The sequence below is a fragment of the Coffea eugenioides genome, chromosome 5 (genome assembly GCF_003713205.1).
Source record: "Coffea eugenioides isolate CCC68of chromosome 5, Ceug_1.0, whole genome shotgun sequence".
NCBI lineage: Eukaryota > Viridiplantae > Streptophyta > Magnoliopsida > Gentianales > Rubiaceae > Coffea > Coffea eugenioides.
Genome location: NC_040039.1, coordinates 38,092,643 through 38,160,877, shown reverse-complemented (window position 1 = coordinate 38,160,877; position 68,235 = coordinate 38,092,643). Strand labels below are relative to the sequence as shown.

Below are 68,235 nucleotides of genomic sequence, written 5' to 3'. Positions count from 1 at the left end.
TATTCTGTAATTTACCTTGGCTCCCTTCTGTTTAAGTAGCTGTAATCCATGATGTCATAGCTAATGTGTTGTCCTTTCAATGCTTCCTCCAGCCTAAAACGTTAAGACCTCATGAACACGTGTATAGTTGTCTTCAAAATTGGACAATATATTGGCCATCAGGTCTGGATGGCATTGTACTTAGAATAACATATGACGATGTTATTTGAAGCTTTTGAACTTCCTTTAGTAGTGCTGGGATACCTGTAAAACTCATATCAGGCTGTTTTCAGTTATCTAATCTTGTTAAGGCTATCATATTGTCTAGAAGATTGAGATTTCCATCCAAATGTTAGGATGATTTTGGAAGCACACGTGATGTTGGAGGTTATATCAAAAAGCTACAAATTTTTGTTAGGATGATTTTCATGATTACATGACCATATAAATGTATTTTCACAAAAATTGATTCCGTCCCTACCCTTGACTTGATCTTTAATTCGTGAAACAGAGTTAAGGCTTCTGGGATCCCTTCTGATGAGAAAGTGAAGTTTGCATATGCAATCAACATAAGAAAGCTAGTCAAGCCACCACTACCAGCAGGATACTGGGGAATTCTGACCAAGGCTGAAGACCATGTCGATCAACCGATATATAAAACAGCAGAATTGATCAACAAGAGCAAATACAATGTATCTGATGAATATGTTCGATCATTTATCGATTTTCAGGAGCTAAATTATCATGAAGGGACCACAGTAGGAGCAAAGGTGAGTGGAATTACTGATTGGAGACACTTAGGCCATCCACAGTGGACTTTGGTTGGGGAGGTCCTGTTACAGTTTTTCCTCTGTCAAGAAACCTGCTTGGAAGCGTTGAGCCCCGTTTCTTTTTGCCCTATTCTTCAGCAAATGAAGGGGAAAAGGATGGTTGTAAACTTTCTGTGTGTTTGCAAGAACATGCTGTTTCAGGTTTCAAAGAAGACATGAATAAGTTGAAGAATTTAGAGCCTGGATTCCTTTGAATGAAGGGTTTCTTGTTATCTTTGTCTATGTTCCCGTCAAATTGAAGAGGTTTCAACTTGGTGAAATTGGCAAACCTTATAAGGGTCTTTGGACAAATGACCTTTTGCCTCAACATTTTCATTTGGTCCCGCAAATAAATGGGGAGTTGAAGGCCAACAATTTTTAGTGTATGTCTAGTTATAAAATCAAAGTCAACAGGCTAAATACTCTCTCTGCAATTAGACATTAGATCAACATAATGCAAATTTTACAAGTAAAAGCTACTCGCATGTATGGCTGCGGGACTGAAATCCTGATATCATACCAATTAAGAAACGTGTTGATGACACAGGATTTGGGTCAGTAAAGTATTGAGAGAAGCAATCAAACAACCAGAAAGACAGTCAAAATTGCAAGTTCAAGTTCCCAATAGGTAAAAGCCACAGAAATTAGTAATCAGATTTCAAGAATCATAAAACCCCCAAAACTCAGCAGCCAAATTAATTCATTAGCATCAATCAAATCAAATGTAACCCTAATCAGGTAAGAACAAACTAAAACAAAAGCAACCCACAAAAATTCATTCAAATCCAACTTCAAGAATCTACACCAGTAACTCTAGACAATTTTTCAAAGGAAAAGGGAGGGAAAAAAACTAATAAGAGACTATCATACCTCTGGAAATACTTAAGGAGTGTTCACCCTTGTTGGAGATGCTGTTGCAGGAACGGGGATGAGATGTCGCTGGATTGGTTTGCCGAAGAAGGGATTGGTTTGCCTATGAGATGTCGCTGGAGATCGTCTTTTATCGCTGCCGCAGAAGGGATCGTCTTTTATCGATGGTTTTCCGTTGAAGGCTGTGAAAGAAGTCTGATTTTACTAAAGGAATCGGTGTAACTTATTTTTCATCAGAAATCATTTTCCCAAATTAAATTGCGTCCAAACAGTGGAATGTTTGGAAAAAATGTTTTCCGTCCAATTAAACGGACCTTACTCCTGTATATTCAAGCCGGAATTGATTAAAAGCTATTATCACTTTACTTTACCGTACCATTAAATCAATTTAACGAGTTAAAGACCTTTAATCATGTATATTTTCCCGCAACTGGAGCTAGGATTGATTAAAGGCTATTATCATTTTATTTCTCTTTAATGTTTGGTACCACTATCAATTTCTCTCTTAACATTATTATCTTTTAGTCGTTTTACTCCAAAATTAACGATCAAACTTAACGAAATTTGTTAATTGAAGTGAAAGACATATTTAGCTCTTAAAATTACTATCTCTTTACTCTCATAAACTATAGCCTCGTTATCAATTTACTCCCTGGAGTTATGTATTAGGCAATTTACCTCGCCATTAAACCAACTTAGCGAGTTAAAGAACTTTAGAAAAACGATAAAAAAATTTAGAGTGACTCTTCTCCTTTTATTATCAAGAAAAAAGTCAAAGTGTTAATCTCTTTTTTCTTGACAATCTTATTAATATTAAAAAAATAGAAAGATGGGGAGAGGGAGGGTGAGGGGGGAGAGAGAGATAGAGAGCGAGAGAGAGAGAGAGAGAGAGAAGAACTCAATTCTTTTTTAAAAAAATAAAAATAAGAAAGAATTAAATACTTTTATTATTTTAAAATTATTTCACTTTTCTATTTACCATCAAATTCCAATCATAATCCCAACAATCTTAAAATAATACGATAATGTTAGACTCTATTTTGTTTTCTTTCCTTCCAAAATCTAATTTTCTGTCTCCTTCTTTCCTATCTCCTTTTCTTTTTCTAGTATTAATAAGTGTGAAAATAATTTTTGAGAAAAAGATCTCTTAAAGTGAAAAATAAGGAAGAATAATCATTCCAACTTTTTATTTTTAATTACATATAAAAAAGAAAAATATATTTAAAATTTTTTTACCAAACTAGTTAAATTATCGATGAGATAAAATATTTAGAAAATAATGTTAGGAATTAAAGCGATTGTATCACTATAATTTCAAGAGAAAAAGTGATAATAACAATGTGATAATGCTATAGAATAAAGGGGTATTTCTGTCCAAAAATTCTTAACATGTTGAGATGAATTATTTATGGGGATGAAGTGGCTAAAAGATAACGTTAAGAAATAAATTGACAGTAGTTATATAGTTTAAGGGGGTAAAGTGATAATAACCCATGATTAAATAGTCTAATGGCTATTTACTTAAGCCCAACCGTTAAATCCATCCCACCCAAGCTCACCCAACCCAACATCACTGTCATTTGTCATATGTTTTCACTTTTATTTCATCCATAGAATTAGGGTAAATTTCCCAAACCTCCCCTAAAGCTTTACACAATTACAGGTAGCTCTCCTCAAATTTAAAAAATTATATTTATCTCCCTTACTTTTACTTTTTAGGTAACAAAACCTCAAATAAGATAAGCAAAAAAAATGGTGTGAATATCCTAAACCATCCTCCTGGATTATTTTTTAAGTTCAAAATTACCTCTACCATCTCCATTCCTTTATCACTACCGGTCACTCCACACTACCATCTCTCTAGCTCCTCTTCCACTAGAAAAAAAAAAAAAAAGACTGCAATATATGTTGAACATTAAGCCCATGTTCCATCCACTAAGCCTCCTATAAGTTCTCTCTCTCCCTCCAATAGTCAATCTATCAAGACATCAGGCTACCTATTTGATTCAATGTTGCCAAATTGTAAGGAAACTTACTAGCGTTGTTTCTTTCTGGAACTCCTTCATGTTTTTATACTTTTTAACGAAATATAACAATCTAACTTAAGACTACTAATGGTTTCTTTCAAACTTGAAGTTGAATTAGCTAAGTAGTTTCTTCAGTTAATGATGACAATAACCAACTTGTACAAGTGAAAACTCATTCCATTACCCTAAAAATCATTAGTTAATCCAAAGAGTTTTACAACTCTCATAACTAACCACCAACTAACTACAAATTGAAAATTCATCCAATTAATTGAGAACTACTTTATAAGTGAGGGTCACCTTCATAAGGGTTTTACTTCTCCTCTTTGAAAAAACTTATAAACTCAAAATTTTCCATACCTATACAATAATCAAAGTATGTTTCTATATAAATATCACACTTAAAAGCTTGTATTTTGTGTAGGCAAAATTCCCTCTTCTTCTCATATTTGAGGGTATTTGTAGGTGGTGAAATTTTGCCCTAAAAGCCTTTCCAACAATCAAAAAATTAGTTGTTGATAAACTAGTCGTTGGAACTATTGGACGCCTAATATGAATTCTTTGTGTCCAACACTCGATCAGATGTTCGATCCAAATCTTCTGCATCTAACAAATGCATCCGAAAGGAAGTTAGAATGCATCGATCTTTACTCTCAATTTTTTGAACAACTGACAGATGAGATGCGTCTGAACGCATTTGTTAGATGCAGAAGATTTGGATCGAACATCTGATCGAGTGTTGGACACAAAGAATTCATATTAGGCGTCCGATAGTTCCAACGACTAGTTTATCAACAACTAATTTTTTGATTGTTGGAAAGGCTTTTAGGGCAAAATTTCACCACCTACAAATACCCTCAAATATGAGAAGAAGAGGGAATTTTGCCTACACAAAATACAAGCTTTCAAGTGTGATATTTATATAGAAATATACTTTGATTATTGTATAGGTATGGAAAAATTTGAGTTTATAAGTTTTTTCAAAGAGGAGAAGTAAAACCCTTATGAAGGTGACCCTCACTTATAAAGTAGTTCTCAATTAATTGGATGAACTTTCAATTTGTAGTTAGTTGGTGGTTAGTTATGAGAGTTGTAAAACTCTTTGGATTAACTAATGATTTTTAGGGTAATGGAATGAGCTTTCACTTGTACAAGTTGGTTATTGTCATCATTAACTGAAGAAACTACTTAGCTAATTCAACTTCAAGTTTAAAAGAAGTTTTGGAGTTTGATTGCTTTGCAATCCTTTTACTTTATTGCTCTCTTTTGTTAATTGTTTGTGTAGTTTAATTTGCTTATATCTCTTGTTATTATGTGTGCTTGAGTGCTTATTTACTTAAGTTATTTTTGTTGAATAATTGAGTAAAAATTTGGCCTTTACTTGCTTTAATGTTTTCAACCTAATTCACCCCCCTTAGATTGCTTTGGACCTAATATAAGCTATTCAGAATTACCAAATTTGGTTTTCATACAAACTTTTACAAGAATTCTATTGGCCAAATATGTTCATCGTCATTTTTATGATTAACTAGCCACATATTTATAATGAAGATATAAATTCTTGTTCTAAAATTTTATAAATCAACAAAAAGGAAAAAAAAACGAAGAAGATCCTAGGTGGGAGGACTAATTAACCTTCTAGTTCCTAAAAGTCTAAATTTTGATAGCAATAGAAGTTTTAGATTGGAAAAGTGTGATGAATGTTAAAGTATTAGCTCAATGTAGTCTTAGTGTTAGTTCAAAATTTAACCTCTAACATGATACATAAGGTTTAGGGTCTTGTCCTTTGTTGGCATTTTAGACAGTAATTCTAAATAACTAGGTTCACTACATTGTATTTTAGAATTGAGTATTAAAATGCCAATAAAACATAGAATTGTAATTCCAAGAAACTATCTACCTTTCTTTGTAGTTCCTTTGATCCATATCAAGTGAAAGCTTGGTGATTAATTAGATAGTTCAACAGAGCTTTTTCAGTCTCATTCTGCAATAAATGATTCAAAATTGCTCTCATGACTTTATTTGTTAGTTATGTGAGAAGTAACTTATGAAGAGATATTCTTTGTGTATGGCTATGTATGAATGTAAGTTGTTCAAGAATCTTGTCTATCCTCCTCAATTTGGGGTTGATCCAATTGTTAGAGATGCAAGGGAATAAATGTCTAGTTAGAGGGGAATATTTATACCTCTATGCGCTACTGAAATATTCCCAAATATACTGTCAATAAGTTACTGTTTAGTTGGGAGATTAGATGCCGAATTATGGATTTCTTTCTAAATCTTGTGTACTTTATAAGGGTTCTCTCCTTCACTTCTATTTGATGATTTTGAGATATAAAGGAAAAAAAAAAAAAGAAGAAAAAATTGCATTTGTAAATCAACTAATTACAAATTACCATATAAATCATTTATGAGTTTTGATCTTAACCATCTAATCATCTAAGGGTAGCAAAATTTTTAGTTAAATATTGGGGAATTAACTAAAAATAGCACAAGAAGTATTTTTCCCAAATAAATGAGGAAACTCATGGGGTGAGGACTTATGTTTTTCCAAAATAAGGAATTTTTAAATTTTTTTCCCATGAAATTCTTGAATAATTCAAGTCTCTTACAACTTTTGATTCTGGATATACTTGTCTTTAAATCCAAAATCTCCAACTTATAGTTCCGTCCCTCTTATCATTCAACCTAACCCTCATCTGATTATAAATATATACTAATACATATATCACATTTTAGATTTGTGTAACTTCGATGCTGTTAAGAAAAAACGATTAAGAATTATATCAACCATTCAAAAGTAAATTGGGACAACATATTCTTTTACAATTTTGAGAGAAACGTCAAATACTAGATTTAAAAATTGAATATGATGGTATTTGAGAAGATACATGTAAGTAAAATCAATGCTTCCACAACAATAATTTAAAAGATTCATAATTTGACTATTATGGATAGATTTTCACTTGGAAGGTAAAAAAAAATAGTTTGCCTTTTTTACAAAAAAAAAAAGTTACTTTTAGAAATCTAGGTACAAAACTATTATTTTTGTTGTTTTCTTTGTGACTACTCCACAATCCACTCTCCAAGTAGCAAATGAGTAGCCTGGACCTTGAAAGTTTCATTCATTTTTTCCTCTAGCTAAATTACCTACAACAAGTAGCATTGAGACCAAACAACTGTTACATTAACAGTTTGCAGTACACATGTAGATCATTTCAATGAACGAACACCACTTCTGCCGAAAAAGTTGAGAAAAAAGAAACCATTAGGAGTCTTAAGTTAGATTGTTATATTTCGTTAAAAAGTATAAAAACATGTAGGAGTTCCAGAAAGAAACAACGCTAGTATGTTTCCTTACAATTTGGCAACATTGAATCAAATAGGTAGCCTGATGTCTTGATAGATTGACTATTGGAGGGAGAGAGAGAACTTATAGGAGGCTTAGTGGATGGAACATGGGCTTAATGTTCAACATATATTGCAGTCTTTTTTTTTTTTTTTCTAGTGGAAGAGGAGCTAGAGAGATGGTAGTGTGGAGTGACCGGTAGTGATAAAGGAATGGAGATGGTAGAGGTAATTTTGAACTTAAAAAATAATCCAGGAGGATGGTTTAGGATATTCACACCATTTTTTTTGCTTATCTCATTTGAGGTTTTGTTACCTAAAAAGTAAAAGTAAGGGAGATAAATATAATTTTTTAAATTTGAGGAGAGCTACCTGTAATTGTGTAAAGCTTTAGGGGAGGTTTGTGAAATTTACCCTAATTCTATGGATGAAATAAAAGTGAAAACATATGACAAATGACAGTGATGTTGGGTTGGGTGAGCTTGGGTGGGATGGATTTAACGGTTGGGCTTAAGTAAATAGCCATTAGACTATTTAATCATGGGTTATTATCACTTTACCCCCTTAAACTATATAACTACTGTCAATTTACTTCTTAACGTTATCTTTTAGCCACTTCATCCCCATAAATAATTCATCTCAACATGTTAAGAATTTTTGGACAGAAATACCCCTTTATTCTATAGCATTATCACATTGTTATTATCACTTTTTCTCTTGAAATTATAGTGATACAATCGCTTTAATTCCTAACATTATTTTCTAAATATTTTATCTCATCGATAATTTAACTAGTATGGTAAAAAATTTTAAATATATTTTTCTTTTTTATATGTAATTAAAAATAAAAAGTTGGAATGATTATTCTTCCTTATTTTTCACTTTAAGAGATCTTTTTCTCAAAAATTATTTTCACACTTATTAATACTAGAAAAAGAAAAGGAGATAGGAAAGAAGGAGATAGAAAATTAGATTTTGGAAGGAAAGAAAACAAAATAGAGTCTAACATTATCGTATTATTTTAAGATTGTTGGGATTATGATTGGAATTTGATGGTAAATAGAAAAGTGAAATAATTTTAAAATAATAAAAGTATTTAATTCTTTCTTATTTTTATTTTTTTAAAAAAGAATTGAGTTCTTCTCTCTCTCTCTCTCTCTCTCGCTCTCTATCTCTCTCTCCCCCCTCACCCTCCCTCTCCCCATCTTTCTATTTTTTTAATATTAATAAGATTGTCAAGAAAAAAGAGATTAACACTTTGACTTTTTTCTTGATAATAAAAGGAGAAGAGTCACTCTAAATTTTTTTATTGTTTTTCTAAAGTTCTTTAACTCGCTAAGTTGGTTTAATGGCGAGGTAAATTGCCTAATACATAACTCCAGGGGGTAAATTGATAACGAGGCTATAGTTTATGAGAGTAAAGAGATAGTAATTTTAAGAGCTAAATATGTCTTTCACTTCAATTAACAAATTTCGTTAAGTTTGATCGTTAATTTTGGAGTAAAACGACTAAAAGATAATAATGTTAAGAGAGAAATTGATAGTGGTACCAAACATTAAAGAGAAATAAAATGATAATAGCCTTTAATCAATCCTAGCTCCAGTTGCGGGAAAATATACATGATTAAAGGTCTTTAACTCGTTAAATTGATTTAATGGTACGGTAAAGTAAAGTGATAATAGCTTTTAATCAATTCCGGCTCGAATATACAGGAGTAAGGTCCGTTTAATTGGACGGAAAACATTTTTTCCAAACATTCCACTGTTTGGACGCAATTTAATTTGGGAAAATGATTTCTGATGAAAAATAAGTTACACCGATTCCTTTAGTAAAATCAGACTTCTTTCACAGCCTTCAACGGAAAACCATCGATAAAAGACGATCCCTTCTGCGGCAGCGATAAAAGACGATCTCCAGCGACATCTCATAGGCAAACCAATCCCTTCTTCGGCAAACCATCTCCAGCGACATCTCATCCCCGTTCCCGCAACAACATCTCTAACAAGGGTGAAGACTCCTTAAGTATTTCCAGAGGTATGATAGTCTATTATTAGTTTTTTTCCCTCCCTTTTCCTTTGAAAAATTGTCTAGAGTTACTGGTGTAGATTCTTGAAGTTGGATTTGAATGAATTTTTGTGGGTTGCTTTTGTTTTAGTTTGTTCTTACCTGATTAGGGTTACATTTGATTTGATTGATGCTAATGAATTAATTTGGCTGCTGAGTTTTGGGGGTTTTATGATTCTTGAAATCTGATTACTAATTTCTGTGGCTTTTACCTATTGGGAACTTGAACTTGCAATTTTGACTGTCTTTCTGGTTGTTTGATTGCTTCTCTCAATACTTTACTGACCCAAATCCTGTGTCATCAACACGTTTCTTAATTGGTATGATATCAGGATTTCAGTCCCGTAGCCATACATGCGAGTAACTTTTACTTGTAAAATTTGCATTATGTTGATCTAATGTCTAATTGCAGAGAGAGTATTTAGCCTGTTGACTTTGAATTTATAACTAGACATACACTAAAAATTGTTCGCCTTCAACTCCCCATTTATTTGCGGGACCAAATGAAAATGTTGAGGCAAAAGGTCATTTGTCCAAAGACCCTTATAAGGTTTGCCAATTTCACCAAGTTGAAACCTCTTCAATTTGACGGGAACATAGACAAAGATAACAAGAAACCCTTCATTCAAAGGAATCCAGGCTCTAAATTCTTCAACTTATTCATGTCTTCTTTGAAACCTGAAACAGCATGTTCTTGCAAACACACAGAAAGTTTACAACCATCCTTTTCCCCTTCATTTGCTGAAGAATAGGGCAAAAAGAAACGGGGCTCAACGCTTCCAAGCAGGTTTCTTGACAGAGGAAAAACTGTAACAGGACCTCCCCAACCAAAGTCCACTGTGGATGGCCTAAGTGTCTCCAATCAGTAATTCCACTCGCCTTTGCTCCTACTGTGGTCCCTTCATGATAATTTAGCTCCTGAAAATCGATAAATGATCGAACATATTCATCAGATACATTGTATTTGCTCTTGTTGATCAATTCTGCTGTTTTATATATCGGTTGATCGACATGGTCTTCAGCCTTGGTCAGAATTCCCCAGTATCCTGCTGGTAGTGGTGGCTTGACTAGCTTTCTTATGTTGATTGCATATGCAAACTTCACTTTCTCATCAGAAGGGATCCCAGAAGCCTTAACTCTGTTTCACGAATTAAAGATCAAGTCAAGGGTAGGGACGGAATCAATTTTTGTGAAAATACATTTATATGGTCATGTAATCATGAAAATCATCCTAACAAAAATTTGTAGCTTTTTGATATAACCTCCAACATCACGTGTGCTTCCAAAATATATTCATTTGCCATTCCTTTCATTATAATTCAAAGTGGAGTGATTCTCTTACTGGTAGTATTCAATTATTTTTCTCTGTCTTTTTTTTTTTAATCTGTGCTAACTTCAAGCTATGTGCCGAGATTCTTATCTTATCTTGAATCAGCATTTGTGAACTTGACCGACAACTTTATTAAAAGTCTGTCGGGTCTTGAGCACATGGAGCACCAAAAGGATCAAAAGTAGATTCCGATGATGACCCGGCTGACTCGTCTTTCTTGTCTTCTTTACCTTGATTTTGCAGATAATTCAGATATTCTTTGAGTATTTCCGGATTTTGCATCATCTTTTTCATTAAGAAATCATTTGCAATTATCTCTGCTGCCGAGCTGCTTGATTTTTCTTTTTTCTTTCTTCTGTGGAGTTGTGGGAGTATTAACTCCTTTTACAGATTGCTGATTTGGATTTGTTCTTAAAAAATATTCAAGAAAGAAATATTGCAACATTACTAGTATCAGGATTTACTGGACAATTAAAAAATTAGTGGGATAATGCCTTAACACTTCAAGATGAATTATCAATATTAGATCATACAATAGAAGTAGAATATTGATTTTCTATTAATGTCATTTTAGTTTCTATCTCTAAATCTTTAGTTTTTAATTCTATAATTTCCTTTTGTAATTGTTTTACTTGAATCTTTAAACTATTAATTTCTGTTTGAAGATCTTTAGTAGTTTCTTTTTTAATATTATTTATATTAGGGTATTTATCTAATAGTTTTGAAATACTAAATGGTTCAATTATCTTTGGCATCTTTTCTTCTTGTATAATTAAACTTTTTAATCTTTCTAAATATTCTCTTTTAGCTGAAGGATCTTCAATTTTTTCTATCATATCTAATAAAAACTCTTTATCTTCCTTTTTTGTTATTACATTAATGTATTTTGGATTATTTGAGCAGTTACAATCTTCTTCACTTTCTGAAGTACTTATATCATTATAATAGTCATCTTCTGAACTTTGTTCCTTTTCATTTATTAATAAATTTATTAATTTACTTTTTGTAGACACCAAATTTTTGTCAATTTTTAATATTTTCTCAAGATTTTTCTATTTAATTAATTATTTATTTTGTAGCATTTTAATGTGCATTTTTCTTATTTTTACAGGTTGTTTAGAAAAAACAAAAGAAGAAAAGAAAAATAACAAAAACAAAAAAAAAACAAACCCATTTGAAAAAAAAATCTCTCTGCCATATTCCCTTTTTTCCTCGCTACACACAAGATACAAAAACACACTCCTTATTCTCGGGGGGGGGACTGACAAAAAAAAAAGGAATGGCATTTTGGGGGCTCAAGAATATACACTCTTCCGGCTCTGACACAGAAAATCATCATTTTGGAAGATTCAGCACACAAACTCCATTTTTTTGGCTACAAGTCTCTCTCGGTTCGACCCAGGGGAAGAGACGGAGAAGCAAAAACAAGACCAACACTCCAATTTCCTCCCAAAAAAAAAAATCCCTCTCGGCTCACTTGATCAGACGAGAGGAACAAAAAAAAAAAAGGGACTCCTGACTCTCTCGGCTCTCTCTTGAAACAGGAGGGGAAAAACACACAAAAAAAAAAGGAGGCTCTTGGCTCTTTCTTGGGGCTGGACCGAAAAGAAGAAAGGAAAAAAAAGAGAAAAACTCCTCTCTCCCTCTCGGCTCTCCTCTCTCCCAAATTTTTTCCAACACATTTGCACACAACAAGGCAGCAATCGGTTGAATTGGAGCTTGGCAATTTCATAAAAAATCTGGGCAAAGGGACCAAACTCTTCATTGAGGTATTTATCTCCCTTTTTTTCCAGCTTTTCTTTTTTTAATTAACTAGATTGAATGTATGTGTGGTTACCCTTTTTATTGCTTATTTTTGCTGGTTTTTGTTGGTGTTGTATGGATGAAATTTTGGGATGGGTCACTGAACAAAATTAGGAAAAAAAGAAACGGTGCTGTGAATGCATGCCAAATGTTTGAAAAAATGTCTAAATGAAAAAATGAACCAAAGAAGCGAATTTGGCGTGTATGTTTTGCTTAAATGGAAGACCATTAGCTAGCAAAGATCTGAAAATGCTTGGTTACCCAAAATTTTGGGAGTTCTTGAGCCTTAAAAGCATTAGAATAATTTTCTTCATTTTTGGGGCTGTTTTGATTTAATGCATCCTTTTGTTGTTGTTTACTTGTCAAACTAAGATTATAGTTGTATTGTAGAAGTTATCAGGAGGGTTTTGGCATAATTTTTATGACTTTTGGTGAAGATGTGAGGGTTTTAAAAAAATAAAAACTGAACTGATTTCTTGGCATTTTGACCACTTTCGGCTTATTTTTTGTAAAAACTAACTCCGGAAATGGAATCTACGCGAAAAATGGAGTGGGGAGGTGCATTTTGAGAAATTTTGGTGACCGGAAAGGTCGCCGGCGGTGGCGGTCGGCGGCGGCGGCGCCACCGGCAGCCGCCATGGCCGCCAGCTGAAGCTCCTTCAGCTGGCCGAAGAAGAAGAGAAAAAGAAACGGCTGGAAGTGGAGAAAGGAAGAAAAAAAAGAAGGAAAGAAAGAAAGAAAAAAGGGGTTTGGGCTAAGGTTAGTTTTTAGGTGGGTTTGTGATTATTTTGTTAGGTTTTGGGGATGGGTTTTGTTTTATTTTTTCTTTTGGGTTTCGGTTGGGCTAGGAGGTTGGAGCCCATGTTTTTTTTTGGCTGGGCTTAAGGGATAAAAAGATAGGCTGGCCTGCTCTTTCTCTTGGATTTTCGGTGGGCTTAGGAATATTTGGCCCAAAGAAATCAAAATGATGGCCCAGTGGCCTGATTTGTTAAGGAATAAGAAAACATTTTCGCATATCAGTCCTTGTACTTTCAAGTATTTTCACTGTGGCCCAGAACATTTTAAATTCCTTTCATCTAGGTCCTTAAGTTAAGTGCACTTTGGTCCCTAAACTTTATCTTTTATCTGATTTTGGCCCCTAAACTTTGGAAAAATATAATTTATGTCCCCAAAAGTTTTTCAATTTATGCAATTCAGTCCCTAATGAATTTTGACTCTCTTTATTATGATTGTTTCTTTCTTTAATAGCTAATTATGGAATATACTTAACTTGTAATTTTTAGATTTTCTTAACTTTCTTTACGTTTGACATATTAGTGTGAATTTAGTACTTTTATTATTATTATTTTTTTCAATTAAATTGGTGCCATGATTCCTTTGTTCATTGTGAGTATAAATAGGACAATTTGACTCCCTTTAGTCACCACTTCAAACGGGAGGTACTCCTATTTTATTATTTCAATGTCAATTACGTGCTCTTATGTGCTCCTATGTGTTCCTATGTGTTTATATATTTTTATATGCTTTGTTTATTGGATTTAAATGTTTATTTAAATTTTCTTATATTATATTTGTTTAGTTAATTTTTATAATGATTCGAGAGGCATTTAAATACCTCAAAAAAAATGTAATAGATAGGATAATTAGATTTGTTTTATTTTATTTCCCCTTTTTAGATTGTAGTTAGGCGCTCCCCGATGTAATAGATAGGTTGTGTGCTTATGTGACTTATGTGTTACGTGCCTTACCCGCTTTCTTTAGGATTTTTGCATCTAGATATTATGCTTATGTGTTACGTGCTACGTGCTCTTATGTGTTTATTTGTTTTATTTATGCCTACTTGTCTTATTATGTATTAAGAATGCATGGCGTCACCACACTAGTCCAACGCTAGTCGTGGCTTCTCCCTCCGCTTACTTGCTAGTCCAACGCTAGTAAGGATTTTTAGAAATGGGCTAGTCCAACGCTAGACCCTTTAGGCCGTATTGCGTTAGATTCATCTTTGTGTGATATTCATTACATTTTCATGCATATTTTCATTTTTAGGATCTTTTCTCATTTGCATGATATTCCTTATTGTATTATCCCCTACCCGCTATAGGTACTAATCATGTCATTTAGAATTGCATCTCATTTAAGTTAGTTCATTTGCTTATTCATGTTAGGACAATTATTTTTCAAACATGGGAAATGGGTGATTATAACTTTTTAGTTTAAATATCCCATTAATCCCTGTATAAGAAATTATGTCACGAGTTTTTGCCTCCCGTACCCTTTATATTGCATTCCCTTTTTCTTTGATCACTTATATCTATGTATATAATTTAATTTCTTTTCTTTACTTTTAATTTCACCATTTGCATACTCGTGACACCTTCAAGGAATTATTTTGGCCTTCGCAATTAATACGATTGGTTCAATTAAACTCTTGAATGAACATTTTGTTCCTTTCGATATTTTTATAAATTTAGATTTGCATCCATGTAGGAAACATCCAAATGTGATAAAATTAAGGGTTAGATTAGGAAAATTTTGACTAAATCTCGCAACTAGCTTAGACTAGGTTGAAAGGGTGCCTTAGGTTTGATTTCATCGAACCTTTGCCTTCCCTTTCTTCAACCGTGACTCCCGAACTCATTTTCTCTTGTTTTTTTTCGAAGACCTGGAGTTGTCAAAAGGGTTTTATTTTATTCTTATCAAAAAGTATTTTTGGGGTGACTTGGTACACCCAAACTCCATACCAAGTGGCGACTCCTCTTTTTCTAAAAAACCCTTTTAGACTAAATTTTTGGACCCAAATTGTCGCATTTTTTTAAGTCCCATTTTAGGTCCCTTTTTCACTTGTTTGTAAATAAAATGACATCTTTTATAAACACCTCTTTTATTTTTATTTTTCCATTGCGAAAAATGGGGCGCGACAACTTAGCGACTCCACTGGGGACGTTAGAGAGTCCAAGTACTTGGTTTAGTTGTCTTTTCTCTTTTTAACCCTTTTATGTATCGCATTTGGATGTTTAGGGTTGCATTTTTAGGATTTTTGCATTTCACGCATATCAACTCACTCCCTCACCTGTTTGCGTATGATTGATTGGATTGATGGATGGTTTATTTATGTTATCCCGCGCTTTGCATTGCATTTGGGTGGGGGCATATTACCCTAGAGCCTCACGTTGGTTCTCGATCCCTCCCCTCCAAATCGAGCACTGGCATACGTGCATACGTTTTATTTTTTATCCCTCATTTATTTTTCTTTTAGTGGCTTGTCACGCCACTCTTCTCTGTTAGGATTAGGCGACCCACTTGGACGTGTGATCGCGACACGACGTGTGCGTAGCATGATCCGAGGGGGCACTCAATCTTCCATTTTAAGCTTTGGGTTGATAGCCTTTAGCTTTTAGTCGAAGATTGAGGATTTTGATAGATTCACTTGGACATGTGGCCGTGGCACGACGTGCACGTAGCAATGTCCGGGGAATCACTCGAGCCACCGACAAAGGACCTTGGGATTGATGACCTTTGGTTTCCAAGTCTGAAGGTTCGGGGACTTAAAACCTATCGAGTCTAGATGCATTAGTGAGCCAATACCTCATGCATTCATGATAGTTTACCCAGGGTAGAGTCTGTCTTATCCTATTAGGGACACTATTCACGAGTGGAGGGATCCAACCCCTCTTTTTCTTTTATTGCTTTCTCTCTTTGTATTGCTTTGCTACAATGTGTTATGTGTATTTGTTTGATTGAACTAACTTTTCTTGATTTTTGTCTCCATTGCATTTATAAGCCCTAGAAAATAAGGGTTCTGGTATGGTACTCTCTAGGAGCCTACCCTATTTGATATGACACGTTTAAATTCAATGTTTCGCATTTATAGCATGAATACATTTCAATTTAGACTCACCCCGGCATACAAAAGGGGGTTCTTTTAGGTCATGTTTCATTTGTATACTGCATATTTAGTCGCTTTGATAAATTGGCATTATGCATAAACCTTAGAGGGAATGCCATTTAGGGGATCCCGTGTTAGGAATAAGCCACCTCGTGTCTCGGATATTTAATCCAAGGAGACTTGCACGTTTACATTTTGTACCCATCCATAGGGGTAGTGCATAAGGTAAGGTAGGATCCGATCATTTTCATAGAGCGATTTTTGGAATATGAGCGTCTAATAATCACTTTTTGGCCATTTTAACATATTTGGTAAAATTCCTTTGCGTAAAAGATATTAATTTGAAGAAATTCACAAAAAATTTCACATTGTTGAGACGATAAATATAATTGAGGCCAAATCTTGATTTTAGAAGGCTCATAGATTGATGCATCGCAATGAATTTTGAAACTACCAATAGGTAGCCAATTCAATAAACTCTCATTCAATTCATTTAATCAAATTATCCATCAAATTCATCCAATCTATTTGGTCAATTCATTCATTTTTAGGACAATTCGGTCAATTTTGAATAAATCGTCATTTTCATTTATTTGACCAATTTACCCTTTTTAGGGTGATCCAATCAATTTTGAATAAATTAAATTTCATTCAATTCATTTGATCAGTTTACCTATTTTTAAGGTGATTTAGTCAATTTTGAAATAAATCATTAATTTCATTCAATTCATTTGACCAATTTACCTTTTTTTAGGGTGGTCCAGCCAATTTTTGAATAAATCCTCAATTTCATTCAATGTATTTGATCTGTTCATTCACTTTTAGGATAATTCAGTCAATTTTGAATAAATCGTCAGGTTCATCCAATCAATTTTACCAGTTTATTCATTTTTTAGGACAATCAAACCAATTTTTGAATAAATTCTCAATTTCATTCAATCCATTTGATCCGTTCATTTACTTTTAGAATAATTCAGTCAATTTTGAATAAACCGTCAATTCCATCCAATCCATTATTTTTTCAGGATAATTAAGTCAATTTTTTAAATAAATTTTCTAATTTCATCCAATTCATTTGATCAGTTTTATTCTCTTTTAGGATAATCTAATCAATTTTTGAACTAACCATCAATTTCATTCGATCCATTTAATCTGTTTATTCTCTTTTAAGGTTTCGATCTGCAGTTGACTGAAGAAACTAGTCGATACATTTCAATCCTTTCAAAATAATTTTTTCATACTAAATTGATTTTTAATATTACTTTATGTGTTAATCAAAGCAATCAATCCATTCGAACTTTGTTCTCATTTTGTAAGTACAAATTGTCTCTTGTCATTTCAATTAGCCAAATTTTTCAAAATTGGCTTTTATTCTAACCTCAATAAGTCGATCGGATCCATCAGGTATTGTATGGTGCTTGCCCCTGAGGATTACATTTTCATGCTAGGCCAACCCTTGGCATAAAAAGGGTCCCCCAATAGGGCATGCATCCAATTTATCTCAATATATAATAACTCGTGTCTTTTTCTTTTCTTTTCTTCCTTTTCTTGCTTCGCCAAAGCTGGTCAAGAGATGATGCTAAATAGGGTTTTCTAAAAATGTCAGGTGTTTTTCAAATATAACTACGAAGCCCCATCATTACATAATCACGTAATCGGGTTTTGAGAAATCGTGTAAATATGAGTACACACTCGGAATCGTCTGACAGTCCTGTAACGGCACCATCAACTGATTGGGTAAACTTGGGAGCTCAGCTGAATGAAGTTTTGAATAAATTTAATGAGCTGGGCATGGAAATGACGGCCCAACGGCGCGTAATTGATCAATTGGTAACCAGTGGTGCTAGCGGTGAGCAACACGAGCCCTTACCCCCTGGTCAATCTGAACCTCAACCAATATTCTTACCGTACACTCAAACCTCTGCTACTTCACAAGTTATAAACCCACCTGAAGAAGCCTTTACCTATCCAACTCATGGCCCACCACCTACTTATGTACCTAACATCCAAATTAACCCTTCTCATGCCCAAATCCCCCAAAGTTATCTGCTAATTACTATGAGCATGCCATTTGCACCACAGGGGCCACATTGTTACTCCACTGCTGAGCCATTCACCCTACATACCGCCGTCCAAGGGAAAGCTGAAATTGGAGAGTCATCCGTGCCAGTGGACAAGAATTTACTAAAGAGATTAGATCGGTTTGAGGAGTTCATAAGAAAAACTCAAGGTTTGAGTAAGTCAGGGGGTCTAGACTACGACGAGCTGTGCTTGTTTCCGGATATGCAATTGCCGGTAGGTTTCGAAGCACCCAAATTTATCAAGTACAACGGAACCGGCAATCCCAAGACCCATCTTCGGATGTTTGCAAATAAATTGGGGAGACCAATAGATGATGAGAATCTGCCCGTGCGCTTATTTCCTGAGAGCCTAGAGGGCGATGCGTTGGATTGGTATTCCAACTTGAAGCCTGAGGACATGAGGTCTTGGATGGATTTGTCAACCGCTTTTGTAAGGCAGTATGAATACAATTGCGAGCTCGCTCCAACGAGGACTACACTTGAAGGAACTAAAAGGAAGCCATCTGAGGATCACAAGACGTATGCAAAAAGATGGAGGAAATTGGTAGCCAAGGTGGAACCCCCTATGACTGAAGATGAAATTGTGCGTACATTTATTAAAGCTCATGACCCGTCCTATTTTGAGGAGATTTTTCGCATGACTGGATGCTCCTTCGCAGAAATTGTTAATAAATTGGAAGAGTATGATGAGTTTATAAGAGCAGAAAAGATTGTTAATGTGTCAGCTCTGAAATCACAATTGGAAGCGATGCAAAATCAAGACGACAGTAGTAAGAAATCCCAGTTTGAGAAGAAAGAAGAGGAAACTGCATTTGTCTGGAACCAAGACCCTCCTTTCCGGCCTAGGCACCAACAATACTCCACCTACTCACCCCATTACCCATACCAGTCACACCCTCGACCTGTCTATTCTACTGTCATTAATCACCCCCGTCCTCGACCAAATTACCTAAACACACCACCAGCACCATTTCACATATCTCCACCTAACTCTCAAACTAGCTCTCGCCCTCCTTATAATTCTGGACCTGCCCCACCAAACAAACAGACCTACAACCATCCTCGAACCCATGAAATACAAAATCCCGGCCGATCTCGAACTTTTACCAACTTAGGCAGGCCCATCGATCAACTGTACGAACAGCTCAAGGCCGCTGGTAAGATAGATGACATACCTCCTCCAAAATACCCTCGTCGAGGCTTCTCTGCTGGGTACGACCCTCAAGCCGCTTGTGCTTACCATTCTGGAGCGCCCGGTCATTCAACTGGTAACTGTTGGGTACTGAAGCATAAGATTCAGGACATGATCGAAGCAGGAGATATAGTGTTAAGGAAAAGGGAAGAACAAGAACCGAGTATAAGTACGAGTCCCTTTCCCGAGCACAAGAACACCTTTGAGGCGTTTACCCCCCAATGAAGAAGTTTGAAAATCCTGAAAAGGGTTGAATTAGTGAGATTCCTCTCTCTTGAAGGGAAGTCGATAAATTTGGGGAATTGTTTTGGTTAAATCCAATGAAAAATTGTTCATGCGTGTCTTTTTGTTCATTTATGTTTTCTTGTAAATATTTTCAATTAAGTGATTTTTGAATACATGTTTTGTTTAGCAAGTAACATGATATTAAGTTTGGTCTTTATTTTTAAATTCAATAAAATGTACAGTTCTATATACTGTGTTACTTACATATTTTTTTTTCTCAGATGGACACGAACAAAACCCTCTGACCTTTTGGATATCACCGTTTCGAAATTTGATGGTAGCAATATCTCACAAATGTGAATTTGAATTTCAAAATGAAAGGAGTAATGAGGAGACATCCGAAAATATCACAAAGAGACCCGAATGATAGAAAGAGAAACTCAAGCCGAGTTGGGATCACGATTAAGGAAATCGAAGCCAGTGGTCATTTGATAAGAAGCAATTAAATGCCAGGGTTTGTGCAGTTAAAGAAGAACAGCCCGTTCTTATAACCAGAATGTCAGATCATGATCATTCAGACGGGGAGACAAAGTGTTGAAATATAAGAGGAGGCCAAAGACAAGTTTGTACCAAATTGGCAGGGCCCTATTGTCATCAGAAAATGAGTGCCTGGTGAAACATCTAATCTAGTGGAAGTAGATGATCAAGTTCTTTCTCAACCGATCGATTCGAATATGTGTAAGAAATTTTGCATCTGATAAATGGAAGTTTCCTTTCAGGGCTATTGCGAAGAATGGAATGAAAGTCAGGCCCTCTTCTTTTCCCATTGAGACATTTTATCCCTAATTATCCCTTTTGAGCCTTCAGAATAAATTACTTCGTTTGATAATCCCTGAGAATCGTAAACGCCACACTAGGGCAAATTTGGATTTGAAAAAAAAAAAAAGAAACAAAAGAGAAAACCCCACATTGGGGTAAATTCAATTTTTGAAGAAAAGCTGAAAGAAAAAGCAAAACGAACAAAGAAAACCTCAGTTCAAAAATAAACTGGGGCAAATTGTGAATATGAATGGAATGACAAAAAAAAAGAAGAAAAAAAATGAAAGAAAAGAAAACCTCAGTTGAAATAAACTGGGGCAAGTTTTGGTTTAACCCTAAAATAGGGTTGGTGCAATAGTGCGATATCAGGTCATTTAAACCACTTTCAGAAATCCGCCTTCAAGCCTCAACCTTTTCTTAGCATCTCACCAGACCCCATTACAAACCCAAAAGTCCTGGCTTCCGTTCTCGGCATCACCTCTTTGAAGGAAATCTTCTAAGTCACATGGCAAATGATGTCAATACACGTTCACCAATTTTGCAAGGGAAGGATTGTCGCATTGATGCCATCATTTCTTAAAACACATTCTTGAATTGATAAAGGTTATGAATAGGATTTGTTTATCAATGTGAAATCAGAAAAAGGCACCTTTGGAAAAAAAGAAAAAAAAAGAAGCGAAAAAAAAGAAAAAGGAAAGCAGGGTAAGCTTAGTGGAAACCTGAAGGGGCACAAAGATAGGTTTTTCCCAAGGAAAGTGAAGAAGGTAATAACTGGCGATTCAGTTCATTGGGATTCCTTTTTCACATTGTGATTTTCCTGCTGGCATTGAATTTCAGACAGACGATATCCAAAGGGTCGAATTGGGCGCTTTGTTAGAGGCCAAAATATTTTGATCATAAACACAAATTGCTGGATTTGTGATTCATTTCTTTAAAATTCATCTTTTTCTTTCAATACGAGTCGATGGTTATTTTTTACATTACTTTGGTTTGTAACATTTTTGTATAAAAAATTTTTGGGTGTTGCATAGTTTCATTTGTCTCATTGGACTTTTTCAAATGACAATTCCCTCGATTTATCGAAAGGTGCATATCTATAAGTTTTCATGTTAAGTTAGTATTGGAAGCTAAGATGACCGGGATGCAATTTGCGGTGCAAGATCGGGTTTTGCAGCATCAAGGAAAAACATCAAATTACTCATGTTTACACATTTCTCGAAAGCCGGACGGATCGAAATGTGGTGACATTATTTTGATTGTTTCACATAGCGAAACTGGAAAAAAATATTTTTGTAATAAAGTCATGGAAAGTCACCCAACAATCAAACATCCAGGGCTCAAATAGAAGAGAAAGTGCAAATCAAGGCTTTAAGAAGGAGCAACGATGACACAATGCAAAGCAAATGATTGGTTGTACAAAAATTGATTCAAACTGGGGCAATTTTTCGAAAGATTTCTCAGGTAAGTATTCAAGAACTTTTTCATGCAATAACGTGTTTTTTTCTTTCACCGTTAGCATCGAGTATTGACTCACTAACGTGTGTGTTATTTTTTCAAATCCGTTAGCATCGGCTCCAACTCACTAACGTGTGTTTTATTTTTTCAAATTCGTTAGCATCGGGTCCAACCCACTAACGTGTTTTTTTCTTTCACCGTTAGCATCGAGTATTGACTCACTAACGTGTGTGTTATTTTTTCAAATCCGTTAGCATCGGGTCCAACCCACTAACGTGTTTTTTTCTTTCACCGTTAGCATCGAGTATTGACTCACTAACGTGTGTTTTGCTTTTTCATATCCGTTAGCATCGGGTTCAACCACTAACGTATTTTTTATCACCGTTAGCATCGAGTACAACTCACTAACGTGTGCTTTAATTTTTCATATCTGTTAGCATCGGGTTCAACCCACTAACGTGTTTTTTGCTTTTTCATATCCGTTAGCATCGGGTTCAACCCACTAACGTGTATTTTGCTTTTTCATATCCGTTAGCATCGGATTCAACCCACTAATGTGTCTTTTATCACCGTTAGCATCGAGTACAACTCACTAACGTGTGCTTTATTTTTTCATATCCGTTAGCATCGGGTTCAACCCACTAACGTGTCTTTTATCACCGTTAGCATCGAGTACAACTCACTAACGTGTGCTTTATTTTTTCATATTTGTTAGCATCGGGTTCAACCCACTAACGTGTCTTTTATCACCGTTAGCATCGAGTACAACTCACTAACATGTGCTTTATTTTTTCATATTTGTTAGCATCGGGTTCAACCCACTAACGTGTCTTTTATCACCGTTAACATCAAGTATTGACTCACTAGCGTGTGTTTTATTTTTTCATATCCGTTAGCATCGGGTTCAACCCACTAACGTGTCTTTTATCACCGTTATCACCGTTAGCATCGAGTTCAACCCACTAACGTGTGTTTTGCTTTTTCATATCCGTTAGCATCGGGTTCAAACCACTAACGTATCTTTTATCACCGTTAGCATCGAGTACAACTCACTAACGTGTGCTTTATTTTTTCATATTTGTTAGCATCGGGTTCAACCCACTAACGTGTCTTTTATCATCGTAGCATCGAGTACAACTCACTAACGTGTGCTTTATTTTTTCATATTTGTTAGCATCGGGTTCAACCCACTAACGTGTCTTTTATCACCGTTAGCATCGAGTATTGACTCACTAGCGTGTGTTTTATTTTTTCATATCCGTTAGCATCGGGTTCAACCTACTAACGTGTCTTTTATCACCGTTATCTCCCTTTGTATCGGGTTCAACCCACTAACGTGTCTTTTATCACAGTTAGCATCGAGTATTGACTCACTAGCGTGTGTTTTATTTTTTCATATCCGTTAGCATCGGGTTCAACCTACTAACGTGTCTTTTATCACCGTTAGCATCGAGTAGTGACTCACTAACGTGTGTTTTAATTTTTCATATCCGTTAGCATCGGGTTCAACCCACTAACGTGTCTTTTATCACTGTTATCATCGAGTATTGATTTACTAACGCGTGTTTTATTTTTTCACCTTCGTTACCATTGGGTCCAACCCACTAACGTGTCTTTTGTATAACATGTTAGGATTGGGTTTTATTACGACAGGTTCGGGTTTTATCCCGCTGACCGTTTTATTTTATTGGACTTGGGTTTTATCCCACCAATCCGTTACTTCTTGACATATTTAAATTTCTGTTGGTGAGTCTCAGCGTCCACCGCGCACCCTTCTACCCCCTTCTTGACAAATTTAATTTCCTGTTGGTGAGTTTCAGCGTCCATTGTTGAGTTTCAGCGTCCACCGCGCACCCTTCTATCCCCATTCTTGACATATTTAATTTTCTGTTGGTGAGTCTCAGCGTCCACCGCGCACCCTTCTATCTTCCCTTCTTGGCAATTTAATTTTCTGTTGGAGCGTAATCGCGTCCCTCCGCGCATCTTTTTCTAAAAGATAAATTTAATTTCATGTTGGTGAGTCTCAGCGTCCACCGCGCACCCTTCTACCTCCCCTTCTTGACATATTTAATTTTCTGTTGGCGAGTCTCAGCGTCCGCCGCGCACCCTTCTATCCCTCTTCTTGGAGTGTAACCGCGTCCCTCCGCACATCTTTTTCTAATTATGACAAGTTACTTTTCTTGACTGTTTTGATTAATAATTGTGCTTTCTAGTTCATTTTGTGTTTCATGTTTAGAAGTTCCGAGAGCTCAAACTTTTTCGACTTTGCAAAGATCACAGTTGGTCAATGCGCTTGTTTCATCGTGATTCACTTGCATTCGAACTACGTTTGACCTGATTCCCGTGTTGGGATACGTAGGCAACTCTACATGAGTTCGGTCACATTTTCTACAATGTTATTACATCATTTTGTCCAATAATTTTAGCCAAGTGTTGGCTTGTTTATTTTAGCTCAGGTACAGCTAGAAGAGACAGGTAAGTAATTTGATGTCTACGTCTTTGTCTTGAGTTTCTTTGAAACTCTAGACAAAGAGGGGCAAGCTGTAGACACCAAATTTTTGTCAATTTTTAATATTTTCATAAGATTTTTCTATTTAATTAATTATTTATTTTGTAGCATTTTAATGTGCATTTTTCTTATTTTTACAGGTTGTTTAGAAAAAAAAAAGAAGAAAAGAAAAATAACAAAAACAAAAAAAAAACAAACCCATTTGAAAAAAAAATCTCTCTGCCATATCCCCTTTTTTGCTCGCTACACACAAGATACAAAAACACACTCCTTATTCTCGGGGGGGGGACTGACAAAAAAAAAAGGAATGGCATTTTGGGGGCTCAAGAATATACACTCTTCCGGCTCTGACACAGAAAATCATCATTTTGGAAGATTCAGCACACAAACTCCATTTTTTTGGCTACAAGTCTCTCTCGGTTCGACCCAGGGGAAGAGACGGAGAAGCAAAAACAAGACCAACACTCCAATTTCCTCCCAAAAAAAAAAATCCCTCTCGGCTCACTTGATCAGACGAGAGGAACAAAAAAAAAAAAGGGACTCCTGACTCTCTCGGCTCTCTCTTGAAACAGGAGGGGAAAAACACACAAAAAAAAAAGGAGGCTCTTGGCTCTTTCTTGGGGCTGGACCGAAAAGAAGAAGGAAAAAAAAGAGAAAAACTCCTCTCTCCCTCTCGGCTCTCCTCTCTCCCAAATTTTTTCCAACACGTTTGCACACAACAAGGCAGCAATCGGTTGAATTGGAGCTTGGCAATTTCATCAAAAATCTGGGCAAAGGGACCAAACTCTTCATTGAGGTGTTTATCTCCCTTTTTTTTTCCAGCTTTTCTTTTTTTAATTAACTAGATTGAATGTATGTGTGGTTACCCTTTTTATTGCTTATTTTTGCTGGTTTTTGTTGGTGTTGTATGGATGAAATTTTGGGATGGGTCACTGAACAAAATTAGGAAAAAAAGAAACGGTGCTGTGAATGCATGCCAAATGTTTGAAAAAATGTCTAAATGAAAAAATGAACCAAAGAAGCGAATTTGGCGTGTATGTTTTGCTTAAATAGAAGACCATTAGCTAGCAAAGATCTGAAAATGCTTGGTTACTGTTGACCTTGGTCGATCAATCCTTGGTTTTGATGATTATCAAACCAAAATGTAGATTTGGGCTAATGTTTTTATGTGAGCAATTTGTTAGAACAGATTCTTGTGGCTCAAAAGAAGAAGCAAAAACAGGGCACTCATGTCGGACGTCCGAAAGGAAGCTATCGGACGTCCAAAAGGATGAAGAACATCAAGAAGGAAACTCTGTCGGACGCTCGTGAGGAAGCATCGGACGTCCGAGAAATTTCGTAAAGATTTGATGACTCTCTGACGACGTTCGGACGCAGGGTTCGGATGTCCGACAGGTGGTTCGGACGTCCGACAGGCCAACGGCTAGTTTTGACAGCATTTAATATTTGACCGTTGGAGAGCCCTTTGGAGCCATTTCTCACCTTCTATAAACACCCCAAAGCACAAGAAGATACCAGACTTTTGCCAACACAAAATACAAGCTTACAAGTGAGATTTTTGAGTAGAAAGATTCTTTGTTGGTTGTATAAGGGGTTGGAAAAGTTGGGTTGTGAGGTTGCTCAAGTGAAGGTTACTCTCTAGAAGAAGTAAAACCTTGGTGAAGGTGAACCTATCACTTGGAGTGGTAAAACCTTGGTGAAGGTTGCCTCATTTGTATAAAATAGTTCTTAATTGGGTGAGTGATCTTTCAAGTGTAAGTTGTTGAGGGTTAACTAGAATTGTTGTAAAACTCCTTGGCTCAACCAAAGAGTGTTTGGGGTGAGGAAGGAGTGAACCTTCACTTGTACATCTTGGTTAGCATCGCCATCAATTGAAGAAGCTATTGGATTGATATTTGGTTTGCATTTCTTATCTTTTCTCTTTAATTAAGTTTTCTTTATTGTGCTTAAATTTGATATATCTTTGTGCATTATTGTGAAATTGTTTGTACTCATTGGGTTGCACCGGGCATTACAATTGGTATCAGAGCGAGGTCGCGGGTTCGAGTCTCCCTGGCTGTTGCTGGGGGAGGGATTGTTGGCCTAATCAGCAACATCCCTCAGATCCCGGCTCGAAGGGACTAACCGCCCAGCCCGTGGCACCCAGGGGTGCAGCCCCTCATGCTGGCCGAGCGTGGTATGGTGCTTTGCGCTGCCATTGTGGTTAAGGAAATAAAGTTGCGCCTTCGCTAACAGCTATAGCTTTTGGTGCAATGGTAAGCGCTTGATCCTGACAGTTACCCAAAATTTTGGGAGTTTTTGAGCCTTAAAAGCATTAGAATAATTTTCTTCATTTTTGGGGCTGTTTTGATTTAATGCATCCTTTTGTTGTTGTTTACTTGTCAAACTAAGATTATAGTTGTATTGTAGAAGTTATCAGGAGGGTTTTGGCATAATTTTTATGACTTTTGGTGAAGATGTGAGGGTTTTAAAAAAATAAAAACTGAACTGATTTCTTGGCATTTTGACCACTTTCGGCTCATTTTTTGTAAAAACTAACTCCGGAAATGGAATCTACGCGAAAAATGGAGTGGGGAGGTGCATTTTGAGAAATTTTGGTGACCGGAAAGGTCGCCGGCGGTGGCGGTCGGCGGCGGCGGCGCCACCGGCAGCCGCCATGGCCGCCAGCTGAAGCTCCTTCAGCTGGCCGAAGAAGAAGAGAAAAAGAAACGGCTGGAAGTGGAGAAAGGAAGAAAAAAAAGAAGGAAAGAAAGAAAGAAAAAAGGGGTTTGGGCTAAGGTTAGTTTTTAGGTGGGTTTGTGATTATTTTGTTAGGTTTTGGGGATGGGTTTTGTTTTATTTTTTCTTTTGGGTTTCGGTTGGGCTAGGAGGTTGGAGCCCATGTTTTTTTTTGGCTGGGCTTAAGGGATAAAAAGATAGGCTGGCCTGCTCTTTCTCTTGGATTTTCGGTGGGCTTAGGAATATTTGGCCCAAAGAAATCAAAATGATGGCCCAGTGGCCTGATTTGTTAAGGAATAAGAAAACATTTTCGCATATCAGTCCTTGTACTTTCAAGTATTTTCACTGTGGCCCAGAACATTTTAAATTCCTTTCATCTAGGTCCTTAAGTTAAGTGCACTTTGGTCCCTAAACTTTATCTTTTATCTGATTTTGGCCCCTAAACTTTGGAAAAATATAATTTATGTCCCCAAAAGTTTTTCAATTTATGCAATTCAGTCCCTAATGAATTTTGACTCTCTTTATTATGATTGTTTCTTTCTTTAATAGCTAATTATGGAATATACTTAACTTGTAATTTTTAGATTTTCTTAACTTTCTTTACGTTTGACATATTAGTGTGAATTTAGTACTTTTATTATTATTATTTTTTTCAATTAAATTGGTGCCATGATTCCTTTGTTCATTGTGAGTATAAATAGGACAATTTGACTCCCTTTAGTCACCACTTCAAACGGGAGGTACTCCTATTTTATTATTTCAATGTCAATTACGTGCTCTTATGTGCTCCTATGTGTTCCTATGTGTTTATATATTTTTATATGCTTTATTTATTGGATTTAAATGTTTATTTAAATTTTCTTATATTATATTTGTTTAGTTAATTTTTATAATGATTCGAGAGGCATTTAAATACCTCAAAAAAAATGTAATAGATAGGATAATTAGATTTGTTTTATTTTATTTCCCCTTTTTAGATTGTAGTTAGGCGCTCCCCGATGTAATAGATAGGTTGTGTGCTTATGTGACTTATGTGTTACGTGCCTTACCCGCTTTCCTTAGGATTTTTGCATCTAGATATTATGCTTATGTGTTACGTGCTACGTGCTCTTATGTGTTTATTTGTTTTAATTTATGCCTACTTGTCTTATTATGTATTAAGAATGCATGGCGTCACCACACTAGTCCAACGCTAGTCGTGGCTTCTCCCTCCGCTTACTTGCTAGTCCAACGCTAGTAAGGATTTTTAGAAATGGGCTAGTCCAACGCTAGACCCTTTAGGCCGTATTGCGTTAGATTCATCTTTGTGTGATATTCATTACATTTTCATGTATATTTTCATTTTTAGGATCTTTTCTCATTTGCATGATATTCCTTATTGTATTATCCCCTACCCGCTATAGGTACTAATCATGTCATTTAGAATTGCATCTCATTTAAGTTAGTTCATTTGCTTATTCATGTTAGGACAATTATTTTTCAAACATGGGAAATGGGTGATTATAACTTTTTAGTTTAAATATCCCATTAATCCCTGTATAAGAAATTATGTCACGAGTTTTTGCCTCCCGTACCCTTTATGTTGCATTCCCTTTTTCTTTGATCACTTATATCTATGTATATAATTTAATTTCTTTTCTTTACTTTTAATTTCACCATTTGCATACTCGTGACACCTTCAAGAAATTATTTTGGCCTTCGCAATTAATACGATTGGTTCAATTAAACTCTTGAATGAACATTTTGTTCCTTTCGATATTTTTATAAATTTAGATTTGCATCCATGTAGGAAACATCCAAATGTGATAAAATTAAGGGTTAGATTAGGAAAATTTTGACTAAATCTCGCAACTAGCTTAGACTAGGTTGAAAGGGTGCCTTAGGTTTGATTTCATCGAACCTTTGCCTTCCCTTTCTTCAACCGTGACTCCCGAACTCATTTTCTCTTGTTTTTTTTCGAAGACCTGGAGTTGTCAAAAGGGTTTTATTTTATTCTTATCAAAAAGTATTTTTGGGGTGACTTGGTACACCCAAAATCCATACCAAGTGGCGACTCCTCTTTTTCTAAAAACCCTTTTAAACTAAATTTTTGGACCCAAATTGTCGCATTTTTTTAAGTCCCATTTTAGGTCCCTTTTTCACTTGTTTTTAAATAAAATGACATCTTTTATAAACACCTCTTTTATTTTTATTTTTCCATTGCGAAAAATGGGGCGCGACACTCTTTATTTCTTCATCTTCTGCACAAATTTCACTAATTTTTTCTTTGAGTTTACATTTATTTGCTTTATGTCCTACTTTTCCACATTTATAATAAATAATTTTTTTATAAAATTTTTTACTTTTCTTTTTCTCATATTTTTCCTCTCTGTTAGAATTTTTATATTTTATATTTTTCTTTTTGTATGTTGATGGTGATTTAATTCATTGATACCAAATGCTTCACAAAATGATCCTACTATTATATATAAATATATTTTTACTATTATATATATTATACATATTAATATACATAATTGAAATATACATATTAATATTGCTATAATTTATATATATATAATATAATATACATAATTAAAATATAAATATTAATATATATTAATATACATATTATAAAAAATTTGAAATAAATATATTTATAAATTTATATAAATATATATGAATAAATATATATTTATATTTATATAAATATAATTATAAATATATATAAAAATTTTTAAACAAAATATTAATATTTATATATAAATATATTTATTTATTTCAATTAATATAATATATATAATATACATATTAATATTACTATAATATATATATATAATATAATATACATAATTGAAATATACAAATTGAAATATACATATTAATATATATTAATATACATATTATAAAACAAAGTTGAAATAAATATATTTATATATTTATATAAATATATATAAATATATATAAATATATATAAATATATTTTACACAAAATATTAATATTTGTATATGTATATATATTTATTTCAATTGATATAATATATATAATATACATAATTGAAATATACAAATTGAAATATACATATTAATATATATTAATATACATATTATAAAACAAAATTGAAATAAAAAATATTATGTATATAAATAAATATTAATATATATATAATATAAAACGAAATTGAAATCGAAAAATCTGATTTCTATTTCCGATTTCAAAAACTCCATTACCGAATTCGAACCAAATTCGCTTAATTTGAAATAACAAATTTTGAATTTTTTTAATATATATATTTGGAGTTGTTTTTGATATATTGTTTGGATATGGTGTTTTTGGAGTTATTTTTGTTTGTGTATTACTGTAGCATTGTAGATGAAAAAATTGTTTTTCAAAAAATGCTGAATCCAAACAGAGACATAATTTTCACATAATCCAAGCCACCAAAAGACATTCCCAAAATACTACCATTACTGAGAAAATCTATGTCAAATCTAATGGAACCATGGAAGAAATATGAAATATATATATATATAATGGAAGAAATATGAAATATATATATATATATATATATACACACACACCAAAGAACAATTTCCTTGTCATAACAACCAAATCCAACCAAAATTCCACATATGATAAGAAGAAATCAGTACATAAATAAGCTTTTTCCAAATCAACCATATATATTCAAATCTTAATTGCTAAATGCATTTGATTCTTCTTTTCATGGGTTATTAAATCCTTGTAAAGCTTTACTTGATTAAGAGTACGAGGACCAATCTCCTAATTTGCTTCCTATAGACATGCGCGGTTGCTTTTTTTTTTTTTTTTTCGGGAGACGATAACTATTGTATAATCTATTTATCTTAGACTATAGGGGATGGGCGATTGCTTGTGTCTTGTATAGTAATGAAACAATAAATGACGTGAATGGCAAAGTTGAAGACGCAAGATGATTATTACATTCCTTACGTTTATGGTCATTTACTTTCCCTTTTTATTTGATTAAATTTACCATAATTTTTTCTCATTTTCTTCCTTTTCTCTGGCCAATTACTTTTCCTTTTTTTTTTTTAATTTTCAGCAAAAAGCCTCTTTTTTCTTTTTTTTCTTGATCTCTATTTTTATAGTTATTAGACCATCTTTTTTCTTAAGGAAAAAAAGTTTAAACTCATTTAGAATTTCTACTGAAGAGCTTTTGATATATTTTTAGTTAAACAAACGTCTTTACTAGCATATTCCTAAAAGAAACAAAAAAAAAATCCCTAAAGGAAGTCTTCAAGTGTGTTTTTGTTTTAATTTTTAGTATTTTTGTATAGAGGGCACTTCTGTACTTTTAGTATTTTCTATTTGCTGGTTGACGGATGTTACTTATAAAAGGGTCTTAGTAATATGGTTAAACCTAAAGTCTAACTCATAGTTTGGCTAAACTATCTATATCTATATGTATTGCAGAAAGGGTTTTTAGCGGAGACCCTCTCAATGGCTTCTAAACTTCTCATTTTTTTTTCTAAATTTTTGTATTTATTTTAATACATAAAAAGTAGTGGGTTATAACCAACCCTATGATCAATCAAACTTAAAATTTAAAACATTCCCACTATCTACTTCATAAACTGTTTATACTTTGTTATTTATACTTTAAATCATTTTTACTCCTTAATTAAAGACAAATGCTCATTCGTATGCTATTTTAATACAATGTTACATTTTTATAATTAAGAGATATTTATCACCAAACTAACCCTATAACCACCCCTACAAATGAGTTTTGCAAATTACAATCACGTTTCAAAAAAATCACAAATGTGCAACTAAATGTAAAGTACAACTGAATGTAAAGTTGAGGGGGTAAAGTGCAGCTAAATTTAAAGTTAAGGGGTTTACTATATTTAACCCTAAAAAAATCCCAAGAACGGAACAAGTAGTGGGTTATAGATTTTTGTATTTATTTTAATACATAAAAAGTAGTGGGTTATAATCAACCCTATCACCAGTCAAATTTAAAATTTAAAATTTCTCATAATCTACTTCATAAATCGTTAAATATATTTATACTTTAAATCCTTTTTATACTTTTGTATTTATTTATATTTTAAATCCTTTTTACTCATTAATTAAAGACAAATGCTCATTCACATGCTATTTTAATACAATTTTAATTTGGAAGCACACAACGTGATCAAGAAACAGCAGAACCAATTAGGACAGGACTAGATTCTGACCCCAAGTAGTGGGTTATAACCAACCCTATCACCAATCAATTTTAAAATTTAAAACATTTCCACTATCTACTTCATAAACCGTTTATACTTTGTTATTTATACTTTAAATCCTTTTTACTCCTTAATTAAAGACAAATGCTCATTTGTATGCTATTTTAATATAATATTACGTTTGTATAATTAAGAAATATTTACCACCAAACATATGTTTAGAAAACGAAACGTGCACTGCAACGATTTTGGCTTTCATACTAAAAGTTGATTGGTGTAAAAAGTGTGCGCACCTTCATGCAAGATTATCAAATCGAATGCATAATATTTGTAAGTATTTCATTTTAACAACATTTAATTACATTTTTTTTATTCATATATCATTCATTTTCTAATATAAATTTCTATTATTTTTTTAGGATCTATCTTCCGAAAAAAGATAGTTTTTGAATGATATACACATTCCATCATATTTCAAACTATTGTTAGATAGATATTACATTTTAATTGTGTTGGTACGATTTTTTAACCTTTTTAAATTCACCCTTTTATTTTCATTTTTTTATAATATCAGCACCGTGCGCAGCACGGATATTCACACTAGTAGGGAAGGTAAATGTAATGAACCCTTTATTATATTATAGGGTAAATTACAATATCCTCCCCTCTAGTTTTCTCCAAAATTAGAGATCTCGCCCCTTGATTTCAAAATAAGATGGATCTCCTTCATCATTGCTCTGTATCCAATAAGCATTTATGATAGTTTTCACTTTGTAATTTTACCCTTTACTTGTCTTGTTCATGTTCCATATATCAAACAAAAAAGAGTTGTTATAACAAGAATTTTGAATTCTAATCTATATTATTTATTCATGGAAAAGTAGAAAAGAGAGATTTAAAACAAAAATATTTTAAAAATACAAGCACTTAGTTAAAAAAAAAAAATTGGTGGAGAGCTAACTTTTATAGCCATACATACATTAAGTGTTATCAATTTTATCCAACCTTAAATTTTGATGAAAGGAAATTATAACCCATCCTATTCTTTTTTTTTTTTTTGAAAACACTTAGACTTCATTAATAATTACTCATGTGGCATTTTTGATACATTGAAGCCAATTTATTACAAAATTACTTAATCTTTTAGGGGAAGTTTTTGAACAAACAAGAGAAGAATTGCTAAAATTAGAGGGGAGGATAGTGTGATTTACCTAATATCCTAAACTACATAAAGCCGCCAAGGCTTTGCTACAGTGTATTGTACTGGTTTCCTTGTAATTTGCTGCTCATTTTTGCCTCTTCTGTCTTTTCACACGCCGTGTCCTCAACTATCTTGCACGATTGCCGTCCGCATTTCTGATTTTGTGACCTTTTACGTTCCAATTATGCCCTCCTATCTTCGTTCCATTGTAATTAACATCCCAATTTTGTACTTTGTGGTCTTTGTCTCTTATTTGCACTTTGTGGTCTTTGCCTCTTATTTGCACTTTCTGGTCTTTCCCTCTTATATTCCTCCTGCGAATTTACATCCATTTACATATAAATTTACAATATACATATATTACTTGTGCGCACTTTTGTATTAGCCTATGAATTCTCCGCAAAATTTGAATATATATTAGCCGATCAATTTTTTACAAAGTTTCGCTTTATAATCTACATATATTAATTGCTTGCATTTTTCCTTTTTCCCCTGCAAAAAAATTGTAGAAAGTTTGTATATTCATTTCGCCACCAAAATAAACCAAAACAAAAACTTCTTATTTACGCAATAAATTATAAACCAATTGTTCTATTTTGTGTTGCCTTATATTCATATAAAAATCCTACTTTAATAATCTTTGTTAGATATATTAAATTATTAGCTTATAAATTTTCTTATTTACCCAATAAATTATAAACCAATTGTTCTATTTTGTGTTGCGTTATATTCATATAAAAATCCTACTTTAATGATCTTTGTTAGATATATTAAATTATTAGCTTATAAATTTGACATTTTAAAGATAACCAATTTGACATTTGAAATGTAAGCATCATAAAACAAATATAGCAAGTATAAAGCGATAATTAGTTACATATCTGTTTATAAATAAATGCACAATTTTGTTTACGAAAAAATCCTAGGCTAAACAAGGGATTAGTAATTGCATTCTTATTTTTACAAATGTAAAATCATTTTCCTGTATTTGACAATATATTAAATTATCAACTTATAATTTTTACATTTTAAGTCTGACTGACATCAAACAAATATAGCAAACGCAGAACAATAATTACCTATATATTTATCTTTAAATAAATAAATATATAAAATCTTTTTTCCCCAAAATCCTTGTCCAAAAAAGATGATTATTAATTACATTCTTTCTCGAAAAAAATCTAAGATTGTTTTCATGTATTTCAAAAATGTTAATAGTGATACTTTATCCATTTTCTATAGAATTCCATCTTGCCCATTTCCTCTTTTCTTGAATTGCCTTTTGTATTGTCGGCTCTTTCATTGTCTAATTGATATTTAATTGATATTTAATGTACTGATGTCTTCATTTGCTATTCAAACTACTGTTTAACCACGTGTTATTCACCTAATTGCATTCATACTGCTTTTTCATTTTTCTTTCACATCAATCTCTTTCACTATCTAATCTTCATTAAATGCATCCACTTGATTGTTTGGTACTTGCAAGTGCTTATCACCATTCATGATATACTTATTCTTATTCCTCCCACTCTTCTAGCCGTCCGATCTTTGTTGTCATCAAGTTGCCATTTTACTCAATTTATTATTCCACTTCTTTCCATCCTGCTATCTTTCACAGCTAAGCTTCTTCGTCCAACTATACTGCAAGTTCCTCTCGTTCCTGTTTTGCCTATTTTGCTCTATCTTTCTTCCTGCAATTTCTACCTGGTAAATTACTCTCTTATTGTTAGTTTTCTTCTATAAATCTCTATTTTTATTTTACAGTTAGTTTGTTTCGCTTATGTTGTTTATATATCTCATCAATCACTGCTTTTCTTCCATTAATAACCTCTCTGTCATTTTTCCTTCTTATACCTTCGTCGGATATGTACTTCTATCGTTATGTGTTATTACTCTTATTTATGATGATGCATTTATACCTCCCTTGCATGCTTTTCCCTCGTAACAAATCCCTTGCTTTCTAGCCATGCAAGATTCTTTCTTTTTTTGGTTATCTGCTTTTTTTAGCACCCTTGTCCGTACTTTTACCCATTGTATTTTACCACTGTAATTCCCATGTCATTTACATCTTATTTTCTTAGCTTCCTTTTGATACCAGCCTTTTATACTATCCCTTCCGTCCACTTTTTTTAAAAAAAAAATTTCTCCTATGTTCCATCTTAGAAACCAATGTGTATAATAGCTCCTTAATTTGCCATCCCTATTTCTTAGATTCATTGCATGCATGATGGTTTTATGTTCTGCGACATTCCATTTTACTCTAAATTCTTCTTCTTGATTTTTATTCATATTCTTGTTATACTTTTTCCCTCTACTTTTGATTTCATTTTACTAACCATTTTTATATATTTCAGTTACAGGCTCTTCTGTCATCTCCTCCTTCTTCCGTTTCTTCATAGCTTTTTGATATCAGATATAAGGTAACACTATAATTTTATATCCCTTTTGCTATTTTATACAAACTCTATATCCTGCTGCCTTATATGACGTTTCTATATCCTTATTCTGATGTTATCTTTTACATTACTTTCTACCTCCATAGTCATTGTCATTTCTGCACCATTATATTTCTCATTTTCCCTCAGATAATTGATCAACTAGCATATATAATCATTGATGCTGTTAATTATACCATATATTTCTCTGTGTTCATTACTTTTATTTAGTATGCCTCGAAAACGTAAATTTTCCTCCCAAGATGAATACCGCATCGAAAATAATCGACGACGCCGAGAAAGATATGCTGCAGAAATAATCAGATGCCAGCAACATGTTACACAGATGACTAGCAAAAACACAGAATCTATTCCACTTCATCCAGCACATGCTGTTAGTGTCGGAGATGTTTCTCGTGTCCCTATTTCTTCAGAGCATGACGACCATTTAATTGATGTCCTTATTTACACTAATGCATCACAAGCTACCAGCTCTTTCCATCATCAATCTCTTGATGCTCTTCTGCCATCATCCTCCTTTGTTCCAAGTGTCTCCTCATGCTTTCCCTTACCTGCTCCAGAATTTCATCACATACTGGACAGTTTATCTACATCAGCTATATCTCACATTGATCCATGTACCTATTTCCTTTTTCACTCTTTTGTATAATTTTTCTCCCTGCTTACTTATCATCTCAATAATATCCAAATTGCTGATTCTTTCATTCATATATATATATATATAGACAATCTTCCTGCAGTGAATGATCCTGTCTTACAAGACCTCTTTGCTTCATCGTCATCTGATATTAGTATTCAGTGGTTCAATTGTCCCATTTCTACATGTACGCTTTCTGCCTATTTTAATAACCTCCATAACTACTGAATAATATATAATTATAATACATATCAATTTTTCAGTCTGGTTTTCTCTCACTTTTATAGCTGAAATTATATTAATCAATTTTCAGCACAGTCAACGTTAATGACAGAACCATCAAATTCATCCTCAACTATCCAAAATCAACCTGGTGGGACAACAGTCTTTAATACATTTTTCCTTAGTTTTATCTCTTTATACATAATAGAAAGCTTTTCTATCTTCCTATTATAGCTTATCAAAATTCCTATTCAATTCTTCTAGCCCCTATACGCCGCAGAAAAAATACGCCATTGCTCCAACAAATACCATTAGAACCAACCATCCTCCCATCTGTTCCAGATTGTCCACATTGTCATGCTAAACGGTTTTATATGGAACCACCAAGATTTTGTTGTGCATCAAGAGAAGTTCATCTAGCAGAAACAAAAATGCCGGATAAGTTGCTGCAACTCTATAAAGGAAACACTCCTGAAAGTATTGAATTCAGACAATGTATCAGGAGTTACAATAATATGTTTGCTTTCACATCATTGGGAGTTCATTATGACAAGGAGCTCAGCAAAAGAAACAGAGGCATCTACACATTTCGAGTTCAAGGACAGATTTATCATTTTGTCAATCCACTCAAACCTTCTATTGGTGAAAAAGCATCGAATCTCCAGCTTTATTTTTATGATACAGAACATGAGATACAGAATAGAATGGCTCTGTCAAGCAAATTCAAGGACTCGATTGTTCAGCAACTAAAATCTGTCCTTGATGACAATCCTTATTCTCTCTTTATCCGAAAATTGGCAGATATTGAAGACATTGATAAATACAAAATTTTCCTGAAATCCAATCCTGGATTAGATCAACGTGTTTTCAATGTTCCTTCGGTGTCTCAAGTTGCAGCAATTTGGTCAGAGAGTGACAGTGTTAATGGAGACAGTTCAAGAGAAATTGAAATCTGTACAAAGACAGGAGATAGAAAAATAGTCAAGCAATATTATGGTTGTTATGACACATTACAGTATCCACTGATATTTGCTCGTGGAGAAACTGGATGGCATCCTGGAATTCTTAGAAAAACAAAAACTCAGATTCTTCAACAACCCCATCAGACTTGTGAAAAGGAAAACTTGGTTTCTATCAATGAATGCAATGATATAGAGCAGCTATTTTCTGCAGAACAAACAGGTATAACTCCAATTACAAATATTTATAATCTCTGATTCTTATTTACTCTCATATACAAGTGACCTCCTTCTTACATTTTTCTAATCTTAACAGCTGCCAAAAAAAATAAAACAAAGACCAACTGTCTCATGCAGAGAATATTATGCTTACAAATTCCAAATGCGAGATGGAGATCAGTCAAACTTGCTGCATATCGGCCGTTTATTCCAGCAATATTCTGTTGATAGCTATGTGAAATTAGAGACATCACGCCTTGAATTTCACAAAAGCAAACAGAACAAATTGAGAACAGAGGCTTATCAAGGATTGCTGGATATCATAGCAAAAGGGAACACAAATGCATCAGATGTAGGAAAACGCATCATTCTGCCTGCAAGTTTTATAGGAGGGCCAAGAGATATGCGACGGCGATATATGGATGCTATGACCCTTGTACAACGTTATGGAAAGCCAGATATCTTCCTCACAATGACCTGCAATCCATCTTGGCCTGAAATAAAGAACCATTTGCTTGACACAGATGAAGCTCAGAATCGGCCTGATTTGATAACACGGATATTTCGTGCAAAAATAGAGCAATTGAAAGAAGATCTTTTCAAGAAACATCTATTTGGTCATGTTGCTGCTTACACTTATGTTATCGAATTCCAAAAAAGAGATTTGCCACATGCTCATTTCCTGATCATCTTAAAGGAACAATCAAAGATGTTCTCGCCAGAAGAATACGACAAAATTGTTTGTGCAGAGCTTCCTGATAGACACAAAACACCATACTTATATTCTTTGGTTATAAAGCACATGCTTCATGGACCATGTGGATCAATGAATCCAAGTAATCCTTGTATGAAACAGAATCACAAGTGCAGAAATAACTATCCGAAAGATTTTTCTGAGTACACAAAGCATGGGAAAAATTCATATCCTATATACAGAAGACGGGATGATGGTAGCAAGATCTATATCAGAGAACATGAGTTAGATAATCGATGGATTGTCCCTTACAATCCATATCTTCTTGCAAAATATGACTGTCACATCAATGTTGAAATATGTTCTGCCATCGAAGCTGTCAAGTACATCTACAAATACATATACAAGGGCCATGATAGGGTGATGTACCAGTTGACAGCTGAGCAAGCAAATCAAATCATTGATGAGATAAAAAATTTTCAATCTGCAAGATGGGTATGTGCACCTGAAGCTATCTGGAGGATATATGCTTTTGATCTCAATGTTATCAATCCATTGGTTATTTTGCTTCATTTACATCTTCAAAACTACCAATCAATGTGCTTTGATGAGAATCGTCCATTGACAGATATAATTACAGACGACAGGCTTTCACGAACAATGCTAACAGAATTCTTTGCAATGAATCAGACAAATGAACATGCAGAAAGCCTTAATCTTCTCTACAAAGAATTCCCTCAGCATTTCGTCTGGGATGCAGATGATAGAATATGGTACACTAGAAAGAGAGGACAGGTCATTGGACGTGTTATAACAGCACATCCGATTGAAGAAGAGAGGTATTATCTCAGAATATTGCTCATGCATGTTCGAAAACCCACATCTTTTGATGACTTGAAAACAGTTAATGGTTATCTAGCTTCTTCATTTAAAGAAGCTGCAGAATTACGAGGATTCCTTCAAATAGACAACGGAGCCGAAGAATGCTTATCAGAAGCTGTTGTCTATGGAATGCCACAATGTTTAAGGCAGCTATTTGCAATCATCTTGGTCCATTGTTCACCAGCCGATCCACAACAACTTTGGTCAAAATTTCGATCATTCTTATCAGAAGACATTGCAGCAGACTCTTCTTTATCAGAAAATGAAATTATCATGAAAGTCCTTGCTTTGATTGATCAATATTTACAGATAATGGGAAAAAGTATAAAGGACTATGGTTTCTCAGACTTTATTCCAGATTCTCACTCTATCAGTCTTACAAAAGAAATCCAAGCTGAAGCTGACATACCTGTCTCCAAAGAAGATTTAGCAGCAGTCTCTATGTTGAATCCTGGACAGCAATTTGCATTTGACAAAATAATGCAAAAAGTTAATACAAACACTCCAGCTGCATTCTTCATTGACGGTCCTGGTGGTACAGGAAAATCTTTTCTCTATAAAGCACTCCTTGCAACAATTAGATCAAAAGAAGACATTGCATTAGCAACTGCAACATCAGGAGCAGCTGCATCAATACTTCCAGGAGGCCGTACTGCTCATTCACGCTTCAAAATCCCTCTCCATCATGAAGCTGGCAGCACATGTAATCTTTCTAAACAAAGTGCAATATCTCAGTTAATCAAGAGTGCAAAGCTCATAATATGGGATGAAGCAGCAATGGCAAAAAAATATGCAATTGAGTCCCTTGACAAATTTCTTAGAGACTTGTTAAGTTGTGATCACATCTTTGGTGGTAAAATCATTGTTTTTGGTGGCGATTTTCGGCAGACTCTTCCAGTGGTAAGGAAAGGGCAAAAGGAAGATTATATCTCTGCATCGCTTATCAATTCATATGTCTGGCCACAACTTCAAAAGATGCGGCTGACTGAGAACATGAGAGCATCTTTAGACCCATCATTTTCAAATCTTTTGCTAAACATTGGAGATGGAACACAGCCAACCATTGCAGATGACAAAATCCAGTTACCTTCTCCTATGATCATTCCTTTCATTAATGATGAAGTATCATTAAACTCTCTCATCAACATTGTTTATCCATCACTGTCTGGCTTTCTTCCCAGCAATTCTGCTATGATTAATAGAGTCATTCTCACTACTACAAATGATATTGTCCACGAGGTCAACCAAATTTTGATCCAGAAATTCCCAGGAGAAGAAATCAAATACATCAGCTTCGATCAAACAATAGATCCAACCAAACAAGCTGATCACGGTGACTTCTTAAATACTGTTCACCCTCCAGGATTACCCCCACATGTACTGATTTTGAAGCAAAATTGCCCAGTTATACTTCTAAGAAATCTCAATCCTGCACAAGGATTATGCATTGGAACACGTTTGATTTGTTTAAATTTCAACAAAAATGTTATTCATGCAGAAATTTCAGTTGGAATTCATTCTGGTAAACAAGTTTTCATTCCTCGCATTCCATTGCATAGCTCTAATGATGAATCATATCCAATCCCTTTCAAACGCACTCAATTTCCAATCTCTCTCTGTTTTGCTATGACAATTAACAAAGCACAGGGACAGACACTTGATTTTGTTGGATTATATTTGAAAGAGCCAGTATTTTCACATGGTCAATTGTATGTTGCACTATCAAGGGCCAAAACAGCTGATAATGTTAAAATTCTACTTAGACCTGTTGCATCTGATCCTTTATCCCATAATTCTACACGCAATGTAGTTTATCAGGAAATCCTTGCAGCTGCAACTCATGATTAAGTACTTTGCCTGAATGTCTTTAATTACAAATATCTTTACTTCTTACTCTATATATTTACATATCTCTGTCACTAACAATATATTTGCGTATTTTATACTTCAGATATGGAAGATAGATGCACCACTGTGAGTACCTTGACAGACAAATCAAGCGAGTGGATCATAAAAGTCATCCTGATTGAAAAAACAAACATCTTCCCAGGAAAAGATCATAACACATTCCAGCGTTTCATGTTTGCTGATGAAAAGGTAAATTCAACATTACAAATTTGTTGCATTAAAAAAGTTTCAAGCACAGAAACAAATATTTTCCATCCTCAAATTTATTTATGATCGCATTTTCAACCAATTGATAACTATCTCCTCTACAGAATGAATCCATCCAAGGAATTGCTTTCACTAGAGATGTAAATTATGCAGACAACAAGCTTCATCTCTACCGTACTTACTACATTGGCAATGCTGCTATTTCAGCCATCACTGATGAAAGAAACCAAGCTGGTTCTGTGCCATGGCAACTAACCATAACGAAAACAACTTTCATCAAGCAAGCACAGAAACAAAATGAGCTCACCCTGAACAATCGATTCCCATTAACTTCCTTCTGGAATCTTGACAAATATAAAAACAATGATTCCATCAGATTTAGTAAGCCTATCTTTACTTTTATCATTTTTCTGATACAAGCATATATACCTTAAGTTTATTGATCCTAACACATTATATTTATTGAATAATCTTATCTCTGCAGATCTCCTTTGTGCTTTAATTCAAGGATTCCCAGAATCTACAATATCAACAGCAAGAGGACCACGCACAATTCGCCGATTCATCGCTGTTAATCCTGAGTAAACCTTCGACTCACTATGTTACTAAACACTCTTCCATACAATCCATCCTTTCATTCAATCAAATATCCATATCATAAATTATCTTTTTTATACATTAATATCTATATATTTTTCAGATGCAGACCAATGATCTTCACCATGTGGGAACCATATATTTATATTGAAGGAGTTCAGCTCATGAACATTATTCACACATGCCCAATAGTTCTGCTTATACGCCCAAAGATCACAACATACTATGGTTAGTATCCTACTTATCTTTAAAATCATAATTCAATTAACTCATACAAACTAATATCTCTAATCAAATACTCTGTTCTGTCTTCTTTTTCTCTTTGCACAAACAACAATTGAAGGAATTGACATTGCTACTCGCCCCAATACTACAATCATCCTTGACCCACCGTTACAAGAAACAGCTTCACTACAAACTTGGTATATATCTCTTTCTTTCCTATTCTCAATCACAAACATTTTCACATTAACAAATAAATATAACAAAAATTTAATCAAATATTGTAGGTGTCATGAAAATAGAGCATATATTCAAAAGGTCATCAGCCAGAAACTCTATGAAAAAATTAATCAAAAAATCCTTGCTCCAGCACATACTCAAATAAGGCCAATCTCACAAATCATTGCCTCTTCAGAACTGGTAACATACATTTTTCTTCTTACATGCTCTACCAGAAAAAATTTACATAAATAATTTCTTTACATTGATCATCATTTCTAACTCTCTTTTTTCCAATAGATCAAAAACTTCTGGATCAAAGGAACTCCATCAATAGTTAACATCGACCAGAAGTTTTTTATTGCCAGCTGTGCTACATGCGGTAAATCAACTGGAGCAATGATAGATATCGAATTTGACTGCAATTTCTGTGAAACGAAAGACACAAAGCCAAAACCAAAGTATCTATTTCACTTCAATGAATTACATAATTCCTTTTTTACACTACTAATAGTATGCATCATCTAACTTTGATCTTATCACTTTTACAGAGCAAAGCTCCAGCTCAACATACATGATGACACTGGCTACCTAACTGCTGCTGTTGAAGAAAAATATGCTGAAACTCTGCTTGATATGACTGCTGCTGAAATCTATGACAGATATACAAAGGTATATATTACATTATTCTTATCTATAAATAAACCATTCAACACACTTCACTATTTTCATTACTTAATTAACATTTTTTTACAATAATGCAGCAACTCCCAATTCCTGTTCATGTAATCAATGAAAGAATTCAAAAACAAACATTGCTCTGTGAGATAAGATCATATCTACCATCTCAGAGACAATTTACACCCCTGTATTTTCTCACTGCTTTTCTCCCTGATCAATCATCAACCCATCCTGTTCTGGAGCACACAACTGACCAAAAAACACCACAATCAGAAGGAGAAGAGTTAATTCACACAATAACCACATCTGAAGACCTCATCACGCTAGCTGATAAATCTGCACCTCCTGCCACTCCAAGCTCAATCTACAAAAATAGTGCTTCAGCTGGATCTTCCACATCTCACACAACAGATGTTCCTGATTCTCCCACTCCAATAGCACCACCATCCGCCAAGCGAAGCTTAGACAAAGAATTTGACAAGGAATCCAAGCATCAGAAGCTCACATGAAATCCATTGTCTCAACATGACACACTTTTCAAAAAATCACCTGTAACCAGCTATGCATGTGTCTTCATACTTTTGATTCCCTGCCACTATCTATCACATTTTGTTGTCATCTGCTTATGTACAAAGTAAACATGAAAAAAGCAGTATGTATTTTTGTTTGATTTCCTATGAAGCATATATAAAACTACATCATTAATATGCCACACTACTTAGATTAGTTTATTAGCTCTCTTTGCTCCAATCCATCTGACACATCTGAACATAATTATATATTCACATGACAACAGTTTCATCAAAATACTAACAAAACAAAATAATAACTTCTTGTCTTTTTCCTATCCATTACTGTATATTCACATGTCCACCAAAGTAATAGATAAAAAAATACCACAATAACACAAAAAATCACCCGCCCATATCACATGTTATGCACCAACAACAACCACTATAAATACCATAAGCATAAGTAAATATAACTAAAATCAAACAGCCCAAAAAACTGATGGCAATACCAACTTTCATAGATTGGACAATAGAAACAATAGAAGAAAATGACCACCTGATAGCTTGCCTGTTTTATCTTCATACTATTAATGGACAAGCACTTCAAGTAATCCAAGCAACCCCAATATCCAATAACAGCTTTGCATATGAAATCAGCACCAACTTCATAAGAGCTATAGGTTCCAGATTTATTGAACCCCATCTTCAACATTGGTCATCACACTTTGATGCATCAAACTGGCTCACATCATTCATATCCGACTATCCACCACCAGAACTAATATCCAGTAAGTTTTCTCCTCTTATATTCACATATTATACATTTTACACTCTCTTTACTAAAATATAGCTTATTTATTTTCCACTGATCACGTATAAATTATGCATCTATCAAAATCTCAGCTTCATCACCAAACTCATTTCTCGTTGAATATAGACAAGCATACCCAGAAGGATTGGTAAACCAATAAACCTCATACTTACATATCTTCACTTTCATGTACTTTATGCTATACCTCATCCTTTTCTTTCCAGAGAATTAATGCATCATTTTATCCACATTTGAGAAACTACTGGACAAACACAATGATTATACGAAATGGAAATCGCACATGGTTCATCAAACTCGATACCGGTTTTCAGCTATCTGGATGGAACAAATTCATACAAGACCACAACATACAAAATGGCTCCATTCTTCGTTTCTTCCACATCGGATGTATGGTCTTTAGAGTTGCCATATATAATCCAAATAATTGTTTAGCTTGTCATGAATGGAACATCCTCCTCAATCATTCAGAATCATCAATTGGATGCAGTAAGCAACTCTTTCTCTATAAAACAATCTTATCTCTCTATTATAAAATAAATTAACCCATTCCTTTTCTTGTAACCAAAGCACTCTTCACAGAAGAAGAAAGACTAATGACCCACTTCTCATTTTATATAATGCTGAGAGCAGACGATCTCGAATCTTTGGTCAGTTTCATACAAATTACATTCCAATCAATATAATTCATACAATACATTCCTATTCTCCTTTCATAATACAACCACATTTTCCCCATTTTCTATCTCAGGTACTCATCGGCGATATACCATCACATATACAAACAAATGACGCAGGAATCATCAATTGCTACTACGCTAAAACCCGATGGATCTTTCAACTAGAAGGAATAGAAATAACAGAAGGTTGGCCAACATTCGCACAAAAACATTTCCTACATGAAGGAAGTGTCATCCTATTCACCCTCCTCAATGAAAACAATTATCATCTACACCTCTTCAACAGAAACTTTATTCAAGAATCATAATCAAACATCTACACCGCAATAATATAGCTTTCTATTAACATATAATATATGTTATTTATATGAAATAATTATAACTTTGATGCTATTTCTATGTATATAATTTTCCCCCCTTCTTTATATTCATTCACGTATTTATTAATTTTCTCCAAAATATATATAATACCAAAAATATTAAATATGAAAAAATAGAAATTCTTTTTATCTTTATTCACTTATTAAATATCAAAAAAATATATAAGTCACTAAAAATCCTATGCACATCTAATACATACAAATCAATAAAAATTCTATATCCATCTAATCAGAATATATCAATATATATAAATCAATTATAGTGTTTTATATCAATCCAGATCAACCAAAATCATATATGATTAACATACATAATGGGCACCCCGCGAAACTCGCGGGGCACAATGCCTAGTATATATATAACAAGGGAGTCCGTTGTATGACTATATCTGTAATTCCCTTAGATCCAACGGGTTTAAACACAATTTCATTAAACTATAGGGGACGCAAATACAATATATCCTTTCGGAAAAATTCTCAGCTTCTTGAGCCCCACAGCGTAGTAACCAAGCAAGCCAGCGAAAGTGAAGAAAGTCCCACAAACACTGCCGCACGTTCAGTACACCGCAAAATGGCGGAACCCAAAACGAAGTACGATCGTCAGCTCAGGTAACTTATTCTGAAGCTTTTCTTTGCCTCACTATTTTCTTTATTGACCCTTTTGACGTTCAGCATTGTCTCTATTTACTTTTATTAGTAATAGCTTTAGGGCAAGAAGTATAGAATTTATTGATATTTTTCCGCTTTAGCGTTGTTTAATTATTTATTAGTAATAGAAATTTCAAGTTTAAACGTTATTTGTAAATTTTATTGGATATCTTGGATTGAAATTAGTTGATTAATTATTGCTTTGTACATTGATCTTGTTTTAGTTGGCCTTAAAGCATAATGGCTTTTCATTTTCTTTAAGTTGGTTCTGTTATCCAGAATTCGAGTGAAATTAATACCACTTTTGTCGAAGCTTTTTTTTTTTTAATTTATAATAATATTGCAATGTTTCGATTTTTGTACTAGGATTATAGGAATTTTATAATAGTAAATTTGGTTTAAGATATTTACTCTTGGTTCGGGCTCGAAAATGGTTATAAAGAGTTGAATTTTGTGGAGAAGAATGGTGAAAGTAAAACCAGAGAATTTATGAGTTTTTATGATTATTTACTATCAAAATTAATTTAAAAAAAATACTATATTTGTTTATTTTTGTACTGCAAATTTGGTTTCTCAGAATATGGGGTGAGCAAGGACAGGCTGCACTTGAGAGATCTAGTGTATGCTTGTTGAATTGTGGGCCAACAGGTTCAGAAACATTGAAAAATCTTGTTCTTGGTGGGGTTGGAAGTATCACCGTTGTCGATGGCTCGAAAGTTGAAGTGGGTGACCTTGGGAATAACTTCATGGGTACACATTTTGCTTTTGACATATATTTCTATCAATGTTGTCATTTATGTGTTATGCTGTTAAAATGTGTTTTTTGATCGTCTTTTCTGATTTTTAATTGTAATTGTTGTAGTGGACGAATCATGTGTGGGACAATCGAAGGCCAAATGTGTGTGTTCATTTCTTCAGGAGCTAAATGATGCTGTTAAAGCCAAGTTTATTGAAGAGTATCCCCAGGCATTGATTGAGTCAAACCCATCATTCTTCTCACAGTTCACTCTGGTAGTGGCCACACAGGTATGAAGTTCTTTATTTTTTAAGTTAATTCTTTGTTGATTTATGTCACATATATGATTAATGATGTAGACTCATTTAAATTTCTGGGCACCATCAAGCTTGGCAATAAGATTTATAATTGATACAATGTCAAATTAAACATCAATGTAACCTTAATTTTCTACTGATCCATAGTGATTGGAATTCATATTGATTCCTAGTGGCTCATTGCTTACATATACTTAATTGGAGATATATGAAGGAACAAAGAAGATTAGTTTCTCTGTTATTGTTTCTGCAGTTTAATATAACTAAGCCAGCATAGTTTGAGTTGTCAAATTTGGTGTTAACCTCTTAAGCTATCAGTCTGCTACATTGCTTTATACTTGAATCAATTGGGTCAAAGGGTCAAACTGATGTCCATTTACAATCCTAAGATATCCCCTTCAAAGGAAGCAATTGGGAAATTTTTTTTCCTGGTTAACTGCAGTAAGTTCCAACTCCTTTGTAACCTACTCATGTTAAACCTTCTATCTAGTGAATTAGGCTGTTCAAAGTCTTTGATTTCTGGAGTTTTGGTTGGATCTAAGCATTCAGAAGTTACCTGCAGGGAAACTATCCTAACACTTATTCTTTTTAAAGAAAATTAAACATGGAAAGATGCACTTTCAGCCAGTAGATGTAGTCATGGAGTGGTTGAGATTTTACTGCCGAGGGGATTTTTGATGTCTACCTTCACTTTGAAAGTAGAACAGTCATGAATTCATGTTATTTACATATCTCATTGTCTTTTTTTTTTCAGCTGGTTGAAGATTCAATGGTGAAATTGGATAGAATCTGTCGAGATGCAAATGTTGCTCTGGTATTTGCACGCTCATATGGTCTAACAGGTTTTATTCGGATCAGTGTGAAGGTGACTGACTTTTTCTTTCACATTTGCTGAGATAATTGGACAATTTACAAACTTTAACATTTGAAATCTCATAGTTGCATCCTATTGCAGGAGCATACTGTGATTGAGTCAAAGCCTGATCACTTTTTGGATGATCTCCGGCTAAATAACCCATGGCCAGAGCTCAGAAGGTTATTCACAGTACTTCTGCATGTGCTTTGATTGTTTCTGAGAATGTTACTTCTTTTGATGGTGTTTTTGCTTTCAATTTAATAGGTAGATTCTGATGATATATTTGTTACTCATAGTTTTGCAGACACTATTGATTTGAACACATCTGATCCAGTCGTCCATAAGCACACCCCTTACGTCATCATTCTCGTTAAGATGGCAGAAGAGTGGGCAAAAAGTCATGGTGGCTGCCTTCCATCAACTAGAGATGAGAAGAAACAATTCAAGGTTCAGAATTTGGTTTTCACTTGCGCTAATATTTTATTCTAGTTTGGTTTCTGAGACCGTTCTTGTTTTAATTATCTTAGGACCTAATTAAAGCCAGGATGATTGCAATTGATGAGGACAATTATAAAGAGGCAATGGAAGCTTCATTTAAAGTCTTTGCTCCTAGAGGAATCAGTAAGTAATGATTTTGCGGATTCAAGACATATAATTAGAGTTGCTGGGAATTGTAATAATTGGGTTTGAGCACATTTTTGAAGTCACATGTTGTCACAACTACTGCAAATCTTATACTAATGAGTGGGATAGCTGGGAACTGCCTAGCAGTTCTGATTTTGGTTGTTTTAGAAGTATTTTTTGACCTTTGGGATGGAAATAAGATTCTTGATCAAGATCGTATCTTGAACTTGCCTCTTCTGATAATCTGATTCTGTGCTTATATTTGTGCCTATTACAAACTTTTTGAATGTGGAACCATGTGCTAATGGTATATTAATATTCTACTAATACTAGAAAATTTGTGTTTCAGTTCATTTTAGTTGATTAAATAATCTGCTTCTACTTGAAAACTTATAGTATTTGCATGCATTAATTACACTATTAGTTTGCAACTCAAGTTTGACTTGCTTTTAGGTTAGTATTTCACTTTCCTACTCATGTCAGAATTCTATTTTTACCGGTCAATGTATTTTTGATGTAACAACTATATTTTATTTTCGTAGAAATGTATATTTATCTTTCTTGATTTCACAATTAAGGTTCAGAGTTAGAGAAGATAATTAATGATGGTAGTGCTGAAGTTGGTTCAAGTTCATCAGAGTTTTGGGTGACTGTGGCAGCTCTAAAGGTAACTTTTTGTGGATTCTGTATGCTCTGTTTTTTTATCATACAAATATTAGCTCTCATTTTTATAATAAATAATTAGCAAATTCGTCTGCTAACATCTCATTTTATGAAATTAGTCTTCTAGTTTAATAGATTGACTATCTACTGTAATTTCGTTCAACAGTTCTTTAACAACCTTGAATTTCTACCCTTTTGACCTGCATGATTGCCCAACCATATTTCATGCCTGCTCTGCAGGATTTCATTGACAATGAAGGGAATGGGGAGGCACCTCTTGAGGGTTCAATACCGGATATGACATCATCCACTGAGTTAGTGACTAGCATTTTTGCAGGACAAGCAGTATTAATTTTGTCATTTACGTCTATGAAAACTATGACTTGTATATTATAGAGCTCTTCCGTGTATATTGTAGGTTGTATGTAAATTTGCAGAAGATTTACCAAGCAAAGGCTGTGGCAGATTTTATTGCTATGGAGCAAAAAGTCAGGCATATCCTGAAAATAATTGGTAGAGATCCATATAGCATCTCAAATGCTTACATAAAAAGCTTCTGTAAAAGTGCAAGGAAACTCCGAGTAAGTCTGTTTTATTCTTGAAATGTTTATCCAACTTTCAGTTAGAAGAGTGATTGTTTGGAATCGCCACTTTTCAGCAAATTTTGCATTGAATGGATCCATGATGAGATCCTTTTGAAACTGTTTGACTGCAATGATGAAACTCGTTTGTTTTAATTTGACCTTTGGCAAAACAGGTCGATAGATATTGCAATGTTGCAATGTTCAGCTTGGCAGGGGCTGTGAGGGTGTTATATATTGCTCCATCACATTGTGTTTTTGTTTTTCTTTTGTTTCCCTTTTTCTTGTGTTTCCACCCTGTTTGGTGTATTTTTGTGTACAGTAGATATCAACTACCGACTTGCCAGACTAAGTAGGGAACTGCCCTTTATTATTGAGTCCCTCAATTCTATGAGGACTGAAACATCATGCTATGTTGAACTGTTTTTATCATATGAAAATGTTCTATTTTAGTATCTGAGGCATATGATATGCTTTTAGGTTTGTAGGTATCGGCCCATTGAGGATGAGTTCAACACCCCAGTCCAAGCAGAATTACAGAAGTGTCTGACTGATGAAGACTACAGGTATATACATACTTATCAGCTTTTCTTTGGTTTATGGGCTAGTTTCTAGAAAAAAGGAAGTGAACAATTATTTGATGTCACTTTATAGAGTGGATTTTTCAGACTGGTTTAAACCTTGAGAATATTGTTTGTATTGTTTTGTAGTAACTGAGGGGGTTGAAGACCAAGAAGTGAAAGGGGGGAAAAGAAAAGAAAAACTGACCTTTGTTAAAGGACTGCTCTCAGGTTCATAAATTACATTTGGGATGCTTGATCTAGATAACATTTCAGGAAAAGTAGTCCTATTCTATAGTAAAAGTGACTTCAGAGCTGGGTCTGACATTGGTATGCATGTTTTATCTATTTGACTAGCTACTAATGTGAAGTTTTCTTTCAAGGACTTAAAAGTTTTTTGGAGCTTCATTATATAGATCTTTCATTGTCAGTGGCTTGGAAAGTCTGACCAGACTTAATTTGAAACCTAGGTTTCTTGACTCAATGGAACCAAAATATGAGCAAGGAGAAGAAGAATTAGAAGAGTAGTTTCATTAAGTTCAAAATAGGTTACATATTAAGGAACCAGAAATACCTGTACAAGTTTTCTCAAGTTTATAGTCTGCTGTGGTTATCCATTCTCCCGGTTATCTGCAGAAGTCATCATCTCTTAGAGCTCTGCACTGTGTAGGGAAGGCCCGTTGATGGTTAAGAGAAAAAAATGTAGGGGAAAGTAATAGTACAGCATAAAACTGAGGCCTCTTACCCGAAAACTGAGGTTGGAAGAAATGAGTGATTTCTGAGTCTAGTTTATTGAGGATGGTTGGAAAAACCCAAAAGGGAAAAAAGAAGTATATTTATGCTCGGGAATTGGGGTTTAAGGATAACATACTACTATTTGTTTCTAGTATTTGAAGTTGTATCTCCTTAGTTGGCATCCTTATTGGAGGTTGTTTTATTTTGTATATGCAATTCATAGGTGAGACTTTTTTTTTTCCCTGGTTGAGTTTTTTGATCATTCATTCAAGTGGCATCACCTCTTTTGAAAGCTTTCTGTTGCACAAAATTAAGGATTGTGTATGGGATTTTCTGTTCAACAAGTTACATAATAGGTTACTCTCGTCTGTTTTGTTTTTATTGTTGGCTCAGAGAGATTGTTACAGAAAGGAACTGTTAAGACATTCTTCTTGTTTCTAGCAAATCATTCAAAAAGTTAGGATTAAGAGAAATTGATATAGATCTATCAGCATTTAACCTTTTTTTTTTAACTTCGTGTCCAGAACCTGCAAAACTTTAGGAGCTGATTGCAAATAGTTAGATATCTTTCTGCTCTTTCTAGATTTATCACATGTCACATGTTCAGCATTGTGATTTCTCTTTATTTGGCCTCAAATTTTGTGTTATAGTTATGCTGCAGGGTTCTACATTCTGCTTCGAGCTGCAGACCGTTTTGCTGCAAACTATAATAGTTTCCCTGGCCAATTTGAGGGGTAAAACCATAATTTAGACACATTCATTGCAGAAACGCTATTTGATCATCATCTTAGTGATTCTGCTATTTTAATTTTCTGCAGTGGGATGGATGAGGATATTTCCAGATTGAAAAGTATTGCGGTCGGCCTCCTTAGTGATCTGGGCTGTAATGGTTCATCTTTAATAGAAGATCTCATAAATGAAATGTGCCGGTATGGTGCTGCAGAGCTTCACGCTGTGGCTGCCCTTATTGGTGGAATTGCATCACAGGAAGTGATCAAGGTTGGGATGTCTTTCCTTTCATAATTTTTTGGGAGAATGCAGACATAACCGTTCAATTTAGTACTACTGAACTTTCTTGCCAAGTTATGGTCTTTTTTAACTTTCTCCACAATTACAAATATATATAAGGCCAATCATTTTGCCTCTGCTGCAGCTCATCACAAGGCAGTTTGTTCCTATGTCTGGGACTTTCATCTTCAACGGCATTGATCACAAGTCTCAACTGTTACTGTTATAAGTAGTTTCAGCGATGGTATGTCTTTGATTACGTTTCTTTAGTCGTGGTACCAGATTCGTGAAGGATCTGATGTGCATTTCTAGTTAATTCTTGAGCAGATCAGATTTCTCCACTTCTGAAAGCACAGTGCTTGAAATTTATACTTGAAAGCTGGAAGATGGACATGCTTAGATGGCTGAATGGCGGGGGTTATTTCGATGGCTTTATATTTATATTTGCACCTTATCCTTCTTTATTTTTCCGCCCATTTTGGTTGAGGGACATTTCTGTACCCAGTCCATGGTTGATTAGTTGAGGACAACACAAGAAGAGTATAGAATGAACTGCTGAAGTCTAAATTTGTGCAGTCGATATAATGTAACTAGAGATTTCAGCTCAAGGCTTTGTTGGAGCCGAGGGTAATAGAACAATCAGGGGCTGAATGGTACACCCAAGGAAACAAAATGGAAATGAATATTAAGGTTACCGAGTTTTAAGAGAGTTCCGTTTCTTCTCTCTCTCTCTCTCTCTCTCCCTCCACCCACCTGTGCAGAAAAGCCCTAATTTGGCAAAAGTCTGTCAGCAAAATCTCGGGCCAGAATAAATGATTAAGAAACATTCTTCACTAGCCCCACCCTTGAAACCAATAGATAGGAAAAATTGCCCTGAAATTAAGGGTCTATTTATTTGGCACATGAATTTTTTGCCAAGTTTGTCTGTTATAAATTTTGTAAAAGCTTTAGTTACAATAATTTTAAAATTTTTTTAAATTATACACTTTAAAATATTAAAAAAATTTATACATCTCCAAAATTTTTTAAAAAATTTCTATAATAAATTACAGTAAAATTTTAAACAAACATCAAAAAAATTCACTTATCAAATGGGACAATTTCAAAAAACTTCGTAACGTTTTTAAACTATATACTTAAAAACATTCAAAAATTTAAACACTTCAAAAATTTTTCCTACAACATTTATAATAAGTTATTGTAAAGTTTTAAACAAAAATTCAAAAAATTCATTTGTCAAACGGGGCCCAAGATTAAGCTTAAATTTTTGCCAGTAAAATTTAACCGAAGATATCTTCCAGTTATTCCACCTTAGGTCCGAGTATACAGTTGAAATGTGCGCTGGAATCCTGTTTTCCCTCTTGGTTGATGTCGCAATGCCTTCAAAAATCCGTGCAAACAAACTCGAGAATTTGCCACACTAAAGCAAGAAAATGGCGAAAGAGATTCTTTAGAAACTTAGCAGCCTCAAAATGTCAGCTGGTGCATCCCCAAGCAGTCCATGAGAGCAGACAAATTCTGAGGTCGCTTCATAATAGCTTCATCTGAATAGCAATAATCTGCAGACTTGCAAGGCCCTAATCTGAAAAGGAAAACTTGTTCAAACATTGTCAACGAGTCCTTTTTAAATTGGAGCAAACTTGAGGTGTTCAGTTTCAAGAACAATGAAGATGGAAGCGGCCTATCAGGCGGAAGGATTGCAGGTTTGAAACCAAAACCCCAATGAAAGACCAGCTCAATGGAAAACAGCAAGGAAGGTTTCAAGCAAATGATTTTGTTAACAATGCATAGAAAACATGAAGATCCTTGCATTAGAAAAGTATTCCAGTATATAAGCTACAGCTCCAATGCAATCACTTGGACAAAATTCGTCTGATCATTGGAAAACCACGATGACAAGCAAAACGAAGAAACCAATGAATACATAAACAGAGATAAAAACAGATTACATCTCCTAGTTTAACGATGCTAGTGCTCTCCTAGAATAAAATGGTAATTAAAAGGGTCTCTTGCAACCTGGCAGATTGAAGTCTTGATCATTTTCCCGATTCCTCAGTAGCTGCAGAAACTTTATTCACAGGCTTGTACACACTGAAATCCCCAAAGTCCCTCTTACCACTGGCAAAAAACCACCAGACATCAAATCCTTGCACACAAAAAATTCAGCAACCATACAATACACACTCCTGACACCTGAAATTCAATATTTAAAAAGAAAAATATTCCACTTCTGTGGTTCCATTCAAAATATTTGGCAACATATTATGCAGTATTTTATTATTTGAGATAAAAAATTGCTTCATTCTGATAAATGTACTTAAAGAGTACTAGAGGTTCACCCTTTCACTTCTTAGCATTCCTTCACAATCGAGAAGGACAAGACGCGAATTAACCATATGAGTGTCTAACCTTATTCCCAACAAATGCTTCCTTCTTAAGAATTACATACTTTCAAACACTCAAAAACAGGTTCACGTACAACAATCATGAAAGTACAAGCAACTGCTATGTGAACTTGGATTTTAAAGTGCAGGGATCCAACCACAGGAACAGTTTTAAATCCATTATAGAAGCTTTATAAACATGCAGACATGTACGCATTAACAAAGAACTGGTAATATTGATACTGAAATTCACATATTAGAACAAGAATAAGATAATTATGCCTCTATGCTCACAATGCATAACTGGCACTGCAACATAATAGCTATTATAAGTCTTCAACTTGCAAACACAGGACAAATAAACTGTATGTACAGGACAAAATATGTTTAAATCGCAGTAATGCATTTACATATATCCCAGAAGCAGAATCTGATGGAACTAAAAAAATCCACATCCAGAAGAAAGCCAAAATACTTTAGATAAGTATCTCAGTTTGTATGAAAAGTAGATATCAAATCCAATCAGCACAAAAAGCTAAATCCAACAATCCTAGGGCTTCCAAAAAATTATGATCCCAACATTATAGGATGTGTACTATATTACAAAAAGTGCACCATCTGAGCTTGATTTTCACTGCTTGCTAAATCATTATCGTGATGCCACGTTTCCTAGAGATGCTACCCTTATAGTTTTACTTGGGTCCTACAGTTTCTTTATCCTTGAACTCATATGTAACCATTTTTTGTTTTGGTTTGAAAGTTTTGTTTTTAAAATTATTTGTATACTGACTTAATCATGTTGCATAGCTTCATTCTATCACTAAATCAAGATACAATGTGCTTATGGTATAAAAATCACACAGAACTCTAAATTTAGCATCCAAAATTCTACACACTTTCACTTGACAGTTTAGTTCAAACATTCTAGGCCTTTTAAGTTTCAACTTTTGTGCTGCATTTGCCTTTGGCATGTTAAGACTTTAAATACCATTTCAAATTAAAAAACACTCTTTCATGTGTGGGAATCTAAAAAGGCACTTCTGGGAGTCCAGCATTTTACAAACAGTTGCCATAGGTTGTAAGGATTGAAGAATGACTAGATATTACATCCCATATGAGCAGACCATACAAGGTCACTGCCATAAAAGTACCTGTGGTTCACATCCCATCCAGCAGGTAAGAAGCGAGGATGAAGAGCATCAACAAAAACTTGTCTCCATTTCTGGCAAAATTCAAGGATTCCATCCTCACCATATTCCTTCAGTAAATGATCAACAACTAACTTTCCATGTGGTCCATGCCCAAGTAGTGAATACTTTGACTGGTGCTTCGATGAAAAATTTCCATTATACGTTGAGCAGATCAAATTTGTCGCTCCATTCAATGGAGTTCCACTTTCAGCAACATCAGAAACTGAAAAAGGTATGCAATTGGTATTTCGAGACTTAGTACTGTCCGAATCTACTCCTTTACTATGGGCCGAAGAGACTTCACCATTGGCCAGAGTGTTGGAACAAGTAGAGTGACCGCTTATGTCCGTTCTCATCTCCATCAAGTTTTGACCATTATTTTGTTTGCTACATGTTTCTTTACTATCTGTATCTGTACCAACCAAAACTTGAGAACTTGCATGCTTGAATTGTAGTCCTCTTTTTTTCCCTAGTCGTTTTCTCTCATTAGGACTCATCCCAACAAGCAAAGCCTTTTCCAGATCTTCATCTGATATTTCTCTACCTCCATAGTACTGCATTACTATCTGCACAATCGATAGACACAAAAGCTCATTGAATAAAATTCAACCACTGCCACTAATAAAACAAAGAGAGGAAACAATGGCAAAGACATTTTAGACTTGTCTGACTTTCCAATATTTTATCTATTATAAGCATTTACAGTGAAAAGGAAAGCACTGCCAATAGAAATCAAAAGATGCAACACTTGGCCATGAAGAGATGTTGCTCCTAACGCGCATTAAAAGTTTTCCCCAAACAAATGATAGTAACAGCAATAAAATATCTAGAAACTATATGGAAGACAGAATGGACTCAAAACTCAAAAGGTTTCAAAGTCCTCATTTTCTGAAATCTGAAATACGAGAGAAAATGGGATATTAATGCTAAAGTTAGAGATCATACAATAACCAAATCAATATAATTGGACCAGCAATATGCAGTCAATTACCATCCCATGGTGTTTGAAGTACCATGTCTAAAGGACCATTGAAAGGTATTATAAAGTGAAAGTGTCATAAACTCAACCAGATTAGAAAAAAAAAATAAAATCTTTGCATGGAACATTAGTGCAGATATACCACACATTGGAAAATATTTTTGGATATACCATGTCATATACCAAAACATTGCAGATATACCACACATTCTTACTGCCATTCTTCAAGGAAATGCAAGACTATCAAGAAAATATAGGGTCTGCAACTAGATGATCTTACCATCATTTTACTTTTGACTACTACTCGTACCTTTTCATTCATTGCTACTACCCAAAATGAAAATACAGAAAGTTGACAACTATTCATACCTGGGTTAATTCTTCACGGCGTTTGGGTGGCATTCTTGGCCCATGGCGCAACAAAGCCATTGCTGCAGTGCGCAACTGCAAAGGAGATACGCCTACCTCCTCAAAATGTACATCAGTCGATTCACTTGTATTTTGAACTTGATCAGAATCAATTACTTTACGAATGTAAAGTGGTATTCCAAAGTCTGTAGCTATTTGTTTCTTGTACTTCTCGGTGGCAGCATGTGCGATTTCATGACAATCCACACAGAGAAGCACAATATCATGAGAGCGATGACTCTTCAAATGTTCAGGGAAATGCATTCTGTAGCACGAAGGTATAACCCGGTACCGTAAATAGTGATTCCCTTCACCACAACAAACACATATGTTTTTCTTACTTTGAATATAGAAGTCATTCCCCTCATCCTCAGGGCGACCTTTGGGTTCAAAGAGAAGCATTATAGCTGGAGGGTCATCTTCAACAAGTCTTGCCAGATCTCGATTAAGATACCTTTGACAATAAATATTCATATTCATTGGAGACTCCATATATTTCTCACAAGTAGGCTAGATTTGGAAATTAAGTATGAATAATGCAATCAAGAAGAGAGAAAATAAAGTTACCAGTCAAGCTTCTTCCGGTCACAGTAACATAACAATCGGCCGTCGTTTGCAAAGATTCTGCAATTATGATAAACTGGGGATTTGCAGGAGAATTTTTGAACGAATAACTCTCTTGAAGCCATACGAGCAACTTGCTTTGCAGCTCTAAACCCATTTGGTTTAGAAACTGTTCTATTTGTTGGTTTTAGGCTAGTTTTTGATAGTAAAACATAGTTATGTATTGACAGGGGACAAGTCCCATCTGAGCCTAGGTGCTTTTGTAGGATTGGAACTAACCAATCATCATCCTTGCCTATATTATCTTGAAACAGTAAATAAAAATCTTCAAAGTGACTGCAAACAACAGGCGATGGAGATTCGAGAAAAGAACCAAAATTCACGGAATCAGAATTTAGATCAGCTCTTGAGATGGTATCATATATTTCCATCTCAGTTGTTGGAACCTTTGCTGCAAGCATGCCTATGGCTTGCTCAGATAGGACATATCTCAAACTCTCATCGTGAACTCGGGCCTGAACAGATGTATAACAAACCAAGATGCAAAGCCTCAATTGTCTAGCAATCTTAAAGACTCAAATTGAACATGTATCTAGCAAGTCATAGGCTATTCTTCAGAAAATAGGCAGCTGGTACTTGAAATTAGAAACAAATAAAATAAAGGGCCAAATTATTATACATGCTCTCGAGGAAGAAAAGCACATAGATACATTCACTTACCATTACATCCCTCCAAGCACAAAGACGTCTCACAACAGCCTGAAACTGAATTATCAAGAAAAAGACAAAAGTTACTAACTCATCGACATACAAAATTTATGATATTTATGAAAATAAAGAGAGAAAAAAAATCATCGATACCTTAACCTGGCAGGAGCAATTTTCCTTTGTCTCACAACAGCAATTTGATTGGAAACTTCCTTGATCATTCAAATTACGAGAAATGATCGATGCTGCAGCAGATTCTCCTGGATAAGCTTCAATCTCCTTTGTGTAAAGTTGCAGACAAGCTGCATTTGAACGCCGACTAGCCTCGAGAACAAAATGGAACGTGTCATCGGGACGCGATGAATTTTCTGATACACTACTGTATTCAGGATTCGGGCACTTTACAAACCAAAAAACAATATGAGAGTGAACTTGTTCTAAATGTGCCTAAGTTGACAAGAAGAAACATCCCACTTATCATCTAATTTAATAGCAAAATTTTTGATAAGGGGCTTTTTTTAAATCTTTATTAATCTTGAGGAATATTTCAGACAGCTAGACCACAAGCTGATGGTTAGTAACAAATGCTAATCTAATTGTAAACCATGTCATGAGTCATGACTTGTATCTGATATGCAAATGAGTACTATAAATCATCATATCCCGCAAACAAAACAAATTGCCCTTTAGAAACTAAGAGAATGTGCTTTGCAGTAAAGGCTGATACTCTGAGAAACTAACGAGTAATTTGGATTGAGTAACTCAACTTCATTTGAATTAATTCAACTTTTGAACCAGATGATCGTGTCTCCATCCAGTTGGGTTTCTAGGGATATAGATAACCTTCTAAATGTTTACCATCATGTGACTAACAGATCCAAAGAATGATACATACTGAAAATGTTGACTCTGCTGACAAAAATGTACCCAGATTATGATCTTCATATATATAAAGCAACAAAGATGAGTTTTGGTGCACTATTATGTTTAATAATATTTTGAAAACTACAATATGTATAAAATACAACTTTTTTTTACATACACGACTTTTTTTTTTTTACAAAGAGTTCATAGAACAGTGGCACCAGAAAAGCCTGAAATACAGAGGGGAAAAGGCCTGGAAGTCAGCTCGTGTGAGCTCAAGTATGGAAAGAAAGGAATAAGCAAGCTTCTAACTGACTGGAAAGCTCCTTATGGATAATAACAACTCCTATTTCCAGGATTTTTCAAATTATTTTTAGGATTAATCTATTATACACTGAAAGTGTACACGCTGCCAACCTTGGATGAATGACAACTAATGTAAATTTGAACTTGAAATTCAAATTTTGGACATGTGTAATACATCCAACGGTGATGGTGCATACACTGTCAGTGCATGTAAAATTTGCTCTCATTTTTATTCATTATTTATTTATTTACTTTAGAAACTGAAAAGAAATCTTGACATGCATAGACACTTGGATGAAGTGTTCTGGGGGTTTACGAAGTCTAAAGCTATGTATTACAGCTATTAATCAACTCCAAGTAGATTCATGCATTAGATACTATTGGTTTGTCAGACTCACTGACTCCATAGTAGTTTTCTGATAGAAACACATGTTAGCTAATTTCACTATATATATACGTGTAGTGGCTACTCCACAATGTTTCTTTTCAAATTATATATTTTAGAAATCCATCATATAAACCAGTTCTCAACTGTTGACTTGTAAAACTCTCAGTAATTTATTGTTGGAGAAAAGTATGATCAATTTTAGAATACCATAAAAATTTAAAGCATGAATGCTAGAGAAGTCATAGAATCTACAATCAACACATAATTTCAAATTTTGTACAACAAGAGTAGGTACGTTGCGTACCTGTTCCATATAGTTTGAGCTCTGAAGTAAGACAATTTGCTACATACAAAAGATAGTGTGCATCTGTACGTGCATATTGCACCATCTCTGCAGGTAAGGGACGCTGTCTCCAGTCTTCTCGCTGCATTTTAAGTGGTGAAACAAACCCCATTAGGTGAACCAAGACACCAATAAAAGTAGCAAAATTTTGCCAGCTAAAACATGTGATCAAAAACTGATATGCAGCGTTGTCTTCTACATCACAATTAATCATTTATTTCAATACTAAATTTCTTACTACAACTTATGATGCTACCAATTGGTAACATAGGAAAAGAAGGTCAAGCAAGATAGACAATATTTGAATCCCTAAGCAATTTCAATTTTCCAGTCCATCAGAGTTGGCCAAAGTATAACAGGCTTTAGTTTATAAAATACTTTTAAGATCCAACTACGATGCTAACCAAATCCAGTTGATTATGCTAATCCAACTTCCCCCATCTTGTATCTAATTTATCCAGATAATCTTATTCTCTTTTCTTGTATATTTTGCTATTGCGAGAAGTCACTACTTGTTTCGCCAAAACAGATGATCTTTAGAAATTTTCATAAAATTGAGAGACAGGAAAGAAAGATGCTAACCTGTAACAGTTTATTTTTAACAACTCCACAATATGCTTCAAGCAAATATGCCAATGACTTTTGTGGTTTCAACAGCACATCACATGCCTGAATTATACAACTCCAAATGTCAAAGTCAACAAGCAAGATGCTACGCTCTACTTGAACTCTCTGTTCAATCCCATCAAAGGCACGAGACATGAGATAAATGAAAGGCATACTAAATCATGATGGTAGCTCACCTTTGCTGTATCAAATAGATTAACCAGATATATATGAAAATCTCTTTGAAGCCAGAGAATATCATTATCAGCTCCATGGAACACCTACATCAGTGGTAAGAACAAATTAAATTGGCATCAATGCGATTTGTTGTGAAGCATCACCATAATATACAAGGAAAGCAGAAAAATATGGAACGAGTATATCTGATATAAAATCTTTTGTTTCAATATTGACATCAAAATATGAAAAGGCATTGTTCACTTCCACGAGATATATTGCTAAAATCATTGATGAAAGGATGTAGATGATTATCTGGTTAATCTAGAAAGCCACTCCATGTATGCCCCCGATTCTCCTCTATATGCATGTCTATGAGAAAATCATAGATAATAGGAAGCAGATGAGAAAGTTATAATGCAAAGCAGTGGAAGCAAATAATGATAAATTATACATAAAACAAATCCATTCTGCTATTTCACTACAAGACATCTAACTTCCTTTCTCCAAGTCTGATCAGCGGATTAAAAGAGTAGCCTTTCTCGTTATTGTCATTTCTATTCAGATTAAAGTATTATGCAAACTATACTTAACCGTGGTACTTCGACCCATCTTACCATCAAAGAGGTAGATGGTGCCAAGGAAGTCCAGAGCATACTGTGTTTCTTTAAGGATGCGAATGAGCCTAATTAAGCCAAACATTCCAGTTTTTGAGATTTTTTTTTACCATTTTAATGAGTTTGAATATGTGATCATTATCCAGATGATTAGAAAGGGTCATTATTGAGCCAAGCTTGAGTTGAATTCGAGTCGCCTGAACCTTTTTACACATAAATACTAGGTTGTATGCTTATCATGCTGAGTTTGATTCCAGTTTGAAAAGTTAATGATTGCTAACTCTTCTTGATGCTTAGTTGGCAAATGAAGCTACCAAGTCAAGTCCGGTTAAAGTATCAAGTAGCTCAATTCAGTTCTTAAAATAGAAAAGGACAAGAATAGGGTTTCATGTTGGCAAACTACCTCCTCACCTCCTAAGACACAACTGAAATGATAACCAACCATGTATGACAAGTAGAAGCAAACAAGTCCTTTACTTTTGAGTTCATAAACAACTCAATAAACATAGAAGCAATCATTTTATAAAATCCTGGCCTTTTTCTTTAGCTGTCATCCGACAAGTTCAATAGCCTCCTATTGAACTAATATTATGTTGATTCACGTATACTTACTATTCCACAAATATCAACATTTTTTCTTTCAAACGTGTTTCCTTTTTCTTTTCTTTTAAGTGTGGATCATTACACATTTCTTGAGAAAGAAAAATGGGATGTTCAAATTTCAAAATTTAAAATTTAATGACAGCTGGCTATTTATAAGTAGTTGTATACCAGTTATAAGTTGAAGAAGAAGATTCACTACAAGCAATAAAAAATAAATTAAATCAACCATACCATGTGTACTAAATTACCTTGCAAATTAGAGGATCAGCAAACACGGGCTGAAGAATTCCCATCACATCATGCAAGGCAATTGTATCCACCAGATAGTCCTTACTTTTTGTCGATATCTATTCAAGAAAAACCTCACATTAAACACAAAAGCTCATATATTCTATATCTATGAATTAACTGAGTACAGTATTATGCCTCAGGGATGCAAATACACATCCACCTTAGCACTTAGATGCTTATTTCTTTTAAGAAGACATAAGACATTTCTATGGTTTTCCATATCTACCAACATTATATCAGCACATACACATGAACATTAAAAGTTTACCCTTTCTTTTTTTCAGAAAAATCCAATAGAACCCAGTTTGCATTGTATTGTACAGGAAAAAGATACCATTTTGAACAATTTGAAAATTTTTTTACACAAATGTGTAAAATTTTCACTCCTCACATACTCGAAAGGCATTCGTTTCCAAATACAAACACAAGTATCCATACCTGAATGAGAGATGTGATGCCTAAGAAAGATCGCAAACTATGCTGCTCAGTATCAACACCAAACACTTTCTCTTTACTCAACACCTCAGCAAGATCCTCCAGCTGCGACTTCGTTTCAACCCAAACATAATTATCAGCCTCATCCCCAATCATTTCCACTTCCCCACTAAAAAGTTCCACAAATTCAGCGTTCAAATTCTTCAATAATTCCCCAATCTCCGCCTTGTACGGATGCACATTCACATAATCCCCTGCCAAAACAAATTAAAAGAAGCTAATTTCATTAACATTTCCAAACAAAATTAAAATTTTCCTTTTTTCCACCTCTTCAAATTTACCATTGGCGGCGCCGGCAGCTTCCTGGAGCTTCAAATGCTTGAATTGAGAGTAAGAATTGTCTGCCACAACGCGTTTGAAACTGAATTGAGGTTTTCTAGGAGATTCTGTATCGAGATAGCAAGATTTCGATTGTTTCTTCTGTTTTTGCCTTCTGTTTTTTCGAATTTGTACTGCCAAAATGATGGAGATCGCCACCGCGACTGTGATTGAAAGTGCAAGCTTGAACTTGCTGCTTCGATCTTCCATGGTGATTTAGCGTTTTCTGGAATCTGGACTTTTCCCCTTTCTTCTTCTTTTTCAACTTCAGCTCGGCTGCATTGGGATGAGTCAAAACAACCGGAATTTGAAGGTTTTGGTGGGGAGGGGGTTTAAGGAGCTATTTGTTTGTTGTTGAATTTAAGCAGTAAAAGTGGGTTTGGACTGGGCCGAAGGTAAAACAGCCCAATTATTATTATTATTTTTTTGGTAACCCGGAACATATTCAACTCGAATTCTTAGGATCTGAGCCAGCACATCAAACCGGAAGAGTGCATCACGGCCCCCGCAGCGACCCTGGACGAGTCACAGGGATTTAAGTCCAGGATAAGATTCGAACCTTAGACCTCAAGGATTCTTAAAAGCCCGCTTACCGCTAGACCACTCCTGTGGGGGCAATAGCCCAATTATTGATGGATTTGGGGCAGGAACACATCAGTATAGATCGTCTGGTACAACTACAAGACCCAGATATGGCTCCAAATGGAAAATTTATCATACAACTTTTATTGGAAATGAGTGTTTGTAAAATCAAAAGGTGTTGGTAATATGTGTCAACTAACTATTTTGATTAGTTAGTCACCAAGAGAGTCTTAAGGCTTTACGTGGGTGTAGCTGATCAAGAGATCAAGTCCCTTGACTTGCATTCTAAAATCCAGAGAGCTTTTTGAAATGTTTTGCCAACGGTTACGCAACCATCTGAACTGGTGGTCGTTCAATCCCTCCAAATCCCCCTCTTGGCCCTAATGGGTCACACCCCTTTTCATAGTATAAAATAGAAATAAATCTATCGTGTTCGGAAAAAAAAAAGATAGTAAAATGTGTCAATAGTTTTTGAAAATATATTTAGCTGTTTTTGTATTTCTTGAGTCTGAATTTAAAGAGACTAATTTGTTTAATCCAGTTATATGATTTGAGTCTATTAAATGTTCCAAGTCAATACTTAAAAAAAAAATGAAAGAGTGAAATTGACCACAAAATATTGAAAGGCTTACAAAAAAAAAGGGAAAACATACTCGCCACCTTTTTTTGTTGTTTCCTAAGGGCAAAGTAGGAGAATTCAAGTAAATAAACAAAAATTTTTGGTACCAAAAAGTTTGGATGGGATTGGCTTTAATCAACACCATGGGTTAGGGCATGCCTCCGAAACCATGGAAGGTTTACAGGAATTTTTACAGATTGACCACCAACATAGCCTTATAGGTACGTATTGTCTATCAACACATCCTTATATTAGCAATTAGACTTGAACATCCAATCTTTTGTAAGGAAGTGACCAAAATTTTCTATTCTATATGCCAAAGGTACACAATAAAGATACAAAAATTAGAGGTTGGTATAAAGTTCTAGCATTCTTTTTTATCTTCTAAGTTGTAGCATAGAGAATTTACAAAGAACAAGGGTTTGATGTCATATTGAAACTATTTAGAATCTGTTTGATAGCTCAATTCATTCAATTAAACTTAATCTTTTAAGTTGCTAATACTTTAGCACAGAGAATTTACAACTTTTGTGGGACAAAATAAAATTGGCTTACATTCTTTGTGTTGTGTACTAAGTGCATGTAACTGAAGAATCAAAACAAAGAATGAGGGATAGATGTCATATTGAAACCACTTAATCATCATGCTTTCAAACGCATTCTAATTCAGATTTTGTACATTTTTAAGGCTTATTTAGCATAAGCCAACATGAAAGACTTCGAAGCAAATGACACTTATTCTAAAGGTGAAATGAGTTGGTAACTAGTAATGTACGTATTTAAAGACAGATTGGTCATGGAATTTGGCAGGCAAAAAAATCAAGCAACATAATATGAGTTGACAAGATCACATAAAAGCTATTAAGCTAAATTAAATGAGACAATAATAGATATTAACCTTAACATGCTTGGTGAGACTACATCAAAGGTTCCACAAGTTCGACGTTTGGCTCTTTATTGCCGGAGGCAACCCTGAAAGAAGGACAAAATAAATGGCTTTTTCGTAATAGACATTCCAAAAAATACATTGACTGCATATATGTTTTGAGCAAAGAACAAGTCTGCCTAGTTATTAAGATTAAAACTACCAAATTTTTTGTCCCAAATTGACAAGATAAGAGAGCCCCAAATAAACAAATTTCATTAACTAGGCAGACTTGTATATTTAATTGATACAAGATTGGGAATGCAAAAAATCTTAAATGACCAGAACTGCATATTCGGAGCCAGCTAGTGTCTTCACTCGAGAATAAGTCTTATAATCACGATTTCTGACAATGCAAGAGAGAGAATACAGTTTTTTTTTTTTAAAAGCGGGCCTGCAGGCCAACTTTGCCTGTATTTCTTAATATATATGACAATAAGTCGCGATCAATTGTAATGGATATAAAATAAGATGAGCAATTCATAGTTGTTTTGAGTCTACATTGTGTCTAATGGGAATCATAGTCCAAAATGGTGACAGAAACATCTAAAGTTCTGTTGTTTCTGTTATTCACTGCCTTGTTTTCCTTACTAATTCCATCATCATACTCAAGTTCCATTCCTGATAGCTTCATGTCATCAAACATCTCAGCTCTGAATGTTCTTTTATCTCCCCAACAACTCTTCTTATTTAGCCATAGTGGAATCTTCAATCCAAAATCTTAGGTTCTCTGTATCATGCACAAAAGCAAAACCTTTGGCAATAATCACTCCTCTAGAATACTATATATCACGTTGAAGCAACAGTCATGTGCTGCAAACGAAATGGAGTACAAATGAGGAATACTATAAGTCTGAAGTTCCATTCATCATACTTTGATATGAGAAATCTTAGGTCAATTAGCATTGATATTGAAGGAAATAGTGCTTGGGTTGAGTCTGGTGCAACAATCAGCGAATTGCAGTATTCCATTGCTGAGAAAAGTTTTGCTCATGCCTTTCCTACTGGGAACTCTCCAGGCGTTGGTGTTGCTGGACACTTCAGTCGTGTTGGTGGACACTCGTGCCTTTCCTAACAAAAACTCATTTGGAAATTTTTACTAAAACTTGTTGCTCAAAATCTGTTTTACAAATTAGAAATATATTAACAAAATGATATATTGCAACAATTAATTCTCAAAACGAAGGTCACTCTGAATGGCATTTGTATCCTTATAACTTCTTAACAAGATTCATACTAAAACTAAGGATGGGTAGATTACTAATTACATTTTTATTTGTCATAACTCTCACAATTATTAGCATTCTATAACTCGTTAAATTAAGTAAAAATTTACTATAACATTATTTAGTGATGTCATACGACATATTTTGTATTAAAAAACTACAGCTATGTTTCGATTGCAGCTATTTGTCAAAAAATTATTTACTTGCATTACAAACACATTTTTCAATACAAATTTTTATCTCACATATATCATATCACAAAAGATATTATAGTCATTATTTCAAATAATAACTATAATAATCTCCTATCCAAACACACCCAAATTTATTATAGCGATCTACTGGTTCAATCTAGCATCCACTGGGAATCCGCTGACCCATCCATTTCAGTGGGTTCCTCCCCTGTGTGCAAAATGGATCAGTGAGTTTACAGGCTTTTTTTCCTTTATGTTGCATCCGGGTAGTGCGTGCACGCTTTAACCCGATGGCTTGGACCTAATGAAGACAAAAATAGTAACCGCTTCCAGTTTTCTGAAATATCTTTTCCAGTCACAAGTTTCAACCGGGTTGGTTATCATCTACCAATTGAAGTTCTTAATTTGAGTCTAGATAGTAGAAACACAGAGAGAATGGAGAGGATGGCGAGTGAAGAGAAAGACGGCAGCCTAAATTCTTCAGTCGCTCAAGCTATCGATAATGCTGCCTCATTAGAAATTGATCAACCTACAGAAAGTACTATGTCATCAGGAAAGAAGGTAGATAAGAATTCTGAAGTTGGTTTTCAAGCAAAAAGCAAGAAACTGCTTTCTTCTCTTTGGGAGAAAATAATTGGGTTCAAAAGGGTGGTTCAAGAAAAATCTTTTCGATTTTGTCGAGGCGGCGACGAACTTGAACAAGCAAGAGTTTACCATTTTTGGCCTGGAAACAATGTAATCCTCCATTTGCTCTTGCTCTACATTCCAAAGCTATTTCTTATCATTGCACTTTGCTGAATCTTGATAAAGTTTTTAGTTTATTGGTTTAAATCAAAGGAGAAATGGAGGATTTGATGCTTACGCAAAAAAAAAAAAAAAAATGGAGGATTTGATGTTGGA

General features: G+C 34.4%; 5 protein-coding genes across 7 annotated transcripts; 4 read left to right on the top strand and 1 right to left on the bottom strand.

Moving 5' to 3' along the window:
- Window positions 1-17,797: 17,797 nt before the first annotated feature.
- On the top strand, window positions 17,798-19,615 carry LOC113771570. The gene has a single exon (XM_027316143.1). The coding sequence runs from the start codon at window positions 17,798-17,800 to the stop codon at window positions 19,613-19,615; it is 1,818 nt and encodes a 605-aa protein (XP_027171944.1).
- Window positions 19,616-38,172: 18,557 nt separating this feature from the next.
- On the top strand, window positions 38,173-41,433 carry LOC113771569. The gene has a single exon (XM_027316142.1). It carries the CDS (start codon window positions 38,173-38,175, stop codon window positions 41,431-41,433), a length of 3,261 nt encoding a protein of 1,086 aa, XP_027171943.1.
- Window positions 41,434-41,538: 105 nt separating this feature from the next.
- On the top strand, window positions 41,539-43,928 carry LOC113771567 (replication protein A 70 kDa DNA-binding subunit B-like). The gene is made up of 9 exons (XM_027316141.1): window positions 41,539-41,682; window positions 41,805-42,081; window positions 42,185-42,281; window positions 42,401-42,525; window positions 42,641-42,719; window positions 42,807-42,939; window positions 43,039-43,199; window positions 43,290-43,410; window positions 43,503-43,928. The coding sequence occupies exons 1-9, from the start codon at window positions 41,539-41,541 to the stop codon at window positions 43,926-43,928; spliced, it is 1,563 nt and encodes a 520-aa protein (XP_027171942.1).
- A 2,424-nt stretch (window positions 43,929-46,352) lies between these two features.
- On the top strand, window positions 46,353-53,253 carry LOC113770747 (NEDD8-activating enzyme E1 regulatory subunit AXR1-like). 3 transcript variants are annotated; one of them, XM_027315319.1, is made up of 15 exons: window positions 46,353-46,429; window positions 47,046-47,218; window positions 47,331-47,494; window positions 48,276-48,386; window positions 48,477-48,556; window positions 48,674-48,824; window positions 48,905-48,998; window positions 49,580-49,668; window positions 49,905-49,978; window positions 50,083-50,245; window positions 50,726-50,811; window positions 52,191-52,274; window positions 52,359-52,539; window positions 52,694-52,792; window positions 52,928-53,253. In XM_027315319.1, the coding sequence occupies exons 1-14, from the start codon at window positions 46,392-46,394 to the stop codon at window positions 52,775-52,777; spliced, it is 1,572 nt and encodes a 523-aa protein (XP_027171120.1). In that variant the 5' UTR covers window positions 46,353-46,391; the 3' UTR covers window positions 52,778-52,792; window positions 52,928-53,253. The 3 variants fall into 3 exon arrangements, with proteins under 3 accessions (XP_027171120.1, XP_027171119.1, XP_027171118.1); XM_027315318.1 differs by having other exon boundaries at window positions 52,876-53,253; XM_027315317.1 differs by having other exon boundaries at window positions 52,694-53,253.
- Window positions 53,254-54,366: 1,113 nt separating this feature from the next.
- Window positions 54,367-64,081, bottom strand: LOC113769933 (protein RRP6-like 3). The gene is made up of 12 exons (XM_027314255.1): window positions 63,753-64,081; window positions 63,415-63,665; window positions 62,934-63,032; window positions 61,486-61,569; window positions 61,265-61,351; window positions 60,644-60,764; window positions 58,935-59,149; window positions 58,794-58,838; window positions 58,077-58,588; window positions 57,471-57,963; window positions 56,084-56,688; window positions 54,367-54,666 (listed from the first exon to the last, which is right to left on the bottom strand). The coding sequence occupies exons 1-12, from the start codon at window positions 63,997-63,999 to the stop codon at window positions 54,585-54,587; spliced, it is 2,841 nt and encodes a 946-aa protein (XP_027170056.1). The 5' UTR covers window positions 64,000-64,081; the 3' UTR covers window positions 54,367-54,584.
- Between the last annotated feature and the right edge of the window lie 4,154 nt (window positions 64,082-68,235).

Excerpts from the sequence above, each read along its gene's own strand:
- LOC113771570 (XM_027316143.1), top strand. The coding sequence starts at position 17,798 with ATGAGTACACACTCGGAATCGTCTGACAGTCCTGTAACGGCACCATCA.
- LOC113771569 (XM_027316142.1), top strand. The coding sequence starts at position 38,173 with ATGCGAGATGGAGATCAGTCAAACTTGCTGCATATCGGCCGTTTATTC.
- LOC113771567 (XM_027316141.1), top strand. The coding sequence starts at position 41,539 with ATGGAAGATAGATGCACCACTGTGAGTACCTTGACAGACAAATCAAGC. Across the intron at positions 41,683-41,804 it reads TCATGTTTGCTGATGAAAAG|AATGAATCCATCCAAGGAAT; the intron begins GTAAATTCAACA and ends TCTCCTCTACAG. Across the intron at positions 42,282-42,400 it reads TTCATCGCTGTTAATCCTGA|ATGCAGACCAATGATCTTCA; the intron begins GTAAACCTTCGA and ends TATATTTTTCAG.
- LOC113770747 (XM_027315319.1), top strand. The coding sequence starts at position 46,392 with ATGGCGGAACCCAAAACGAAGTACGATCGTCAGCTCAG. Across the intron at positions 46,430-47,045 it reads AAGTACGATCGTCAGCTCAG|AATATGGGGTGAGCAAGGAC; the intron begins GTAACTTATTCT and ends TTGGTTTCTCAG. Across the intron at positions 50,812-52,190 it reads CTGACTGATGAAGACTACAG|TTATGCTGCAGGGTTCTACA; the intron begins GTATATACATAC and ends TTTGTGTTATAG.
- LOC113769933 (XM_027314255.1), bottom strand. The coding sequence starts at position 63,999 with ATGGAAGATCGAAGCAGCAAGTTCAAGCTTGCACTTTCAATCACAGTC. Across the intron at positions 58,589-58,793 it reads GTGCTTGGAGGGATGTAATG|GCCCGAGTTCACGATGAGAG; the intron begins GTAAGTGAATGT and ends ACATCTGTTCAG. Across the intron at positions 56,689-57,470 it reads GCCGTGAAGAATTAACCCAG|ATAGTAATGCAGTACTATGG; the intron begins GTATGAATAGTT and ends TCGATTGTGCAG.